The following is a 70845-nucleotide window of genomic DNA, read 5'->3' on the forward strand; positions in this document are numbered from 1 at the left end:
TACATGTAGTATAAACAAGTGACTCACTATCCATGGCCTGGATTAACACAAACAAGAACCATATATGACTAATTTGAGCTCGATTAATCATGTTTATATGTAGACTACAACTATCTCGATCCAATGTCATCTTTAATCTTTAATCTTTAACTAGAGGGCATATATACTGTACAAACATGCATATATGATTATAGACAGAGTGATTACTTATAAGATTGGACACGCAACATATGTTTTGATCAACTTACTTTTTTTTTTTTATTTTCCTATTTCTTCTCCACTGCCACCCCTTTTGTCAGTGTGAAATCTGCCAGAACAGACTTCCCCCCACCACTCTACTATATGATGGGTATTTATTTTTTTATTTTTTATTCAAAAAACAAATTAATTTAAATATCAAAAATCAAAAATAAAAATAAATATACCCCCATCCCAAAAAAAATAAAAATCCAACATATTTAAATACTTGAGCAGAGCAGTTGGTCTAGCCAGCAACTTTCCAACTCTTCTCTTCCAAGTTTCTCTCTCTAAAATTTCTCTCTCCTCCCAAAAATGGAGTCATCAAGTGATGAAGAAAGGAAGATTAATGGTCATCACCAAAATGAAGAAGATGAAGAACAAGATCCTTCTAAAAGGAAAAAGGGTGGTTTCATCACTATGCCATTTATCATAGGTAAACTCAATTAAATTAGCTCAATTTTCTGGGTTTTCCTTTAATTTTTCTGGGTAACTTTTAATTAGCAAAAATAATGAAGAAAAGTTAACTAATTAATTAACTTAATGTTGGGTTAATTATGGCAGCAAATGAGTCATTTGAGAAGGTAGCAAGTTATGGGTTGACACCAAATATGATACTATATTTGATGAAGGATTACAAGATGAGTTTAGCAAAAGGCCAGAATTTGCTGTTTTTTTGGTCAGCTGCTACAAATTTCTTCCCATTAATTGGTGCATTTGTTGCCGATTCTTATCTTGGGCGTTTTCTTACCATTGGTATTGGTTCCATCATCAGTCTCTTGGTAATTCATTCTATTCCTACTCTTTTCTTTTAATTGTCGAGTCCGACTAATTGTCTAACAGTCAGACAACTAATAACGAGCACGGAATGTCATTATTGTCAATAATGCTTCCTTTGTTCGTTAGAGGGGCCTTCTCTTGTACATTTGCTAGAAATGAAGAAGGGGATTAAGGGAGTTAAAAGAGAAAAATTAAAGAACTAAGTAATTAACGTTGATAGTTGTCAAAGCACATGATATTGTTTTGTTTAATGCATTTTGTAGTCAGCAAGGTCCACACTACTATAAGTCACAATTATTTGACTTTGTTTTTTAAAATTTTATTTTCTAAATTTAATTTTTAAAAAAGGAAAATAAAAATTTGATGGCTAATGTTCACATGGTATGTACGCCTAAGGGGGTCCGTGGTTTTTGTCCTAAATAATTAACATCTTTTTGCATCCTTTTGAACCTTTTTCCACCTAGTTGTCCCCTCAATTTCTTTTATTATCTTTGTGGGATATTACTTGAAATTATTTTGTTTGATGGTCTAATCAATTAATTAGCAAAAGTCCAATTATTAAAAGCCAAGAATGTTATTATTGGGGTTCAATTTTCTTTTCTTTTAATTTTCTTTTCTTTATTATTCTATTTTTCTTTTTTTAAATCAGGCAAAATTAAGCTCATTGAAAGAAATTGCATGTATAAATGGATTGACATGAAATTGGTAACTAAAAAACACTCAATGATGTGAACTTTGTAGTTGAAGATATTCAATGACATGTATTTTGGTTAATTTTGATGATTAAGTTCATGTCAATAAGTATATAAAAAAGTTCATATAATGAGTGAAGTTAGAGTATATTTTATGTCAATAAGTGTAATTTAGTGTAACAATTAGTGCAACATGTGGAGTTTTAGGTTTCTCCTAAACATCTTATAAGTAAATACGGTATTTAAAAAGTTTGAATGTCTAATCGTTTCAAATAATATGAAACAAAGGTAATAAGCGAGTTGAAAATGTGGTCGGAATTGTGCCTGTAAATAGTGTATTAAGTCAGAAGGCCTAACATATACTCTAGGGAGTAATAGAGAGGATGTATAAATAGTGTGAGAGTTTAAAATGAGTTATGGAGTATTTATTGAAAATGGATGACGTATTTCAAAGGGTATTTGGATAGAATTGTAGTCTAGCTAATGAACAAGCTTTGACCACAAAAGTTAAACACTCTCTTCATTCTTTTTCTTCTTTCTATTTACAGTAATAATAGAATCCTAGGAATTGAGAAAATCAGAAGAAAGCGGTTCTTTTTATATCCATGTTGAGTATAAAAAAATTTATTAATAAAAAAAGTATTTTTATTTAAATAATACAGCTCACCCGTCATAAGAAAATGTACAAAAATAATTTCAAACGGATTATAGAAAAATAAAAAATAAAAATAAAAACCCGAAAATAAGATTATTGCGTAATGTAAGATTAATAAGGCAATGCCAGGCTAACAATGTGAATAATAGCACTGGAAATGAATTAATGGGAAGAACTTAATTAGAAATGAAAGTGCAAATTATGTTTAATTATGATATTATGTTGTATTTAGTGAAGAAACCTCGGGAAAGAGAGCTTAATAAGAAGATGATGAAATATTCTTTAAGTATGATTCCATTTAGTATCATAATTGCATTTGCACCGGCTCACAAGTCGAGAATTTAACAGGAAGAAAATGAGGAGATGTGGTTTTTTGGTTGGGACCACATTTCATGATGACCTGGCTTGGTTGCCCTTCTCTTAACATAATTATGGTTGTGCTAGTGCATGCTTGGTTGTATGATTAATCATTTAATCTTGGCTATCTCTTCCAAATGCATCATGCCAAAATTTTATATTATGACATTTTTGGATTGTTTTATTGTAGGGTGACTCGATTACTTGAATGCGCGTATTTTGTTTTGCTTATTTGATGGATTGTTTAACCCGTTTTAGACATTTTATTTTGTCTGTGCATGATAGCAAACGTAACTGATAAGAAGGAACGAAGAGAGTATTTGTGAATTTTGTGATCAAGCATTTTAGTGGGCTCGGGTTTTTGGTTTGAAAATTGTAATAGGGTAGTGCTTCATTGTTTTGAAATTAATTAAAATTTTTAAAAAATATCAGTGAAAATAAGTTAATTTTTTTAGGGAAATTGAGAGATAATTGGGTGAAGTTAGAGGAGTTTGGCTGTCTAGTAGATGATTGACACCACCCAAATGAAAAATTGATCTTTTAAATGGGACAAGAGTTATAGGAGAAATGAATTTTTGGGAACAATGGAGTATGTTATCATGGTCTAAAGACAATATTGGTCATTTTATAATTATTTCAATTGATGTCGTGTTCACAAATTCAAAATATTATTTGGCTTTTTTGAAAACTAACTTCTTTTTTTTTGTGTCATAAAAAATTAAAATCTATGCATTAGCAAATAGTGCTGTGTGAAATTTGATCAATAGTACTATTGTACTAACATTTTGGACCACAAGGAATATGAGATTATGAGCCATGGACCCAACAATAATTAGGAAATTTCTACTTTTGGTTTTTAGTTACTTGCACAAATAAAACATGACTGCATTCACATGATATGAACTACATACTAAAGTAATTGTAAATGATATGAGAGATTAAATTAATTGGAGATGAAAATATACTCCGTATTAGAACTATTGAATACATGCAAATATATTCAAACGACAGTAAATGATGTCGGTTATTCTAATCCATTTGAGACTAAAGCTGAAAATTCTATTTGCTACGTAAATTGTTTGAGAAATTCTAAGTGTGTAAAAAAATTTCCTTAATCCAGGGGATGATTCTTATATGGTTGACAACAGTAATACCACATGCTAAGCCTCCACCATGCAATCCGTTAGCCAACAATTGCCAATCGCCTACAACAGGACAGTATGCCCTCTTAGTGTTCGCCTTTCTATTAATGTCATTAGGTGCTGGTGGTGTGAGACCTTGTTCTCAGGCATTTGGTGCCGATCAAGTGGACCGAAGAGAAGATCCCAAGAATAAAAGAGTTTTAGAGACCTTCTTTAGTTGGTACTATGCTTGTGCATGCCTCTCAGTTGTGATTGCTTTGACTGTGATTGTGTACATTCAAGATACATTTGGTTGGAGGATTGGTTTTGGACTCCCTGCAATTCTCATGTTCTTATCGGGCCTTTCCTTCTTCCTTGCTTCTCCTTACTATGTGATTAGTAAGGTTAAAAAGAGTCTTTTAACCGGTCTTGTACAAGCAGCTGTTGCTTCTTTCAGAAACAGAAAAATGACGCTACCACCCCAAGGGTCAAGCGTGCAGTATTATCACAGGAAGGATTCCACAACAGCTGTTCCAAGTGATAGATTAAGGTCTGTTTCGAATTGCAAAAAATCTACTACTAGTTTAAAGTTAGTATATATTCAATTTTCTGTCTATCTTGTTGAGTTTTAGACCTTTCCAAATTATAGTATTCTACATAGTTTTAGGATATTATGTTGAGTGGTTTATATTTCTTTATCTAAATCTTACCTGTTTTAATCTTTTGATTTTAGGTGCTTGAACAAAGCTTGTATCATTCAAGATCCCAGCCAAGACATTGGCCCTGACGGATTAGCCAAAAACTCATGGAAACTGTGCACAGTGGAAGAAGTTGAAGAACTAAAGTCTCTCATCAGAGTCCTTCCGATTTGGTCAAGTGGGGTCATTATGTCCTTACATACAAACCTAGGCTCATTTGGTCTGCTCCAGGCGAAAACCATGGATCGACACCTGGGCCCTAAATTCGAAGTACCAGCTGCTTCATTCGGTACATTCTTGATCATTGTTATAGTACTATGGATTCCTCTATATGATCGTGTGATCCTTCCAGTAGCATCAAAGATCCGTGGCAAGCCAGCTCGCCTTGGTGTGAAGATGAGGATGGGGATTGGGTTATTTTGTGCGTTCATGTCCATGTTTGTCGCTGGAACAGTGGAAAACATAAGAAGACGACGTGCAATCAGTCAAGGATTTGCCAACAATCCTGACGGGGTGCTCCACATGTCCGCCTTTTGGCTAGTAGTGCAACATTGCTTCAGCGGCTTAGCTGAGGCCTTCAATGGTATCGGACAAACAGAGTTCTACTACTCGGAAATGCCCAAGAGCATGTCTAGCATAGCAACATGTCTATTTGGGGTTGGGATGGCAATCGCAAGCTTGTTAGGTAGTGTAATATTGAACTTGGTAGACGATATTACCAAACACGGAGGAAAGGACAGTTGGGTTTCGAGCAACATCAACAAGGGTCACTACGACTACTTTTACTGGCTTATAGCAACAATTTGCTTCTTGAATATACTCTATTTCGTGTTCTGTAGCTGGGCTTACGGACCCGTTGAAGAGCGACAAAAGAAGGTTGATGATGAAGAAAAGTTGGCTATGCTTAAGAGCACAAGTCAGCATCAGAAAGAAGACAGTAAAGAAGCCTTTGATGTATTAAAACTAAATTAATTAAGAGCTTGATGTATATTTGGTAAGATTACATAAAATCAATGGTGGATTTCTGTACTTTAGTATAAGTAAAATATGATTTAGAATATAGCTGATTGTTGTGCTTGACCTATGACAAAGTATTTTGTTCTTAGATATGGTTTTTATAGGTTTTTTTGGTGGTTTTTTTTTGCTTGTATTGGAATTTAATGCTGTATGTATATGTAATTGAGGTATTTCTCTCTTTCCACTGATGCCATTTGCAATTTTTTTTGTCAACTCTACAGTCTACACTAATACTAACTGGCTCGTAGTACTGATGTATGGAGTAAAAAATGTTTTAGACACTTCCCCACTTTCAAATTTATTGTTGTAAATGATCATTTATTAGTTAAATTCAATTTATTTTGACTTATTTCTAACACGTAAATTATATCAAAATAAGATTATATTTGTATAATTTTGATTCCTCAAAACATCTACTCCCTTCTTTTCTGAAAGAAGGTTACATTTGTGTTGTTTTTACACATTTTCCCCATACAATACAAATAGTTGATTACTTAGCAACTGTTCCCATTTAAAAAATAATCCGTATTTACCTACTCTAAATTTAAATACTCCTTCCGTTTCTTTTTACTCGCAACAAACTAGTAGTTTGCAGACTCCTAAGCAAAAGATGGTAAGTGTAATTATCAAAAAATAAGGGCATGTGTTTAGTATTAATCCAACCAAAAAAAAAAACAAATCAAAACAAAATCAAATACAGCCACCTATCACCAGCAGCAGCACCACCACCTAACACCATACCACCACCACCTAGCAGCACCGCCCTCAATTTCGACCCAACACCACCCTCGATTTCACCCACAACCACGCCTTCGACCCAGACCCAGCACCACCCCCGAGTTTGCCCAGAACCACGCCTTCGACCCAGACCCAGCACCACCCCCGAGTTTGCCCAGAACCACGCCTTCGACCCAGACCCAGCAGCACCCCCGAGTTCGCCCAGAACCTCGCCTTCGACCCAAACCTAGCACCACCCCCGAGTTCGCCCAGAACCATGCCTTCGACCCAGACCCAACACCACCCCCGATTTCGCCCAGAACCACGCCTTCGACCCAGACCAGAACCACCCCCGAGTTTGCCCAGAACCACGCCTTCGACCCAGACCCAGCACCACCCCCGATTTCGCCCACAACCCACCACCGATTTCGACCCACAAAACCCACCACCTATTTTGACCCACAAAACCCTCAAAGCCCACAACGAGGAAGGCGGCGACAAGGAAGAAAAGAAAAGAAAACGGAAGAAAAGAAAGGAAGGCGGCGACAACGAGGGGAGATCGGTGAAGAAAGAGAGAGAAAATCTGGGTATGGTGGTGATGGTGGAGGTGGTGGTGATGGTAGTGGTGGTGGTTGGCAATTGAAAGCGAGGATGAATTTAATTGGGAGGGGAATGATTTTGGTGGAAATAGTTAAGTTAATTAATGTAGAGTTTAAGTTAATGGGATAAAATCAGTAGTTTAATTAGGGTGTTTAAAACAAAAGTAAGGGTAGTTTTGTAAAATCATACAAAAAAAACATACTATAAAGGGAAAGAAAATAGTTTGTTGCAAGTAATGTGTAACGACTATTTATAGTATTTGTTGCGAGTAAAAAGAAACGGAGATAGTATTTATATTTTAAAATATATTTATTGCCTTACCCTTACAACTTGATAAATACTAGGGGTGAGCAAAAATTTAGGGTACCCTAACCTGAAACTGGAACCTGCTCGGAACCGCAGATTAGGTTTTGATTCCAGGTAATAAAATTGAGAATTTGTTGCAACAGGTTTCGATGTTCTGGATAATAAAAATCTGGACCCGAAATCTATAGGGTACCCTGTTAGTATAGGTTTCTTATATGGTACATATAACCGAAACTTATCATCTAAGCCCAAGTATAAAAACCCTATATATCAAAATTATATGAAAACAACCTCTATCCCTTATTAATTTTTTTTTATCTTACTCTTAAAGGTTTAATTAATGGTATTAATAAAGTATTTGTAATTTGGTATTGAATATTCAAGACAATTAAGTAACTATTAAGCTTACTTTGAAAAGCAGGGTGCCCTGTTCCGTCCGGTTCTCAATTTTTAGGAACTTGTTGAACAAGTTTCGGTTTCAGGTCCTATTTTTTTTTTTTTTTAAAACCTGTTGCAACAGGTTCCGATTCTGGGTCCTGAGATTTTTTACAGGGTACCCTGCTACGCTCACCCCTAATACTTATGATATCTAATTGGTGTTATTCACTATCTTATTTTTTTAATAGCTGTGTAAAACATCAAACATGACGATCTTACGCAAACGCAAAAAGAAATATGAAATACAATCACATACCATATGTCCATATGAATATGAGCTCCTTATCAATTTAAAACATCTTTCCATAATAAAACAGAGCAAATCAGCAAAGTACTCCGTATATAAACAGAAGTACAGAACAAAGAGTAGACAAAATTGAATTATTTTTCTTCCCATAAGAGGGCATATAGTTAAGGGTTGTGGAACGTGGGTATTCCACGAAAACCGGAAGAAAAAGGCCCAACAATCAGAAACCCTTAAAGAGAGTTGGAATGTTGGATGTGATTATTCGCCATGTTTCATTCCCTCATAAACCGGAAAGCAAGGCCCAATTTCTACTACTACTTCTGACATTTCACTAACCTAGCCTACATTACATTACCTATAGAATCCAAAACCCCAGTCAACCACTCACCGGCCTTTCTACAAGAGATTGTTATATACATCTAAATGTACGGTATATTTAAAGATAATTGCTTTCTTATTTGATGACAGAATGAGCAATAATCATTGAAATGAGCAAATAATATGATAGAGTATAAAACATATTCCTGGGCCTTAACCATTAGTTTAAGCTTTTGGTTGAGTTGGTCCATTAACATGGTATCAGAGCCAGCGTGACACAAAGGTCATGGGTTCTAATCTCATCCGCCCCTTGTTCAAAGTGGAATTAATTCGCACCAGGTATGGGTGGGCCTGTGTTGCATCCACATTTCAAGCTCAAAGGGTCTTTCATGTGAGGAGGAGTGATATAGTATAAAACATATTCTTTGGCTCAACCATTAGTTTAAGCTTTTGATTGAGTTGGTCCATTAACATAATACCCTTGGATACACCATACACTCAGATTTATATAACAACGCGATGCACGGGTCGATCTATTTTTTTCTAAAAAATATTTTTTATATTTATGTGATTATATTTGTTATTTTGTTAGCTGTACGTAATATATCATTTTCTCCGTATTTGTTTTAAAATATTAGATAAAATTCCTAATCTCAAAACATAATATTTCGTATTTAATTAGTGTAACCATTAAAATCTCATTGGTCAATTATGCTTATGTGGCACTTGAATTATTTATTGGATATAACTATAATTTATAATCTTACGTGGCACGTTAACTAATTTTAGGTGGCATAATCCTATTGTAGCGTTTTAAAAATATTAATCATATGTGGCGCTCTGATAATTTTTTAAAAATAAAAATCCTACATGGCGCTCTAAAATCTCGGGAAAAAACTCCCCTTTATATATATATACTAGTTTTGTACCCGTGCGATGCTCGGGTTGTTTATTGAATTTTGAGATAAATTTTAATCTATATGTCAAATTTTAAAACATATCATTATTGATACAAAATTAGTAAGGAATTGATGTGTTTTTGTGACGATTTAAACTATATAATAGACATGTAATGACTAATAATAATAACATTGGTGAAAAACATTTCTTGACCCGTAACTTGAAATAATGACCCTGTCCGAAATGACTCTAGATTGTAAAGTATATTGTTTTAATTGATTAGAATATATTATAAATAATGGATGTGGTGCATTTTGAGCTAATTCCTTCGCTTCAAAAAAATACTATGATACAAATAAATTTATACGATAATTATGAGTGTAATAATTTTTTTTAATAAAATTATAATTTAATTTGTACATATGAAATATTGGTACTTTATTGAAAATAAAACTCTAAATTAACAATTTTATCCTAAAATTTTATCCAAATTTGATTGAAATAGAATTCTAAATTAATTTTTTTATCATACAAATTGAATTCTATATAACTTTATCCTACGTGGCGCGACACTTGGCGAAAAGTTGGAACGCCAAGTGTCGCTATCTCGTCGCCTGGCTAAAAGTTTAGCTTTATATATTAGTTATATGATATGATTAGATTAGATTTCAAAACTTCTCTTGCTTCACTTGACCTTTTGTACTTGTATAATTTTCTTATCTACACAATTGCACCATTTCAACCTTTATATCCTTTCGAACAACCGACAATTCCATTTGTTAAATAAGTTTGAAAAATGGAAGTAGGTAACTCATCCTAGTTTTGTTTCATATGATAATCAAGGCATACAATTGTGCTTGCTAATCAAGAATATATCACATCCTTTTTTTTGGATTCATATGATAATTGGGAAAACTCATCCTAGTTTTGCTAAACTCTATATGATGTTAACAAACTCACAAATGCTTAAGTTGTTAGACTAAAAAAAAAAAAAATGTTGAATTGAGATTGCTATTTACAATTAATAGAGAGCATTGATAAGATTTTGTCAATCAAGTGATTTGTTTCCTTATATAAAGTGATTCTTCCCCAAATTTCCAAAACCCTCACACATATCCCTCGTTTTATTTGATTTTACCACTCTCATGTAAATCTCTTCCCATTAGTTGTCATACACTCATAGTCATTGATCTTATGCCACATATATCTATTTGAAATCTTGACCCAACCCCTAATAAATCCATCTCAATGTAAAAATCCTAAATGTCAACTTTCATAATTTCTTCCAAACACATTTAATCATCTGGATAGCGATAAAGTAAAAAAATCGGAGTAACAAAAAATAATGACAATTAATTTAAAACGAAGAAAGTGTTAAGAGTTAATTAATTTAGTCAAGGTGTGAATGTCCACACTCCAATTTCTTCATTACATTTAATGTAGTAGCCAACCCTAATTGCCACCCTCTAAGGTTATAGCCCACAATGTAATAGTGGTTTTTACTACTATAAATAGCCATGTAATTTCACTTGTATGATACACAAAAAATATTACCAAGAGTAATACATAAAAGTAGTAATACTTCTCTTATTACCTTCTTCTCTTAATCCTCTAATTTCTATATATTTCATAACACGTTATCAGCACCATCTTCAATCAGGTATACTTATACCGATTATCCAATTTTTACAAAGATTCAATTTCTTTCACAAAATATATTTTGAGGAGTATGCTCTATAGTTGCCCATATGGGATCCTCTATACCAGAAACTCACAATATATTTCTCCACAAAATTACTCCACATAATTAGCCATGTTGATTAAAAATGAGGATATCAATACATACCTTATTTATGATATTTAGTTTAGTAACTCTCATGCATGGTTATAGAAAGTAATATATAATTACTTTTGCATGTGGAAATATTTGTTGTATGCATGTTAATAAAGTAAATTTCATGGTCACACAAATCATGTTTATACTTACTTACTTGTGCATAATTACTGAAATGAAAAAAAAATGATGCAGCCTTTATATTTATTCAATTTTTAGATTACACACTTTTATGTTTCTTTCAGTTTTCGAACCCTTGACCTCATGAATAGATTAGGGTTCTCGGACCACTACGGCTTGCATCCCAGTGTGATACTTATTTACGTTTGTAAATATTAATAGTTTGATTACAATTATTTTACCAGTCTACTAGAACATTGTATGATATTTTTACAGTAGTGTAAAGCTGAAACGGATAATTTACCCCCCTATAAAAGGCGGATTACACCCCCTTATTTCACCATACAAACCTTATCCCCTCCTTAAACTTTACCCAAATTATCTCCTCTTCTTCTTCCTCCATTTACACCGGTCACACACCATGTTCCCCGTCGACAACCGACAACCACCACACCCCTTTACCTTTGAAGAAGATTTAAGGAAATTAAAACTATATTTAGTTTTAATTATGGCCCTAGTAGTTTTATTAATGGCAATGATGATTTTCATCATTTTACATAAGTAGCGCTCGGTTTTTCGACAAAGGGAATTCATGCATGTAATCTCCGTAGTACTTCAAGTTTTTTTGTCTTCTAGGTAGATTATAAGTGCATTTTGTTATAATAAATGTTCCTTTTGTCTTATCATTAATGTATGTCATTAATATTAATATTATTATTGTTGTTGTTGTTGTCGGTGATATAGTAATAGTAGTAGTATTTATTGTTATTGTTATTATTATCATTGTTATTATTGTTGTTGTCGTTACTAACGTAATTATCATGTTTAATTTTAGCTTAACTTTATGTACATCATAATAATAACCCAAGGGGGAGAAGCAAATATGTTTTAAATGGATTATTATTATGATTACAATTTGATTACTTTAATTATCACTTGCTTAATTGGCTTAATAATAATTACCTATTTGATTGTAGTTAAAATGGGAGACTTGATGAAAAGACAATTTGACGTATTAGACTTGTCCGGACATAATTATCTTGAATGGACAGTTGATGCCCAAATGAATTTAAAGGCTCAGGGATTGGAACATACAATCAAAGAAATTACCATCCCAGGAAACGAAAAAGATGCCCCTGCTCAAGTTAAAGTTCCAACTGATCAAGAGAAAGCAAAAGCTATAGTTCTCTTAAGGCATCATTTACATAACAGTTTGAAAACTGAGTATTTAATGGTGGAAAATCCCAGAGAACTATGGGATAGCCTGAAAGGAAGATATGACCACCATAAAAGGGTACTCCTTCCTTCAGCACAATTTGAGTGGACAAACCTGAGATTTCAGGACTTTAAATCTGTCAGTGATTATAATTCATCACTATATAAAATCGTATCAATATTGAGATATTGTGATCAACCAGTCACTGAAGTGCAAATGATAGAGAAATCACTCTCTACATTCCATGCTAACAACATTGTATTGCAACAGCAATACCGTGAAAGAGGCTTTGCAAAATATTCTGAGCTTATTTCTACATTATTGGTTGCTGAAAAGAATAATGATCTTCTGTTGAAGAATCACAACCTAAGACCAACTGGGTCTCAAGCATTCAATGAAACAAATGCTGTAGAAAGCTCAAATCCACCTGAGACAAATGTTGCTCATAGAGGTGGACGTGGAAAATATAATAACCGTGGCAGAGGTCGTGGAAATTTCCGCGGACGTGGCCATGGACGTGGTTATGGCCGTGGTAGAGGCCAATTTCCCCCTAGAAACAACACTCAAAGGGGGCATCAACAAGGAAACAAAAATCAAGCCACCACAAAAGGAAAAGACACATGTTATAGATGTGGCATGACTGGACATTGGGGACGTACTTGTCGTACGGCCAAACATCTGGTAGAACTATACCAGGCTTCCATTAAAGGGAAAGAAAAACATGCCGAAACAAATTATGTTAATGAAGAAAATGTCCCTGGAATTAGCCTTGATGTGTCTGATTTCCACATAGACAATGGTGAAGCTGGTGGTGAATTTATCTTTGGAGAGAATAATCATGTTTAGATAATTCATCAATTACTATGATATGTATTATGTTTTCATTATGTACTTTTCTTGTATGTTTTTTTTTCATGTTCAAGTTATGTACTTTTAATTTTTCATCATTAATAAAGTAAGTCCAGTTTAATTATCTTAAACTAATCTTATACTTATTATTTTATGAAGATATGGATCTGCCCGAAGTTGGTTCCAAATTTCAATGCCTTTTGGACAGTGGAACAACACACACTATTCTGAAGGATAGAAAATATTTTTTAAAGTTAAGATTGTTTCAAGCAAATGTTAATACCATTTCTGGGTCAGCCAAGCTAATAGAAGGTTCTGGAAAAGCTTGCATAATACTCCCAAATGGAACAAAATTAATCATTAATGACGCTTTATATTCGAGTAAATCTCGAAGAAATCTTATAAGTTTTAAAGATGTGCGTCAAAATGGTTTTCATTTAGAAACAATGATAGTGGATCAAAAGGAATATTTATGCTTCACGGCAGAAAAACATGGCAAGAAACATGTGTATGAGAAATTGCCAGCATATTCTTCAGGGTTATATCATATAGATATACGACCAGTTGAAATAAATTCGATATCTAACCAGAAGTTAGATAATAAGAATCTGCTAAATTTATGGCATGATCGTTTGGGTCATCCTGGTACAGGAATGATGCACAAGATTATAGCAAATTCAGTAGGACATTCAATTAGGAATGTTAAAATCCCTCGATCAGATGAATTAACATGCTCTGCATGTTCACTTGGCAAATTAATAATAAGACCATCTATGAACAAAATTGCTACTGAATCTCCAACATTTTTAGAGAGGATTCAAGGAGACATTTGTGGACCAATTAATCCTGCATGTGGACCATTCCGATATTTTATGGTATTAATTGATGCCTCAACTCGATGGTCACATGTAAGTCTCTTATCCAGTAGAAATGTTGCTTTTGCAAAACTCCTTGCTCAAATTATTAAACTAAGAGCACAATTTCCAGACCATACAATAAAAAGAATAAGGCTTGACAATGCAGGGGAATTTACATCCCAAACATTTAATGATTATTGTATGTCGATTGGAATTGTTGTAGAACATCCAGTAGCTCATGTTCATACACAAAATGGACTTGCTGAGTCATTAATTAAGAGACTACAATTGATTGCAAGGCCATTATTGATGAGATCAAAATTGCCTTCATCTGCTTGGGGTCATGCCATAATACATGCGGCAACGCTAATTAGATTGAGACCAACTGCTTATCATAAGTTCTCACCACTACAATTAGTTTTTGGTCGAGAACCTAATGTCTCACATCTAAAAATTTTTGGTTGTGCGGTGTATGTTCCTATTGCTCCACCCCAACGTACAAAGATGGGTCCACAAAGAAGGCTGGAAATTTATGTTGGGTTTGAATCACCCTCCATAATTAAATATCTTGAACCAATGACCGGTGATTTATTTACGGCCAGATTTGCCGACTGTCATTTCAATGAGACAGTATTCCCAACCTTAGGGGGAGAGAAAGTGGACCCACGAAAAAAAAGAAATAGAAATCATTTGGAATGCAACACAATTGTCAATGTTTGATCCACGAACAAATATGTGTGAACAAGAAGTTCAGAAAATTGTTCATTTACAAAGCATTGCAAATCAGCTGCCTGATGCATTTATAGATGCAAAGAAAGTGACAAAATCACATATACCAGCTGAAAATGCCCCTGCACGAATTGAAATTCCTTCTGGTGATAAGATCACTGAAAATGAATCTCTAGCACGCCGAAAGCGTGGAAGACCACTTGGTTCAAAAGACTCTAAACCAAGAAAATTAAAAAGACCTGATGAGATCGACAATATTCCCCTTACAGAAGGTCAAGAAAGACAAAGTACAGATGAGAATAGAGAAAAAGATGATAATCCGAAAGGGGATGAACAAGATGACCATAACATCGATAACAATGAAACTTCAATAAATTTTGTTTCTACCAGGAATTATTGGAATAGAAATGATGTTATCGTAAATGAAATATTTGCATATTCCATTGCAATTGAAATGGCATCTGACGAAAATGATAGTGAACCAAGAACAGTGGAAGAATGTCGTTGCAGGCATGATTGGCCAAAATGGAAAGAGGCAATGCAGACAGAGTTAAAGTCACTCGAAAAACGAGAAGTGTTTGGAAAAATAACCCTTACACCAGAAGGTGTAAAGCCAGTTGGATACAAGTGGGTATTTGTGAGAAAACGAAATGAGAAAAATGAAATTGTTAGATACAAGGCAAGACTTGTAGCCCAAGGTTTTTCTCAAATTCCAGGGATTGATTATGAGGAGACATATTCTCCCGTAGTTGATGCAACTACGTTAAGATTTCTGGTAAGCTTGACAGTCTCAGAAGGACTAAAGATGCGATTAATGGATGTAGTAACCGCATATTTATATGGGTCACTCGATACAGATATTTATATGAAAGTCCCAGATGGATTAAAATTACCAGAAAACCACAAGCCTAGACATTTACTTTCCATAAAATTAAAAAGGTCACTTTATGGATTGAAACAGTCTGGGAGGATGTGGTATAATCGTCTTAGTGAATACCTTATGAAAGAAGGGTTCAAGAATAATCAAATCAGTCCTTGTGTTTTCATTAAGAGATCACAATCAGGGTTTGCAATTGTTGCAGTTTATGTTGATGACTTGAATATCATTGGAACCCCAAATGAACTTGAAATAACTGCAAAATACTTGATGAAAGAATTTGAGATGAAAGACCTTGGACAAACTAAATTTTGCCTTGGATTGCAAATTGAGCACTTAAATAATGGTATTTTCGTCCATCAGTCTAACTACACCGAAAGAGTGTTAAAACGTTTTTTCATGGACAAAGCGACCCCAACAAACACCCCGATGATTGTTCGGTCTTTGACTATGAAATATGATCCATTTAGACCTCGAGAGGAAAACGAGGATGTCCTTGGTCCTGAAGTACCATATCTAAGTGCAATTGGGGCTCTAATGTATCTAGCTAACAATACTAGACCAGACATAGCTTTTTCTGTGAATTTGTTAGCCAGGTTTAGCAACGCACCAACGAAGAGACACTGGAAAGGAGTAAGACACTTACTACGATATCTACGAGGAACAAAAGATCTTGGTTTGTTTTATCAATCAAGGCAAGATGCCACCCTCATCGGATATGCAGATGCTGGATATCTATCAGACCCACAAAACGCCAAGTCACAAACTGGATATCTGTTCACCTATGGTGGAACTGCAATTTCTTGGAAATCAACAAAGCAAACCTTAACTGCGACATCATCAAATCATGCTGAGTTGATTGCCCTTTATGAAACAGGACGTGAGTGTGTATGGCTAAGGTCAATGATCGGCAATATCCAAGAAGAATGTGGGATGAAAGAAGTAACTGAAAGTCCAACCATCATTTATGAAGATAATACTGCATGTATCGCACAAGTAACTGAAGGATATATTAAAGGTGATAGGACTAAACATATATCCCCAAAACTGTTCTTTACACACGATTTGCAGAAGGAAGGGAAGATAAATGTCCAACAGATCCAATCATCTGATAATCTTGCAGACTTGTTTACAAAGTCCCTACCTTCGAAGAGTGTTGAGCGGTTGGTCCACAAGATTGGGATGCGTCGTCTTCATAAACTATGTTAAAATCAGGGGGAGCATTATATGCACTGCACTCTTTTTCCCTTCGATCAGGTTTTTATCCCAATGGGTTTTTCCTGACAAGGTTTTTAATGAGGCAGTACACTAAAGCATATAGTAATATATTGTTGTACTCTTTTCCCTTAGCTATGGCTTTTATCCTAAAGGGTTTTACCTAGCAAGGTTTTAACGAGGCAACATATACCCTATTCTGTATGGACATTCAAGGGGGAGTGTTAAGAGTTAATTAATTTAGTCAAGGTGTGAATGTCCACACTCCAATTTCTTCATTACATTTAATGTAGTAGCCAACCCTAATTGCCACCCTCTAAGGTTATAGCCCACAATGTAATAGTGGTTTTTACTACTATAAATAGCCATGTAATTTCACTTGTATGATACACAAAAAATATTACCAAGAGTAATACATAAAAGTAGTAATACTTCTCTTATTACCTTCTTCTCTTAATCCTCTAATTTCTATATATTTCATAACAGAAAGTATTATCCCGCTCTAGAGATAATGAATCCTATATATAGACTATTTGGTCACACCGTCTCCCCAAGTACAGAAGCACATTACCACAATGCCACCTAATACAAAATCGGACGTGATACAACATTTAAAAATAGCTAAATATCCCATTTATTAAGGAGTAGCTAAAAAAAAAAAGGTTAGAAGTTGCAATAAATACAATCAAACATAAATATAAATACAAACAGTGCTTTATATATAAAACCCCCACATTTTACATTTAACCCCCCAAAAAACCTCAACCTCTCTTAAAAAAATTTATTGAAATTCACAAAAAAAAAAAAAAAAAATGGCACCCATTGCAGTTGGCGACAGTATTCCCGACGGAAAGCTGTTTTTCCTCGACGAAACCAATCAAAGGCAGGAAGTTTCCGTCCACTCTCTCGCCGCCGGTAAAACCGTCGTTATTTTCGCTGTTCCCGGCGCTTTTACTCCTACTTGCAGGTTTCTTTCTTTCTCTCTCCTTTGACTTTTCTGTTTTTTCATTTGACCCTTTTTATGATTGTTGATATTTTGATCGAATTTGTTGTTGTTGTTTTTGTTTTTCCTGGGTTTTGATTTTTGTTTTTTCTTTAATTTTGGATCTGGATGAATTCAATGGTAAATGATAATAGTGTGAATGTGTAATAAATGTGAAAAATTTGATTTATTAATTAAGAAATTAAAAAAGCGTGTGGATCAGTGAGTATGGGTTTATTTTATTGGAATTGGAAGCAGATTTTATGTTTAAATTAAATATATGCTAATCTGATGAATACGTGTTCAAGTGTCTGAATCGACTATTTTGTTTAAAAAAAATACACACCATTTTGGCCGGATGTGGAGTGTTAAGAATCCGACACGGGTATTTGAGGTTGATCGAGTAACATATATGATAAGCTGCCTGTAGTATCAAAAAAAATTCCATCCAGATAAATGAAAAAAAAAAAAGGAATTTTGAAGTAATTTTTAACCCAGATTTTGTATTTGGATTCCTTTAAATAATTTTATGATGACAGTCTCACATTAATTTAAGAAATGGGCATGGGCAACCCGAACAAGGAGGAGTAGAATTTGATCCACAATCTAGGCTTTGGAGCTTCCACACTAAAACCAATTGACAATAGTAGGAATAACTGGAACCACCTCTCCTCTTTCTCCAATGTGGGACGGGTTACAATGGGTTTCAACAGGTTGCTTGGCTCTTCTGATCTTATATGCCGCGGTAATAGTGCACTGTGATTATCATTTTTCTTGTTAAAGCTTCACTGCTTGTGAATGAATTTCGATTCTTGATTTTAATTATTGTATTCTAAAGTGTCGATTTTAAGTGGTGGGATTGACTAATTTCTTTTCTGTATTGTAGTCAGAAGCATGTACCTGGATTCATTGAGAAGGCTGAGGAATTGAAGTCTAAGGGAGTCTCTGAAATCATCTGTATCAGTGGTAATGTAATTATCCTCTTGTTAGAAACATGATTTTCGTTTAATTCGTTCTTCAGATTCTGACTGTGATGTGTTTCTCTTTCTGCTATCAGTGAATGATCACTTTGTGATGAAAGAATGGTCCAAGCAATACCCGGACAACAAGCATGTGAAGTTTCTTGCTGATGGTGGTGCAACTTACACTCGTGCCCTTGGCCTTGACCTCGACCTTTCAGCTCATGGACTCGGGATCCGTTCTCAGAGGTATGCTCTCGTTGTTGATGATCTGAAGGTGAAGGTTGCAAATATTGAATCGGGTGGGCAATTCTCTGTCTCAAGTGCTGAGGAAATTCTCAAAGCCTTGTGAATTTGCAAATTGTAGTACTGCTGTGAAGAAGCTCAACTGATGTTTGTTGCTTCTAAGTTCTACCCGTTGTACTGTACTATGTAGTGCTTTTAGCATAATAATGTTGTGTATCTTTATGACCCTCATATGTGATCATTTTGGTCGATTTGGATTCAATGGAACCGAAACAATTGTGGGGGAAATGGCTCGTATGTACACTACTAGAAACCCGTTTTATTATTACTGGTTAACTTGAATCATTTCTTCTTTGCTCTCTTTCAAATTGTTGAATTATGATATCTCTTGAGAGAATTTACTGTCATAATACTGGACGACATGAATTTTTAGGGTTTGATGTCTGTATTCTCCGTTCCTCTCCAGAAGGCTGATGCCTCATCTCCGAGATGCAGAAAATGACCTCGTCTCACTTATGGACCATGATAGGGGAAGTGATCTCGGTCATGATATCATATACTCTGTAGTCTGTACTACATAGTGTGCGTGTATGTTAGGAATGTTAGGATGGTTTTGTGATGGGCTAATTTTTTTTTCATCATCACTCGTTCTCTACCGCCGAAACGCATGTTAGTAATTCTACTTATGCCTGCATTACCTATCATGTGCCATGATCTTATTGTGAGCCAAGTTAGGTGTCTTGGGATAGATAAGATATTGGGAATTTGGGATTGCTAATGCTATCATAATTCTACTATGAAAGTTTGTACACAATCATGATAATACTGTGAGAGTTTGTACAATGTCGTAATCAGTTAATCACTCTATGAGAGCATTATGTTTAGATTTCAAAACATGAATGAAATGATGTAGTCATAGAAACAGAAAAGAAGAAAATTGTTAATAAGTTATAAAATTATTCAAGTGAATAAGTGAAATCTTATATTTCCTCCGTTTCTTTTTATTTGACATGTTTCTTTAGTCACGTTTGCCAATGCACAAATTCAACCGTCAATATCTTCAATTATTGATAATCAAAATTTATAAAAAGTTGATATTATGAAAATATATACCCTGACAAATCTAACAAGACCCTGCATGACTATATTTTTCATTGCATATAAATCACAAAACTAAGGTTAAAGAGAAGTGTGTAAGTAGTGCTAAAGTCAAAACGTGTCAACTAAAAAAAAACGGAGGTAGTATGTGGTATAGGGAATCCGATACATTGGACGGTGTGATGTAAAATCCAAATTGAAAGGAGCTTCAAAAATTGCTTTCACATGGGGTTTCCACTTTCCAGTATGCGTAGTAATGATTTTCCTTACACTTTTGACATTGTCTTGGGTGGTTCCACCTTCCACCATTAGGGCATTAGCTTGTAGTTTCCATGGATAATTGCTTTCGACACGTGCTGAATTGCTGTTCTCAAATAATAATACTAGTATATTGCATTTTTTACATGTGCTGAAATTTTTCATTTGGCAGAAATTTACTTTAGGCCTGTGGTTGATTGTAGGTATAGGATGATAAGTGATAACATAAATGCTAAGCAATAAAGCAACGAGATGAATGATACTTGTAAAATTAATTTCCCACTTCAATAGATTATTAAGCTGATACCAGTACAAAATTTTCTGTAAGTGGGAAAAAGAACAACTCTTTGTCCTTTGGATATCGATTCTTATACCATACACCTGTAACAATAAAAAATAGGACTCCCTGCCGGTGTGTGATGCCACAGTCGACGGCGTCTGGTCGTCACACAGTGGCCTGGAGAAAATAATTTTCTTCAATATCACATAATTTGAGCTATAACTTGCGAGCTTCTCTTTAACTGGAACCTACTGAGACTGCTTCCAGAACTACTAGCTATCATTGGCTCATTGCACAGACTAGTGAAATTATTGCCCTTCAGCAGATAGTGTTTTCTTTAATTCTTTCTTGTTCACCTGAAATCGAGTCACGAATTATATACTATGTTTTACACTTGTACAAAAGTTAGCTAGATAGAAGGGCATGAGCGAAGGGTGGAACAAAAAGGCTTTGGGCTTTGTCATTTACCTTTCCCATAGCATTACGAGGAAGGCTTTCCCAAAGATATAGCTTTGTTGGTAGCTTCAAATTTAAATGACAATCACAAACGCAATAGTGTCAGATTAAATATGATTTCTATCAAAAGTTCAGTATACACTATGAATATGCAATCAGACTATATCAATAGCAAATTAACAATAGGAATCTATATGGAAGAACAGTCAATACCTTATAAGGGGCAAGCCTCTCTTTCGCCCATGAGCAGAGTTCTTCTAGAGTTAAAGCGGGCTTCAAATCTTCCTGTTGTTTCTTCTTGATCTCAGCCGGTGGCACAATTATCGCACATACAGCTTCTCCATAGGTTTGGTCTGCCAAGCCTAATACACAGCACTCTGAAACTGCAGGATGCTGAAAAAAAAGCCAATTAAGGGATAACAAATAATTTTTTTATGAAACTGAATCAGCAACTTTCTTACTCAATTTAGTTTCAGGGTCTCACAAGAAGAACAAGTGTGAGGCCCCATTAACCCGGATAAATAAAAATGACCCAAAAGGTTATAACACCTCAACAGCAGAAAGATTTATACATCTGACATCATATCGTTCTCTTCCCTGCTGTAAAGGTATACATGAAACTCACCTCTAAAAGAACTGCTTCGATTTCTAATGTGGATAACTTGTAGCCACCAACTTTCATGATGTCAGCACTTGTTCCTAATTTTAACAAAAGAATACAGCTTATAATTATTATTCAACATGATACTGGTAAAAATGATATAAATTTCTGAGTGCATGATTCAGTACTGAGTAGTATGAACAGTTTTCGATGTTGAAATTTGGCATGTGATTCAGTAGTAAGACAGTTTTTCAAGTAAAATGCAGCAAAATATGTTCTTCCGTCCAAAGGCCATCAAAGAAACTAGCAGTTAATCAGTGATGTCCACAGCACAATATATGACTCTCTAAAGCTAAGAAAGTGTCAAACACTGTAAACAATGGTCACAAGTCTCACAACATATACAGAATATCAAACAACATGCTGAAAATCATCATTGGATGATGAAAATTTGATTATTCATCCTATTTCAAAGATTCCAAATTTTTATGCAAGAAAAGCAGAAAACCAAGAAAGCAATCAGATAATTTTCTATGGTGCCACCAAGGGATTGAACTGATATAACAACTCAAGAAGTGTTAAAAAGGAGAGTAGCATCGCCAGTGATACTAGATAATATCAAGCAGTAAGATGCTTGCATCTTGAGGGCTAATTGTCCATACATTTACATGACAGAACCAGAGAAGTTGGGTATTTATAATCTTCAGGAACTTAATAAAATTATCAATCAGCTACATAGAACATCAACTAACTCTGAATTTTTACCCTATTAAAAATTATATTAGGAAAATATAAAATTCCTAGCACACAATAAGTTGCAAGAAGACTAAGGGATCACTCCCGTAGTCAATAGTCACTTTTATCAAGGGAGCATTTGATTTTTTTTTTTTTTAAAAAAAAACTTAGAATGCACAAAAAAGTAGACTATAATGGATTAACATACGTCTTTGTTGGATATTAAGTTCAAGTGACTTACTTCCCAGAATTTTAAAGTAGCCATCCTCATCTGTAGTGACAGCATCACCCGTCTTGAAGAACCCATCAGCAGTAAATGATTGTTTTGTTACCTAGATGAAGTGATGAAAAATAGACTAAAATGAATAACCAATCCAAAAAGAGCCTCTAGGTCTCAAATCTATGCCATATACTTTGTAATATCTAAGAATTATACAATATAAAATCAAAGTGATTTGAAACATTCCAAAATATTATACATGGGTTCAAATTTTAGAATAGTTCTATAATATAATAAAATCATAGAAAGTGGATAAATAGAGATTTTTTATTTTTAATTTATGTGTTAGCAATAATAAAGAGGAAGGAAAAAAAAAAAAAAGAGTTCATCTGATAAGGAGAGTGAAAAAGAAAAATAATATTTAAACCATCGACTTTGACTAAAAGAACTTCTTGTAAAGCATTTAAATAGTATTACAGGAATTTTATTTTGGGACGGAGAGTGCATTTGAGCTTCAATGACAACCCTTGGTCAATGCATATGCTAGAGCAATCCAAAGAACAAAAACACCCTCAAACCTTAAGTTAAACTCTACTGTCATTTTGAGCTAGAGGACGAACACTGAAGTAGAGCTGGAAAAAAAAAATTAATGGAGAGGAGCTTAAGGGATAAGTGTTGGTGCAGCAAGGTCTAGAAGTTCAACGAAGTAGATTAAAAGAACAAAGAAGGGAGCAGAAAAACAATGATATCATCTTTATTTATAGTTTAACCTTTCTTAAAATGTTATGCATAAACAAAAAAATCCTAGGATCCAGAGGCACCATTAATAGATCTCCTTTCTTGCATTCAATAACTATTTTATTAGATACATTGCAAATTTTATAAAGATTGAAAAATAAGCAAGAACTTAAAAATTGTGCAGCAAATTAGATCAGTATAGTCATTTTACAGCTAATACTTGCCTCAGGCAATTTCCAGTATTCCCTAAACAATGACGGACTTCTGACACAAAGCTCACCAACACCAGTTTCATTTCCACTTCCTTCTTCTTCAAGAATCTTGACCTGCAATTAATTAATTGCTTAAGAAGTCAGAGATGTATAGAAGAGCAGAGATCCTGACATCTACTGGAGAGATTCTTAATACTTAATACATAATGTTTCTAACCCAAATAGATAAGGATATATGTCATAGCACAAACACAGCACTTTTCTTGACATCATGATTCTAACACAGCAACAACATCAAACCCTTAACTCCAATGATGGGGAATACACGGTTTTATGGCTTCAAAGTTCTAACACACCTTCAAAGAAATAGACTCCAGAAAGTACTCACCTCTACGCCAGGAAGTGGTTTGCCAACGGTGCCTCCTTTTCTCAAGCCTCGCAAGGGATTAGATAGTGCCATGACAAACTACATGCCAAACCACAATAATGGCAATTAAAGATACTTTTCACTAGATGCCCTTTCCCTAGCAGGGAAGTAATACATATGGTGCGAAACTAACCTCGGTCATGCCATAGCGTTCCAAAAGGCGATGCCCGGTAATCGTTTCCCATTGCTGCATAACAGGATAAGGGAGGGCAGAGGATCCACTCATCTGGAAGATAAATGAACGTTATTACTTCTGACAAACTTTCCCGTGCACACAAGTAGCGAAGAACAGTCAAGAAAATCAGATCTAATCAGTGTAATCTGACAACATTTCATCTCAACACAAAGGTCAAGATCATTTATCCTAATCCATACAGCTTTCAGAATGACACAGAGGTTGATCCAATTACCATGAGTCGCAACTTCCTTGCAGCTGAGGCTGATACAGCCTGTACATCAGGGTCCATTGCTTCATAGCCTTGTATCAATCTAGAATACATTGTTGGAACCTACATAATTACAATAATAATATAAGGACCTCTTACATAAAACAATCACTCTGCCCACATGCACATAAGTACACAACATAATCAAATCTACAGTAGCCCTAGCCTCACACTAGGAAATGGCAGAGCATTTTCATGGGAGATCAATGAACCATCACCAGATGGTTTTTACAGCAGTTATAGCTATTGAAAGAACCAGACCATCAAGTTGTTTAAGTCTTCCTAATCTGTAAAACCATTAGATTTATAATCCTGAGACGATTTTCATTAGATTGAACATAACTAAAGACCAGAGAAAAAGACCTACTCCAGTGAAGACAGTTACAGCACCATCAACTTTTGTCTCATCCACCGGATATGATTCACGCAATCTCTGCCAGATTCCACTGACACTAAATTTTGGCATGAACTCAACCTTCAATTGTAAAAAATTAAACGTGAGAGATGAAAAGGTCATGCCAGGCCTGAGTATCAGTAGCACAGGACATGGCCCCTGACAAATAAAAGATGTCTTAAAAATCTAGATATGGATGTAATGCTACTTACTGTGGCACCTGCATAAATGGGAGCCAATAGAGCATTGAAAAGACCGTGGACATGTGGGGCAACAGTTAAGGATATCTATACAAACCAAGATTCTGGGAAAAAAATAAAAAAATAAAAAAAAAGAAGAAGAAGTAAGCCTTATAAAAGGCACATTTGATGGATATGGTGTAATGGTAGACAGTGCAAAAAATGATCTGAAGAAGAGTATCCCCAAGCTTCTGTCAACATTTGGACCTGAAAATTGAAGGGAACGATAAACAGAAAAGTAGATTCTGAAAAGCTAACCAAACAATATATTTGACGACAGTTCATAGTAAAATTGATAGAATAATTTCAATATGCATCACTAAGAATTATAAAATAAGTCCTAAGCATGTCGTTCAAGATCTGCATCACCTCAAGCCCATTAATGAGAATTTAGAGCATTTGATGAGTACCTGTGCCAACACGCTCCTATGTGTGTGAACAACACCTTTAGGCTTACCAGTTGTTCCACTTGTGTAAGTGACTAATGCTGCATCTTCCTCTGCAAATGAGAAAGCAAATACAAAGTTTACTATCATATCCTAGGTGTTGAAATACCCAGTCACAAACCTGACAAAAAGTTGACCACCTTCTATCTTAGTCAGGATTTCAAACCCCTTCAAATTTGTGTTTGCATCTGACTGTTCATTTTCAGGGTGACCATTGGGAGTAGTTTTTGATGTTGAACTTGGAACTGTAGGGATAAGAGAAAAATGAGCAGCTTTTTTAGAAGCAACGGTTTGCATAAGCTCCTGGTGATCTTCAGTACTCAGCACTATGGAGACATCCTGATCCATTAACAAAAACAGTGATGAAGACGCTAAAAATTGAAGAAATAAGTTAGCAAGATGCTCCAGCATCAGATTGACACGCTAAAAACCTATACCCATCTTCAAACATTAGTATGAAGACGAACTCTAGGGCCAACTTAAGTCATAAATTGAGATAGCTTGCATTCTGCATCATATCAGCTACGTTTGGTATAACAAAAGTTCAGTTACTTTAGAAGATCCAATACCCTAAATAATTTAAAGTCAAATGAGAAAGATTTGATGTGCATATATTTATACAAAATGTGCAACTATTATTGTAACTCAAATATAATGTGCATATTATTTGAACAACATGTGTATATTTAATATTTTTCCCCAGTTAAAATAAAAAATTTCACCATAAAAAACAAAATATGCACATTTAATTTGAAAAATATGCGTATACATCATCTCATTCTCAATTAAAGATACTTCTCATTGATATAGATTTTATTTCATTACCGTTAGTTGTTCATTTTCGTTGTCAATGTTTAATTCGATTTTAAGTATTTGTTAGAAGTAGTGATATTATGACGATGGTGGTGATAATGACAATAATATTGATAAAACTTCAATTTGTTAAAGTTCTGATATATTTCATTTTAATTTCAGCGACTTCAGAAAGAGAAAAAAACTAAAGTAAAAACTAGGAAATTTCAGAAAATTTAGAATAAGTTTAGAGAATTTCAGTTGATAGCTTAATATAAATTCGGGAGAGCTTTTGGTAAGGCCAGTAGTCCAGTACAAACAAGCAAACGAAAGAAGGTAATCCAATATTCATACACATATTCACTGCTTGCATAGACTATATGACAAAACATCTATGATTACTTCAGCCTTCCCAACAAAACATGACAGGGTGAAGTTGTAATAATTCTACTAAAGGATGAAGTAGTAGTATCTATGAAAAATTGAAGCTTAAAAGCCTTTCATGGTAGAGTAATATGCATTTGAAAAGTATATTCACGGCAAAGGGAACCTATACACCAATAACATATTGACAACAGGGAAGTATGTTTGAGGTCAGGATAAAGAGAATTTATGCTCGACTTTAGCAGAGATGGAATACTTAAAAGGTCTTTATTGTAGTCAGAGTGCAGAGAGCGGATAGATAGTGAGTATATGGTAGTATGATATGATAAACTAGTTTCAGAAATCAACAAAAAAGACAGCATTTGGTCCTTACCTTTTATTTGAAAAGTAAAAGGCTAAGCCATAAAGGACGTGTACAACAATGGATCCCATACAAATAAGGTATGATGACATTTCAGCATATATAAGAAATTCTAACTTTCTAAGAGCCAGCCCCAGAAGTCCAACATGTATAATTAATTTCTAGTTATCTACTGAGCATTTTATTGAATTGATGGACACAAATGTTGCTATCTTCCCATATCTAAAGGTAAATATTAAGGGGCTAACCGAGTCATTCATGACATGCAGGAGCTCAGCCTCCGGGTAGCTGAGTGCAAGTGGAACAGCAACTCCTCCACTCAACCAAGTCCCCAGTACACTAGCAACAAACTCAGCTGAAGGTTTTGCAACAATTCCAACTCGAGTCCCATCAAGAGATTTACTGGCTTTAAGGCCATCAACGGAAACAGAAGCATGATCAACCTGCTTTGCTTCAGAACTCTGTTTAAGTGAAAATCATCATGAAAAACAAGGGATGAGTAGCAAATCTGGTGTAGAGACAGGCACAAACACACATTCATTAAACCCTGATCATTTACATACATAAACCCAACATAATGGGATCATCTGTAATTCAATTAGTTTCAGTTTCACAAAGATTTTATTTTTTATTTTTATTTTTTTTTCATAATAATCATAGTATGAAAGTATGTACAGCTTACACTTTGAAAGCCACTAGTACACAGAATACTAGATATCCTTTCTGCAGACAAGATGAGTTGCTTGTAGCTGTAACTTTTTCTATCAGCTCTTATAGCGACATTGTTACTAGCTGAAGAGCACTGAATTGCAACGGCTTTAACCACCTCCATGATAGAACTTGAACTCAATGCTATACACATAGACATGAAAAAATAATTAATTGAAGAGAACATTTGTCAAGTTATCCAACTGCAACAATCTCTTTGTAAGATTGTATTTATTTTAACAACCCTTCATTACATTTTTTTAAGATCACACAACATACTTAGGTGGATTTATCCATTAGCTCAACAGCAGTTTAGTTTGTTTTCGACAATTCAATAATGTAGTACATTCTCAATTCACTACAAACATACAGTTTTATCTCATACATCATTTACTTCAAATTGTGATCATTTGTGTAACTAGCACATGAAAACCAGAGCCTAAGGCATGAAAATAAGAAATTACCAATTCCCTGCATGTCAAATTTATGACAGAATCAAGCAGATTACAACCCAAATGCCCAAGAAAAGACTAGAATGAAAACAACCAATTTCAACCCCATTAAATGTAAAGAAAGTTACACAATCACATCCTATATATTCTGAATTCTGCTGACATACAATTCACACAAAAAAAAAAAAAAAAAAAAAAAAAAAACAAAAAAAAAAACAAAAAGAAAAAAACCCAAATTTCCAAACTTGGTAATGATCAATTCCCTAATCAGAAAACAGCAATTAAATCAGAAAACAAAGGCATGCAATTCATCGAACACGTTATCTGCATGATTGAAAACACCCAGAAAAGACAAGAAATTGGAGAAAAATAGCTTACTTGAATAAAGACAAGAATGAGAGGAGCAAGAAGAAGAGTTGATTCGAGAAAAAGGAAAGAAGAAACATGGGAAATTGAGATGAAGACGACATTTATTTAAGGGGGAAAAATGATTGAAAATCCTATTAAATGTTGTCATGAAATTAGCTCACCACCCTCACCAGTCAAGGCCTCAAAAACAAGGGTCTAAAATTAATGTGACTATTGTTTGGGGGTAGTTGATAGTTTTCCCTCGCAATTTAATAAGCATACAATTATGGTTAGTTTGGCACCACCGTCTAGTCTTTATACCCCATAAATAGTGACTGTGGAGTATTATTGCATAAGTATTGTACATCCGCTATTTAAAAAGTCGGTTGAGGTGGTCGAGTCGTGGAAGCTACAGAAGTGGTATCGCTTTCTACCTTATATAGTTATATTCCCGTGCTCTAGTCGTCTAAGGGGGAGTCAGTTTATTATCTTGATTTGAGCAAACAAAATTCGTTTATCAAGTGTTAAACTTGTAAACATTTGAAAAAATGTCTAGTCAATATGACATTTTTTGTAATTATATTAACAATTGTGGGTCCAAATTAGATAAAAAAAATTATTGATTTATTTATAGTTTTATCCATTTGACTAACAAAATTTGTTTATCAATGTGATAAATTTGTATTTTCTTGTAATTTCCCTTGTTTGCTCCTTCAGTGAGTTTCCTTCTTACCTTTTAAAAAATTATTTTTTATAAAGTTATGATGCTAATTATGTTCTTTTTATATTATATAAAAAGCTTATATAAGATCAATACGACTCGTATGGATACTTGCTAGAATCACCTTAGTGTTAAAGAAAATCAATTTTTTGTATAATTTATACTTACAATGTTGATAACTAAAGATGTTATTGTTTAAAGTTCTACATTAGCAAATGTGACGGTCACAATGAAACATTTATTTTGAAATTGAGGGAATAGGTTGTTGAAGTATGTGGGAACTTATCCGAGTTACATATACATCGATGTATATTGAGACCTTCAGAGTTTGGACAATATAGTTGGAGTGTGGGAAATGATAATTTGCTACATTTGGTTGGACAAAGAGTGCTAATAAAGAAATACAAACAAAAACGAAGATAACCAACTACACTACACAAAAGCAACAAAGAGACACTTGCGAGCAAACTTTATTCGAGCCAAGTTGGAGTACTTGAAGTCCACACTAAGCCCGGGATCACACTTTGCACCTACACGAACCATCTGACAACCTGAACTAAACTACAGCAATCCACTGAAGAACCTTTCTTCCTAAACCGAGGATGAAAAATAGCATGGTGACGGCAAATTGGTTGACCCAATGACCTGGCACTGGAATGCAAAGTGGACAACTGAAACCTGAAATCACAAACTTTTCCCACAATCTCCTGTGAACTCATTCCTCCCATATAACTATTATCATCAGAAAGGGCGGCATTCATGCACTCCGAACTGTTATGCACCACCGGAGAACATAAGGACTGCTGCACAATGGGAACCAGCTGAGACTCTGGAATGGGCTCCGTCTGCCGCTCCTCATCACAGGATACATTTAGTGAAGGTAAGGTAGATGACCCTTCTACACTTTGCTGCAGTTGGAGTCAACACATAATAACTTCAATTTACCTTTCAGCCTTAATATAGAATAAGGATGACCATTACAGTACCACTGTTTTAGGTAGCTAGCATTGTATATGCATAGACAGCAGGGCCTTATTCGAGATCTCAAAAAATTTATACATAATGTCTAAATAATAAGCAAGATTATATATATATTTTTCTTTTTACTTGATCATCTCCTGATTTGCTGGAGGAATCTCTGTTTGCTGATCTTCAGCTTGTTTTCCCTTTTGTTGAGCCAGGATACCTTTCCAGCCTACAACATACAGCACAAAAAAAAAAAAAAAAAAAAAATCATCTCATTCAAATATAAATAATTACATTGCAATTGAACGAATTTGATCAAGGAGTAGAACAGAAAATGCCTAGAGAAGGATCTAATCCTCTAATTTTAACTCTCGGTAATCCTGACAAAGGGAGCAGCTCAAGCAAAAAAAAGTGCGAGACCTTGTCAGTGTAAGGAGCTTCAACCAAATCATATTTTTCCTCAGCTTATTCCTGTATTAGGAGCCCATGATCCATTGATCGCAAAGAGCAGGCATCATCAACAGGTAAATGAAACTTCCCCTTGGAGATGCTGCAATAATCAACCATGGAAAAAATAACTTAATACGAAGCACTTCATAAGAGATCAATGCCGGAATGAAACAATTATGCTTCTGTCCTGTATTTTTACAGAATTCAGTAACAGAGGTTTGAGAGTCATGAAAGATGAAAGAAGAGAGAAAAAGTCTCAATAACTTCACTCCTGTACAAGGATGTCTAACAGACACTTTTGCAAATTGAATATACATCAATGAAAATTCTGACTTTTCATTAGTTACAGCCGTAAAAGGAGTTTGTTATGTCTGTTTTCAATGAGCTCAATCACAAGCGACTAGATCATACATCACAACAGAGTTTAGCAGAGTGCAAAAAAATAATACTACAGTTTGATAACATTGCAAGAATTGCAACAGGTTTACTATGATATGTAGTAATTTAACACAAACATTAGGATTGAATCTGTTTTCAATGAGCTCAACTGCTCAGGTGGCTAGATAGGATTACGTCTCGTGACAATTTAGACAATTTTTGGCTAGGTAGGATACTATGGCCTGACATTAAACATTGCAGCCTATAATAGTGATGATATAATCTGAAACGAGTAGCGGTTCTCACCACCACCTTAGTGGGAAATTGGGAATAGGATGAAAATCAAAATTAACTAAACTAGAGGAGAAAGATTTAGGCATTACATAATTCCCCTTCGTCCAGTACTTCAGCTATTTGTCCAAATGTTATGCAAGGTAAAAATGATGTTCCAACGCTGCATAAAACACATTCACTGTTGTAATCAAGTTGCATATAATGTCAGTAAGAAGATACAAGTATGTCATATATGTTCAGAAGCATATTGTTGAAGGATGGTTGTCACATATGACCATGTTTGCTCATTTCTTATTTCTGCTGTTTTAGGATGTTTTGTCCTGTTTCTATTTTGCTAGCTGTCATTTTGTAGCTGTTATTTTGTAAATTTCCTAGGAAGTTTCCCTAGGGTGTGCTGTCTCTTTGTTAGTGGTCTTAGCCCGCCTATTTATGAAAAGACTGGCGGTGTAATCAGATTATGATGAATGAACAATCAGCAGAATGAGCAAACCTAAATTTCAGTGTGTGATTTCTTGCTTTCAGCATATTCTTGTCTTCACATATAAAATCTGTAATGAACAGCAATTGAGCTAGCTTAGGAGATGAAAATAAAAAAAGATACCGTGTACTCTTTAAGAAAGTTCAGTTAAACAAATAATACAGATTCCTACAGCTATATTCAAAGAGTTAATCAGTCTACACTCCACAGTGAATTCATATGTGGACTAGGAAATGAGTTGTAAAAAGTATTTAATTAAAAAAAAAAAAAAAAAAAAAACAAACAAAATGAGATTGATGGCTAAAACATACCATTTGTCCGGTCTTCATGACAATTGAACAATCCAGTGGTCCAGGGTTCCCTGTGGCAGCCTCAACATCGGAATTAAGCTTCTTTTTCTGTTTATCCTTTTTACCTGCTTCAGTCTTTTTGTTCTTTACAAGAGACTCAACAGGCTCAACAACTGGCTGAAATTCTGAATCAATATGATCTGGGAAAGTACTCATCTGATCTGTATCTACTGTAAAATGCATAATTTTTTCTAGTATCTATCAATATTGGTGTGCCACTGACACTTTTTTCGTAACCTGCAGCCAAGCTCCTGACTAAATCTTATAAATCACAAGCTTGTCTTATCAACTGAGCTGATAAGGCAATAAGCAAATGTAGAGCAATCAGAAGAAAAGAAATATCTTTAAAGTCTACTGTCACATGCATCAATTCTAAGTCTTACCAATTGCAAGAGTGCTGAAAAATGTATCTGGCACAAACATCCAAAGCCAAAGCTGACCTGCAACTGTATTTTCTCCAGAAACATTCAGAAAAAATGCTAACCACCAATGTGCTTCCTGAGTATATGAATTGTACCTCTCACAGCAATATATAGTTGCCCAGGAGGATAGGGAGTGGAGAAACTGTCAGCAGCATTCAAAATAAATGAATAACATGCAAGGCACCTATGTAGTATGTAGGCTATGTTATTATTTGCTAATACATGTCACGTCTAATTTATATCAGTAAAATAAGGAATTAAGGAAATTAAGATTATTGATCCGACTGAGGATCTGTGGTTGGTCTACAAATAATTAAACTTATCAAAGACTGCCATATATAATAATATAAAAATTACAACACCTGAGGCATCACAGTGGAATGTGAATACAATATAATAGCAAACACAGTCCAGCTAAGTGCCATATTTTAAAACAGAAATAACATCAGTATATTAGTATAATACACTAATAAAAACTACATACAAGTATACAGATCGGTTGTGACACCCTAGCCAGATGCACAACCACAAAAGCAATTAATTAGAAGACAATATCAGCTTATTTATAAAGGCTTGAAATGAGGACTTTCAATTGAAGCTTTGAGCTACAAGCAAACAGCCTGAAAAACCAACAGTGAAAGAAAAAAAAAAAAAGAAAAAAGGGCAATGAAATGGAGTGAAATGTAACATCAGAGAAAGAAACAACAGCAATAATAGGTGTATAAAAATCCCCATAATAGAGATTCTGAGCCAAATAAGCTTTCATAGCAATGACAACACTAAATCGCACAGATTAACATCTTATACATGATACTATGATAGTCAATAAAAGATAAAATTGCAAACTCTTTGCAAAGAGGTCAGACGTATTTGTACAAAACATGATCATATCATCACAAATCTTCACAAGGCAAATCAAATACACCATGCAAGCTTCCAAGGTTCCAACAATGTTAGCTCCTCAATCCGAACAAAAAATCTGCCTTCCTCACAAAGCCCAAAGAGGTTCCCCTTGTGCATGCACCTTTATCCGCCTCGAAGTTTACTCAACCAGAAAGAGGGTGTTGCTCGTTGTGAAGAAGGTGGTGTAAGAATTTCAAGCATCGTTTCTTTCTCTTTTGGTGTCAATGCAACCCCTCTAACAAGATTTAAAGCCATGATGTGAACATTTGTCCTTTGTCTGTGCTTCTTGTATGCCCAACCTCCAGCAGCCACGCCTGCAACAACAAGCTTTGTCCAATTCTTTATGTTAACAATGATACAATCATTTCCTTATGCTTATAATTATACAATCATACAATGAATAAAAAAAATTGCATATCATAGAATTCGAAACTAACTGGAGTAAGCCACAGAGCTGCAGTTTGCATATCAAACTTTGGGGCATAAAGCACAGTCTCTCCATACTCATCTTCCAGCTTCTTATAGATCTCTTTGTCAGACTTTCCAGATCGAATTTCATCACGAATTAACTGTACCAAATCAAAGCATCAGTAATATGCAAGTAAGAGATAGAATCAGAAATGAGGTTATTCGCAAGAAAGTAGGTGTGGCGGGCATTGTAGATAAATTAAGGGAAAATCGTCTGCGTTGGTTTGGACATGTAAGACGGAGACCCGAGGGTGCACCGGTGCGAAGAGTGGAAGAGTGGGACCATGGAGGGATTAAACGAGGAAGAGGGAGACCAAAGATGACTTGGTTGGAAGGAGTGAGGAAGGATATGAAGTGCATGGATTTACGTGAGGATGAAGTTTTGGATCGTAAGGGATGGAGGAGAAAGATTTATGTTGATGACTACACGGAATAATCAAATTTGGTTCATGTTAGCCGACCCCACTTTTGGGATTAAGGCTTTGATTGATTGATTGAGTAATATGCAAGTAAAATTGGCTGTATCCAACACCAGTCATCACCTTTGATAATATTTTTGTGATACATAAAAAGAATGCAAATGTAGATTTTGAACCTATTTCTAATCCTTAATCTTGTCAATCATAAATATTTACTGACCTAAGCATAAAAGGGTTTATAAGTCATAAGGATGTGGCCACTGAGTCATCAGAATACAGTTAGAAATCAAATACTTAGATGTATAATAATACTTGAGCAAAAGACTGCACAATAAACAGTAAACACAACCCTCATCTTAGAATACCTTATCAACCTTGCATGAGGACAAAAACGCTGGAGAATTTGACTGCAAGCTTGCTCTTTTCTTGAAAGAGGGGGGGACCATAGTTCAATTCAGGCACCACAAGGTATTAAGAGGGTGAAGGATTTAAACATACAGAGGGTTCTAAAGCAATGCAATCAGAATTGTATTATTGTCAACCCCTCTCAAAACAAAGCAACCTCAACAAATTGACCATTCTTTTCTAAATCATGTGTGTAGAGGGTAACACAGCTCATACACTATTAGTTCAGCAAAAAAACTACAAGCTAGAATGAATCATATTAAACATGGAAATGACATACTTTTGTTCATAATCATGGTGTCATAAAAAAAGGCCCTTTTTTACGTATTAGTTTTTATGATTATTATTAATGCACAAGTGCACAACCAAAGATACTCTTGGTCTTAGTGCATTAGAGACTGTAAAAAAGCAAGTGTGCATCTATTTTGAAGCAAAAGTGAGAAAATAGGATATACCCTTCGAAGAAGAATGGCAATGTCAGCTTGTGAATCTTCAATGGACTGACTTCCACATTCAGTACAACGGACATTATGACTAATGTTTCGAGCTCTAGCATCAACAATTTGCTGATTCTTCACTGCATCATTGGCCTCCTCATTTGCCATAGTTGAACGTAACAAAGATAACACAAGCCAGTGGCTATCCCCAAATCTGAAATTCATTCAATTTTAATTCAAAAGAGTTGAGCAATGAAAGAAGATGAGAGGACTATTATTTACCTTTTTTTTTTTTTTTTTTTTTGAATAGATTTACCTAGTAAGTGATTTAGAGAAAAAAATTTGAATATAACCACAAATCCTTTCCTTTCAATTCAAACCCCAATATCTCAATTTGAGGGAAACTAGAAAGTAAAGAGGAAAATGCCCTTTGGCTTGTATTCTAACTAAGGTCTGCGATAGATTGGATGGTGGTTAACCCAACTATCCATCCACCATTAATCACCCTAGTTCTCCTTCATTTACATCTGATTTATCCAAGGGCGAATCGGGTGCTTCACGAGTGAAAAATATAAAACTCACATAAACTCCTTAGTAAAACAAGAAAGAAATCACATCACATAGATACCATCATATCTACATCTATACTAATACAAAGTATTTTATAACAGGAAAACAATATATAGTATTCATACCCTTACTATTCATCAATATCACAGTGTTAGTTCATTGCCCAAATTTTTTATTTTTTTTCCCAACATCGATAACAAATGTAGCAAAACCCCAGACAAAGATAAATACAGTCAATTATTTAGTCACAAAACTTGAAATTTTAGCCACAAATACTTTAATCTACACAATAAAGAAGCTAGCAATTCAAAAGTTTACAATTTAAACTTGACCCATGTACTGTTAACACAAATTGATAATAATACTACTGATTTGATTCAACTTAATCGATTTCCAGTTAAATTGCAAGTCAATGAATATTACTTAAGAACATTTAACTTTAAAAATTGCAGCAAGTTTCAATTTTTAATTTAGCTTTGTTACAGTAAACTTCACATTCAACAGTGTCATGAATTAAAGCATAACTTAAACGACGAAGCACTCAAATTAAACTTCCCAAATCAAAAAAAAAAAATAAAAAAATAATTCAAGTTATGAAATTGAATAATGAATTAAAACACAGAAATAAGATGTAATAGCTTCTGATTACCTTTGTGAATTGAAGTAGTTAAGCCTTTCGCCGCTGCCGGAGAAATTGGAGTCGAAGAGGGCGGGGGTATTTTTTTGTGCACCAGTTTTTGAAGAATTTGGAATTTATGTAAAATCAATTGAAATTTTAATGCCCAAAACATAGTACAAGTTAAAATATTAAGTTCATTTACTGAGTCAAAATTCTCATGTTATGAAAATATCTCTTGATTACCAAACAAGTTTAAGCAATTTTAAATTTGTTATGAAATTTTTACTTTTAGATGAAATATAAATGTCTTTAAAATTTAAATAACACCTTCATCGTGGTTGAATGGGTCAAATTTATGTCAAGCTTATGCATAACTTTTGATTATAAGTTTAAAGCTATAGCCTACATAAGATTTTAGTCTATATAATAGTGTTCGGTGGTTCGAATATCTATGGTTCAAGGTGAAAATATATGTATATTATTAATAATGATGAAAAAATTCAAAAGAAAAAAAAAATTACAATATAAAACACAAACAATCAAAAGGATTGGGAAACTAAGGGCCCGTTCTCATTGACTGAACTCAGCTGAACTGAACTGAATATTTTATAAGAGAAGGAAATTAGGAACTGAATTGAACTGAACTGAATTTCAACGTAAGAGAACAGGCCCTAAGGGGGGACTAGACATGGTAAGACTATACCCTTAGTATCCTCCTCTAAAATCCTACTAAAGAAACTTATTCAAAATCTTGTGTCTTGAATGACTACTCCACGGATTCATGGCGCGATGCCCTCTCTATAGATATGTGCAACTTTGATCATCCAACTAGCATCTCTTAGCTTGTTATGGCAGAAGTTGATTGCATGATCACACTCTCCCCTACAATGGCCTTACCTACCTCCACCTTTTGTAAAATCTGCACACACGCAAAGTTATCCAATTGAACTTGCAGTCGTTGGATCAACAAGTTCCGTGCTAATTTTCAATGACACACGGGGTAGCTAGTAATCATTTAAACTTGTGAACTAATTTGCACTCATGCATTATAGTTGCATATCTATAATCTATAATCTATACTTAGTATTCAAAAAAGAAAACCAAAAAGACATATGTCATCATTCTATTACACTTCCCTATCATCTTCTTCAACTCAATGTGCCACATGTCGTTTTATATTTTTTATTTTTAATTATACAATTCTTCTAAACTCTTTCATTAAACACTTTATCTTCATCTTTCCTCTTTAATTCAACCTTTTTATTTTCTCTCTTTGATTTTAGTCCCTCCATCTTCTTTCTATTAAGGGCCTGTTCCGATTGACTGAACTCAGCTGAACTGAACTGAGCTGAACTGAACTGAACTGAACTGAAATGAACTGAACTTATTAATTAGTGATTTCTAACTACGGATTAGTGATCTTTGATTATTTATTGATTATTTATTACTATACATATGTGTATATACAAATGTACATATTATTAATATTATTATTATTATTATTATTATTAATAATTTTGATTATTATTATTATTATTATTTATTATTATTGATTATTATTATTATTATTATTATTATTATTTATTGATGATTATTATTATTATTTATTGATTATTATTATTAGTATTATTATTTCAATTATTATTGTTATTATTATTATTATTATTATTTATTGATGATTATTATTATTATTTATTACTAATTGATTATTATTATTATTATTGTTAATATTATTATTATTATTATTATTATTATTGTTGTTGTTGTTGTTGTTGTTGTTGTTGTTGTTGTTGTTGTTGTTGTCGTCGTTGTAATAAGAGCTTAAAAGAATGAAATTTGGCTTTATATCATTAGCAATATCATTAGACATAAATTAAGAGCTGAACTGAACTGAACTGAATTTCAACGGAAGAGAACAGACCCTTAAGTCTCATTTTAAATTAAAGTCCCAAAATTTTAATTTCTTTAATTATGTTTTCAGTTACATATTACACTCATAATTATCAATCAATATATATATTAAAACTCAATGACAAGCATTGCTATTTTGCCATGTGTTATCAATCTCGCCACGTGTTGCCGTGTCACCTACTATTTATTACTATTCACCAATATTTCCACACAATGCCACGTGTTGCCGTGTCACCTACTATTTATTACTATTCACCAATATTTCCACACAACAAAAATACAATTTGTTAGAGTTAGTATTTGAACCCATGATCTCACATTCATTAAAGTTAAACTTTAACCATCACTCCAACAACAAATCTTATGATAAAAGAGTTTATTAAAAAGAGTTATTCATGTTCATAAATTCTAAAATTTTAATTGCCAATTTACATATGTATATTTTAACAACAATACGATTATAAAGTTATTTCTTTCAGTTAATCAACCTTAATTCATATAGATTATAGTTAAGTATTTAAAATATGTAACCCAAATTTTAAATTAAAGTTTTTCCTTTAACCACGAAATATGTTACTTCAAGGAATTTTTGTTGATATATATATAGCTGGGAAAAAATCCCTTTAATAGGTAAAACAAATTGATACGATATAACATTTAGGTTTCTGCATATTAAATAATGAATTTTGATGTTCAATTATATGTATAAAAATTAACAAATGATATTCTTTTTATAAAACCACCCGTATATTTTACTTTATTTTATTATAATATTTTTATATACAAACAATGAACCGGGGCATCGCCCGGGCCAAAAAACTAGTTTATTGGTATTTCCTCACTCATCTCTCAATGCAATTTTCTATGAACAAGTCGTGCATTGCACGGGCCAGAAGGCTAGTAATATTATTAAAACTCATGGGGACAACATGCTAATGACACGTGTCACCCATATGCCACATGTGCACTACATGCCTATATATCACCCTATGTGTCACCCCTCTCCTCTCATCATATTGAATTGTATTGATGTTTAGTCTCTTTTACAAAAACTTTTCATTGGCCTAACTTTAATGCTATATATTAGTGTTTTAATTTTATTGAAAACTCTTCATATGTATAATCTCTAATTATATATTCATTTAATTATTGTAATATTGTTCAACATTAACTCTTTTAAATTAATTTGATCAAACCTATGGATTTATATATAATGATCCAGGGCATCGCCCGGGTCAATAACTAGTTTATGCTATATCACCAATTTTTGATACATGAAGCAAATTTAGAAGGTATCTTACACTTGTAATCTTGTATAAATTATTTTTACTTTAATTAGAAATGAAGTTTTTTAATTGTACATTGAATTAGCCCTTATCAAAACATATTATAACTTATTTTTCCAAATTATTTTATTTGAAGTTTGATCATTTGAAAGTGGAAGGGGAGTTCCAACCACTTTAGTTATCTATCATTCTCCATTAATTGCCAACTGCTGTTTTATTTAGTCACTCTTTCCTACTCCGTTTTTCATCACCTTTCTATTCTCTTTCTCACTTTAACCATGTGTTTTCACTCCCTTCTTTTTATTTCCTTTAACTATAGGTTGCACGGGTCATAAGTCTAGTTTGTTTTCAGAACTCCATAATTAATTGACAAAGAGTGTTAGGGTGGAGTAGCTATTAATTAATTAATTAATTCTTGACTTTCTTAAGCCTTGATCCGGTAACTATATTAGAGCAATCTCTACTTCCACCTCTCAAAAGCCTCCAACATTCTGTTGCATTCAAACATTTCCTCCATTAAAACGCTAATAATGCAAACAATTCTTCAAATTTAACTCCATCTTCAACCCAAATCACAATATTCAAGATGAGCAGAACTTCTTCAACTCACCCCTCAATGTAAGTGTTCTTAGCAACTTATACATCAACTTTTTTCAAAAATTAAATCAACCCCAGATCGTAATTTTTCATTTTAATTGCTTAGATCTTTGTTTGATTGAATTTTAATAAATGGGGTTGCAGCAAATTTGATGATAATGATGTTGAATCAAATTACAAAGAAGAGGAAGACGAAGATGGGTTCTTGAAGTTTCGCAAAGCTATTCGCAACACCATTGATGGCGACGACGATGATTCAAATGCCAGAGTTCGTTGCATTACCCTTTATTCTTATCGTCGCCATTCTCACAAAAGTAACCTTCATATTCTTTCTCTTCATTTTTTTGGGGTTGCTTTGAAATTATGCAATTTAGTTAATTTGGTTGTTGTTATTTGTGTTTTGTTGAATTTTCTTGGTTTAATTTTGATTAGTCTCCTTGTAAATGAAATTATGGGTTAGGGTTTGAATTTCCTTGAATTGAAGTACACTTTTAAGTTTATCTTGATTGTTAATCTTATTGGCATGGCTAAAAACTTATCAAGAGTCAAGACTGGCTATACCGCCTTTTCGGCAACTAAATGATTGGGAAAGAATAGAAGGCAATGTACTCAAGTTTTGGTAACTAGCCAACTGAAACATAATCTGATAATTTCTGCATGATTTCAGATGGGCTCAATTGGAAATTGATGTTAGAAAAAACAGATTTTTTTTTATGGAAGGTTGAATGGTGATAGTTGTTTCATAGGGTGGTCACTGATCAGATTGGGTAGTGCAGTTTTTTGTGTGTACAATGAATCTTCTCTTGCTTATATTAGGACCAATGAGTGTATTGATATCGATGCACTTCGTGATATGATTTTCAGCTTTGTTGTTTTACTTGGATTTTGTTCAAAAAATTGATTTTGGTGTATGTGAACTTGATTAAGACCACTGAATTTATTGTCTCACTCTCTCGGTTTAGACTGATATTTCAAGTTTCACTATTGAACTACATTTTCGTTGGCAAACTCGAGTTTCATTATGTTCCATTTGGGATGAGGTGAATAGGTGATGTATGATGAACTACGTAGTAGTAAAATTTGAGTGTAGTTTGAACATGAAGTGTGTTTTGATGTCTCTTACATAGTGCATCTTCTTTAACAGACATGTTTTCTGTATTAATTTCCAACGTGGCAAATAGAGTAATAGCCACATTACAAGGTGGTAATTAGTCCTGATGAATGAAATAATGAGGTATACAAATCTTTGCTATCAAATTACAAATAATGCTTCATAGTATTTCTACTGTTCTAGATGGATGATGGTGTGTAGCTCCCCAGTTCTTATACTGAAATCATTCATAAATCTTGAAGATTTTTTTAACATGTCCTACATTTCAGCTTTATTATTTTATTAACATTGATTTGTACGGAGTACACAAGGAGATCTAATGAGAATTAACGTAATTATGTGACACTCATCTGTTGTTGCTGTATCATGTTGTCTGCCAAACGCGCCTTTGATGTGTGTCTCAGGAATTCTTAAACAATATCCATCCAAGTTTAATCTTGGCCTATAAAATCCTGAATATCTGTCCACTCCTTTATAAAAGGATTCTGGCATCATACAGGGTATGTAGATGATATCATGCATATTCTTGAACCCAGACTTACTTGTCCTACATTCATCAGCAATGATCATGTTTTAAAGCAAAACTTGCAGCAGTCTTGAAATTTCTAGCAGAAGCAATAGCATAGGCATGGTTATTATATGGTAATTCGAGTTTCTCAACACTCTTGGCCATGAATAACAAAACTAGTATGCTTAGTATGATGTTATTTTTCAAATGATACCATTATATTAAATCAGGACATATAATAGTATTGTCTCTTGTTCAAACTGGCCTTAAGGATTTGATTGGTAAAGATGTAGAAATTTCTTGCTGATAAATAATACAAGTACTTGGTTATCAGAAGGACCTGCAGGGAGGCAAGAAGGCCAAGAACAGAAGAATAAGGCAGCAATTATAAGGAGGCAGCTGAAGGCAGGGTGGGCTTTAGAGGATCTAATTGATAAGCAATTCAAGCACTATAACCAGGGCGTGATCCCTACCAAAATCGAGGATGTCTCCCAATTGCTAGCGCCCTTATGGACCCCACCACTTGAAATGGTTGCTGTCGGCTGGCTGGGGGATTGGAGACCGTCAGCCATCCTAGATCTCCTTAGATCTTTGGCACGTTCCTCTTATTTCTCTTCTTCCACTGCTGACTCGGCTGAGATTGGCAGGATCCTCTCACAGCTCATTCGTGAAATCCGCATTGAAGAGGCTATAATCGATGAAGAGATGGCTGAGATTCAAGCTACATGTATCCTCCACCTTCCATTCAAGCAAAGTAAGAAGGCCAGAAGCTCATCCATAGGTTCATGGGACTGTGTTCAGTCTCAGCTCAAGAAGATTAAGAAAGTGATTACCAAGTCCCAACAACTTAGGTTCATATCCAAACTCTTAATTCTTTTCATTTCTTTTCCCAACTAGAATAATCAATTGAATTTGTTTCTTTACTACAAACATCCTTAATATATATTGGAAATGTTATAGGAACAAAGTATTGGAGCTTGTTATGAAGAAGGTACTGAACCAAGTTGATGCAGCTGAATTCTTGATTGCATTTGCTGGGATTCAAGATGTTATTCATCAGTTTGCTGCTCGGAAAAAGTTGAAAAAGGGTCCAGTTTATATCTCGACCAAAGCCTTAGCGACTGTTTGAGTGAGAATTGGTTACTCGGGAAGAACTATCATGCCAAAGACTGATCTTCTGTTGTGATTTGTGAATACCACTGACTAGTAGGTACTGGATTATAGGCTTATAGCTAGATTGTAATTAGAATAAATTTTCACCCTGATAATGGTTGCAAGTCTTGCAACAGTTTCAGAACTCTGTAATCTGTAGTTTATCTGAGCAGAAATAGAACAGTTTCTGCAGACTGCAGATGAAGATGTACAGAAATTGTTTTGTAGGGTAGATAGATTATGAGATGCCTTTGTCTATAGACCTTTTGTATACAACATTACCTAGAATCTTTGAATTCCTAACAGATTAAGACACAGATTTTGCAGTGCTGAGGATGTTCTTATGTTGAGGCAAGCTCGCTACAGCCTGTGATTGTAAACCCGAATACCATTGTTGCGATTTGTGAAGGTACATTAATGCCTGCTTATGCTGGAAGTAAAACAAGAAGCCAAGTAAACAATGTGAGTGAATGATTCACACCCACTGTTCATAGAGCTTCACTCTGCAGAATGCTCTCTCTATTCTAAATTTCTAGTCAGTCATACCTATTATTTTAGGATGTTCGAATACATCACTATCTTTCTTAAAATAGTATTGGTTTGTATTTGAATTTCAGAATGAACCACTAACTTTGTCAAAAAAAAAAAAATAAATAAATAAATTATCAAATCAAGTATTAGGAAGATAATATGAATAATAATTATATTTAAAGGATTTTTCTTGTAAAACCATGTCATATCCTTAATTATAAGAGATTCGGACAATTTAGTATAATCTACAACCTAAGATTGTCCCAAACTAACTGCTCAAATTGATGTTCGCAATATGAACTGGACGATAGTACGATTAAAACATCAAATCTGGACTTTTAGAAGTTATTATTGACCATATTGCAAAATTGCAAGCATCTAAATATCTAATTCTAAACTTTGTAACTTTGACTTACAATAATTCCCCTAGTATTTTGACTATTACATTATTTACATCTATACTTAATTTGTATTTTTTTTTAATCTTTAGTTCTCACAAAGACGATGTGATAGTGCTTTTTTTTTTTTTTTTTTTTTTTTTTTTTTTTGTAACAAATGCATACAGAAATTCTTGGACCATTTTTCATAAGGCATGTGTATGGAAGGTTCTCAAAGTCCGCGTAGTTTGTAACCCTTTACGAAGTGTTTATTCTATTCCTTTTTGTTGTTCTCATTTCCTTTGTAAGTTCTCGTTTTAAATTTTTTTAATCGTTTGTAACAAGATTTTAAGGAGTTTAGGGACCAATCGTCCCATTGCTTTGTGCATAGCTCCATCCTTTAAACTCTTATTACCGAATGTACCACGATACCCATAAAAATCATGGTCCCCATATCACAAAAGGACCTTTTGTTAGGATTAAAAAGACGATCTAGCATAGATATTTTGATTGAATGCCGCATATTTTTAATCAAATCATGCATCACTTTTGAATGCTATGGCTCGTTCAATAAACTTAGGAAAGAATTCGATTCCATAAAAAGTTTACAGAGAATAATACATGCATATGATGTTAAGAATATTATATGAATGATAATTACAAATTTGAAATAAACCAAACTAAAAATAAAAATTAAAACTAAGCAAAGGTATAAGTAAATCCAACGTATATTAAATCAAGCCCAAACTGCTAAGACAGCCATAAAACCAGCACCAAGTAGCAAAGTAAGGTTTGCTCCAAAGAAAAGCTTAGTGTTGGTTTGCAACTTAGGGCTCATAAAATCTTGAGCTAGAAGATCAACGAGTGCCATGTAAATCAAGACTCCTGCCGCGACTGAGTTCAACAAACCCTGAATGACTAGTGCCGTTGGGCTATCATCTTTATAAACATTACTCCTACTAAGTCCGGTTCCGATTGCAATTCCTACCGGAGTAGTCAGGGAAAAGAACAATGCCATACACAACGTAGATGTTGATTTGAAAGATGCCTGTAGAAAAAATTGACAATGAGTGATATTAACTTAATTGGTTAAAGTCATAAGATGGTTCCAAATTTGTCTGTATTTTATTACTCTATGTAAAACCGACAAAACAAAAATTGGATATATACTTCAAATAATGATAACTCTAGGTGTGGTTTGCAAACTTCCTACGAAAGACTTATTTAACCTAACACACGTTGAATTAGTCGTACATGTCCTTTATAAATGGAGTTGCGAATAAACAATCAACATGTTTAGTACGTCGTTTTCATCAATCAAGAATTCTTTTCCTAGCTAGTTCCTAACAACCCACATGTTCAATTGTTTTTTAGTTTGCGCAACAAGACAGTACGACAACCATACAAAACTTAGTTCATTAAATATTGTTCATTGTGTACGACAGTACGAGTACTAGATTATTACTAGTATTGCCTACAATATAATGTACCAATGATACGAAGTATATATTATGCTCCAATATTGTAAGTTGTAACGCATTCCTATTTGGAATGGTGAGGTGAACATGTAAACAAAAAACGACTACATCAATACATGAAAAGGTATTATAGTAGCATAGTAAAATCATTTACTTGAGAGTTGAGACGATATAGTTATATAATACCTCCGTTTTTAAATACTTGCTCCATTTTTGCATGTGCGGAGTTTTAGGAAAAATTGAAGAAAGTAATAAAATATGAAGGTAGTGAGATAGGTGAAAGATTAAAAAATTGTAAAAACTTTACCAAATTAAAAGTAGTTGATAGAATTGGAGAAGAGAGAATAAGGAATTAATAAAATATGATTTACGTTGGGTCTACTTTTTGAGAAAAATGAATTAATATTATAAAAACTTTCCAAATAAAAAATGAAGCAAGTATTTAAAAACGTCAGAAATGAAAAGTGGAACAAGTTTTTAAAAATAGAAGAAATAACAATCTAATACTGAATTTGGCACATCATTAATTGATATTGACACACCTCCAATAAGTGAGCAGAGAATAAAAACACTGTTGTCTTCCTCAAAAAAACCTGTGGTTTCATATAAAGTGTGCCAAAATCATTTCTCATGCCAGTCTGAATACATAGAGTATCTTTATATATATATATATATATATATATATATATATATATATATATATATATATATATATATATATATATATATTTTGAGAGAAGAGTATCTTTTATATATAATACTCATATATGGTATGCTTGTGTATATATTATAATATATATATATTATCAAATGGATATAATAATAATAATAAGTAATAAATAGTGTGACTTTAAATGTTCCTATTTTTTCAAAGTCAGGTCATACAAATTCCAAAAAAATAAGACAGAAAATAGTTGTATAATATTGACTAATTGAAACATACCTGTACTATGCATCCAGCAAGTCCGACACCCTCAAAGAATTGATGAAAACACAAAGCTGCCATGAGAGACTTGATATCATCAATGCTTTGAGAAGTACCCAATGTTAATCCTATAATCACCGAATGAACAACAATACCAATCTCCAAAACCTACAGTTAACATACATATTATCAAATATATAGCACAATTAGTTAATCATCACAAAACTTGACCAACACTTTATTTTTCATCAATTAGTCATTATACAACTCTATTAAATGGAATGAAACTCCGTACCATAACTCCATACATAATTTACATTAGGAGTACTACCAGTCTACCACTCGTAAGGAGGGCTTCCTAATGCTATTTTATCTTACCTTTTTTAAAAAACAAAAAAAACTCCATACACCGTATATTTATACGTAGTATAAGTTAAGATGAATTTAGTAATTTACCTGTGAGGTAACCTTGTATCTTATACGAACAAACTCAATCAACCCCTTTGGCGTAGGTCCGGGATCAGGGCCATGAGCATGACCGTGTGTAGCATGAGAGTGAAGATGGACATGTCCCGCATGCGCGCCACCATTCTCCTTGTCAGTAGTATCATCGGAGGGGGCAGCGGCAGCCTCTCCAAAGTGCATCCTACGATAATAGCCCGTGGCATAAGCGTCAATCATCAAGCTTCCGAGGGCCCCTACCATAGCGAAGAGCCCAGTGAAGGGGAAATTCCTCCAAGGGTTTTCGATGAGGCAAGGGTTTGTGAGGTCCTTAAAGGCATCGGGGAGTATGTGAATAAACCCCGTGGATAAAATCACACCTGCCGCGAATGACTTGACAAGGAAGAATAACTCGCTCTCAGGCTGTAGAGCGGGTAGATTCTTCCCTATAATAGGGAGGGAAACTCCTAGGGCGCTTGCTACCAATATTTCAACAATTGCCCCGAGTTTATATCTTAGGGTAACACTTTTAGAGTCGTGAGTTAGTTCTTCATGGTCACAGGTGCAATTTATTGCACCTGCGACCAAGGTGCTTGAGAAGAGGATGAGACCAATGACACAATAGAAAAAGAGGTAGAAAGATCTTTTTCCATATGACATAGCCTTTTTTGAATATTGATCCTAGCTAGGATTTTACCTTCTTTAAAATGGGGATTATTTTTTCTTTCTTCTAGAGAGTTGCAAAGAGTGAAAGAGTAGAGATTTTTTTAATTAGAAATCGAGCTAAACAAAGGAGCTTTTATTTGATTTGTTCTCCGTCTTTTCTACTTCACTCGTTTAGGAGTACCAATTATTATGGTAGGACTTTTTTTAGTTTTGTTTCCTTAAAGTAAACGAAGTCAATAAAAAGGGTACGTCATGGTATAAGATTTTTTTTTCTCTACAAAATTGAACTTACTAGCCTAACAAAGAGGTGGAACATTATTAATTTAGATAGTAAGGGAATTATTATTAACATAAAATGTATTTTGAAAAAAAAGTAATATAATATAAATAAAAATATATTATTTAATATAAAATATAATATATGTGTCAAAAAAAAAATATAAAATATTGTGAGTATTGACATAATATTCCTCAATATACCTTCACGGGTGGGCGACGTGCCATTTTACACATATATCGTACAAAAGGTTAGGTGGCAATATTAATTGCAAATAATTGGTATTATTTTAGGTACACCGTTAATAGTTTAGATGAATTCAAATCATAAAAGATAGTGACACGAGTAAACTTTTACTGAGAAACAAATATGAATCCGAAGTCTACGAGGAAAACGAGTAAACTTTTACAGAGAAACAAATATGAATCCGAAGTCTACAAGGAAAACAAATACCTCAGAATATACGTAATGATATGGGTAAGGCAATAGAAATGTGGGTGTGAATAAATTTTTTATTTTGATTTGTGCAATTGTGACTGAAAGGTATGCTAAAAAAATGTACACAGAATGTCGTCATTTATATTCGTTAAACAAGGATATTTCGATAATTACTAGCTAAAATATAGGTCTTATTTGCACTAGTCAACAAAAATATGTCGATATAGTGTGCTAATGTGATTTTGATCTTTCAAATACATATTTTTTTTGGATAAAATATATGGTGTGAAGTCTAGAATAAAGTATGAAGTCTAGAATAAAATACCCCTTTCAATAATCGACCCCCCTCAAACTCAATACCTTATCTTCCTCTCCATTTCCTCTCCAACGAACCTCTTCTTTTACTTTAATTATTTAGTGCTTTATTACCTTAGAACTCAATGATAAAGAGGTACGATCCTATAGAACAGATCCTGTTCAAGTAAGGTCGTTATTGCTTTATTACCTCTCATAAAGTAATTAGCCTATACTTAGGTTTCTTCTACATAGAAGAGATTTAAGAGATATAATAGAAACAAGATTGAGCAAATAATCTATACTTAGTATTTAAAAAACCAAACCAAAAAAAACATATGTCATCATTCTATTACATTTCACTATCATTTTCTTCAACTCAATGTGCCACATGTCATTTTATATTTTTTATTTTTAATTATACAATTCTTCTTAACTCTTTCATTAAACACTTTATCTTCATCTCCCCTCTTTAATTCAACCTTTTTATTTTCTCTCTTTGATTTTAGTCCCTCCATCTTCTTTCTATTAAGTCTTATTTTAAATAGTCCCAAAATTTTATTTCTTTAATTATGTTTTCAGTTACATATTACACTCATAATTGTTTATTGGTATTTCCTCACTCATCTCTCAATGCAATTTTCTATGAACAAGCCGTGCATTGCACGGGCCGAAAGGCTAGTTATACTTAAATCCTGTTCACTTCACTTCATTTTTGCTGAACTGAAACTAATTTAGCTGAACTTAAATTATTTTTACTGAATTGAAATTAATTTTACTGAGTGAAATTATTTTTAGTAAATTGAAATTTATTTACTGATTTTCTGTTTTATTTTTGCAACAGAGTATAAAATTACTGAGTTTTACTAAATTAAACTTATTTTTACTGAACTGAATAGGACTTTATTTGCAATCTTATCCCCCTTTTAATCTAATATCTTCATGTTTATTTTGACTAGACTCTATCACAGGAAATTGAAAAATAACCAAAAGCTTAAAATATAAGAAAAAAAAAAACATTATATAATTATATAAATAAGAGAAAAGCAACGCTTAATCAGAAGCCATTGGAAACAAAACTTATCAAGGAAGAATTTTCATCATGTTAATGAATGAATGATGTTAATGTATAGATATGATACATTAATAAACTTGATCAAACAACTTGTATAGATATGATACATTAATAAAATTGATCATGCATACAATTAAAATATATACTCAATCTTTGACTAAAAATAAATATAAAAATCAAGCCCATATAGCCAAAACAGCCATAAATCCAGCACCTAGAAGCAAGGTTAGATTAGCTAGAAGGTCATGAAGTCTTGAGCTAGAAGGTCAACAAGTGCCATGTAAATCAAGATTCTGACCGCGAATGAGTTCAACATCCCTTGAACGATTAGTGCGGTTGGGGAACTATCATCATAAACGTTACTAATTCCAATTCCGATTGCGATTCCTACCGGAGTTGTAAGGGAAAAGAACATTGCCATGCACAAAACAGACATAGACTTGAAAGATGCCTACAATGTGACAAAAAGTTGTTTATCAAGATCAATAATATACGTACCCTTGGTTAAAGCCCATGATTGATTTTTATACTCTATTATCCGTTACTATTTATAATAATATAAATAGTAACGGAGACATAAGTTTGACATATATTGTTTACCTGTACAATGCATCCACCAAGTCCAACACCTTCAAAGAATTGATGGAAACACAAAGCTGCCATGAGAGGCTTGATAGTATCAAGGCTTTGAGAAGTACCCATTGATATTCCTATTATTACCGAATGAACCACAATACCCATCTCCAAAACCTAAAAATCGAAAGAGCAATTTCATAATTCTCTGCTTTACAAAGATCTTGTTACATAGTTATTCCATATATACCTAGAAAAATGAATAAAGTAGTGTGATTGAACAAATTTTATACTTCATAGAATATAGGTCAAAACAAGATGCAAGAAAAAATTGGTGTGTGACGGACCGAGTTTTTATTTTTTTATTTTTTTTATTTTTTTCCTCTTTCAAATTTCATATTAAACATGGTTAATATAAATTCGATTTGTATAATGTGTGATTGTGTACCATGGACATATGTTAAATTTCAAGAACAAATATTTTCTACAACTTTGTTATCAAATTTTTATTAATGATGATCTCCAAATTAAAGGGAAAGATTAGTTAAGCATGGAAGGATTCTCATTTTATTTATAATAAAGAATTTTACCAATATTTTTTGGTGTTTAGAGAGCCACAAAGGCGAGTGATGAGAATCGATCCCAGGATCACCTGGAATCGGGAGGGGAGCTCTCAATGGCGTATCCAGGAATTCCGAACTGTGGGTTCGGAATTTTAAAAAAAATGATAATCATATATTAACTAAATATTCAATACATAAGTTCATTTTTTTTAATTACAAAATGGATGGATTTTCCAAAAAAAAAAAAAAAAAAAAAAAAAAAAAAAAAAAAAAAAAAAAAAAAAAAAAAACTACAAAAACATTTTTCGAGTTTTCATAGTTTGAAAGCGTGCTAATACATTACTACTTCTATAAATCTATAATTCAACATTTTTCCAGTTTTCATAGTTTGAAAGCGTGCTAATACAAGGAGGAGGTTCAATGCTCTAACAATCACTACCTTACCAATGTGCCAGGCTTTGACATTTGATTATTTATCTCACATAAATTAGTTTTAACCCTTTTTTTCTTTTTTTTTAAAAAAAAAAAAAAAAAAAAAATTAAAACTTATAATTTTTTCCCGAAAAATCTGTGGGTTCAATGAACCTCCCTAGATCCGCCCCTGTGAGCTCTAACCACTTGAGCTATCCCTCCCTCTCAATAATTTTACCAATATAAATAATAAGGAATCTTGTAATTCTCTTAATAATATATATAAGGAATCTTGTACTATTCCTTACTCATGTGGGCACACATAAAAAATGCCAATATTAATCCAAAAAGTTAGATTAGAAACTTAATAGTAATTAGTCACTAATCCGATCATATAAAAGGATGACTAATAGGGAGTATTTCATTTAATAAAACATCAAATTAAACTTAATACGTAGTATTTATCTTGTACGTTAGAAACAACTAACTACATATATGAATGGTAATAACTATAAGTACGTGAAAATATGTACCTGTGAAGTAACCTTATATCTAATACGATCCAATTGATTCAACCCTTGAGGGATAGCAACCGGACCATGACCATGAACGTGGGCGTGGCCGGCCTGGCCACCAACGATCTCCTCATCATTAACACTTGTGGGTGATAAAGACTTTCCTGACTCGTGTACCCTACGGTAGTAACCGGTGGCAAAAGAATCAATCGCTAAACTTCCAATGCCCCCTAACATAGCGAATAACCCGGTGAAGGGATAGTTTCCCCAAGGGTTTTCTTTAAGACAAGGGTTTGTAAGATCGTCAAAAGCATCAGGGAGTATGTGGATAAATCCTGTGGATAAAATCACACCTGCCGCGAATGACTTGATAAGGAAGAATAAATTGCTATTAGGGTGTAAGGCGGGAATTTTTTTTCCAACTATAGGAAGAGAAACTCCTAGGGCACTTGCCACCAAAATGGTGAAAATTGCCCCAAGTTTATATTTCAACGTGTCCGATTTTTGATCTTTAGTTATTTCTTCATGGTCGCAAGTGCAATCACATGCCACCTTAGAGGCCGAGAAGAGGAGGATTAAGAGAGAGTAGATAAAAAGGTAGTACGATCTCTTCCCCTTCGACATAATTACTAGCTTAACTTCAAGTTTTCTCTCTTTATGGAAGAAATCAAAGAGATCGGAGAAGATGGTGTTGGTGGTTGAGAGAAGGTCACAAATATATATGATCAAAGTTGTTAACCCTAATGTGTATATATAGATGAAAGAATTTGTTGTTGATGAAAAAAAAAAAGCTAGCTAGATAAAACTAAAGTAAATGTAGTAATGTACTAGGTAAGTGATGTTTGAAACTAGTACTCGTAATATAGATTGATGTATGATATACAAACTTTTCTTTGTTTAAAGACATTTTAGCGAGTTTAACGGAAACACATCTAAGTATGAACATTATTAATTTATTAAATTATGTATTAAGCAAAACATGAACCATTTCGTTCGTTTATGCACAAGACAACAAATTATAGTTTGAGTTGATGTCATCATATTGTCATGTGAAAATATAACAAAGTGATAGGAAATTATTTATAATAATACATGCTACTATTTATACTACATCCGTTAATTATTATGTGCAACAAAAGAATATTTTATCTCACAAATAATACCCCTTTATTGCACATAATAGTTAACGGAGGTAGTAATTGTTTTACTTTTATATCCAACATAATAAAATTTGAATAAATGAAGTCATAATTTTATTATCATTCTTTGGTTTTGTGTTAAGTCTTCGGAATCTTCTTGGAGCTGAGCAATGAAAGACCGAAAGAGATTTGTTGGCAGAAAACGCGTAGTACGGGAAAATGAAGAGAGATTTTATCCATATGGGTATTTCACTATCTAATTTGTTTCTAGGAATGTTGAAATTTTGAATGTTGGGAAAATTCAATTTAATAATTCAAACCAATAATCCATTATCTTCCAATCAAAACATGAGAACGAAGATGGGACAAACAAGTTTGTGGTACTACAAGCATTGTAAAAGTTGTTGTGAGATAGATAATAAATCTTGCAAGGTAATTTGCTAAGGTGGGGATTGATGTCACATTGTCATTAGAAAAGTTGTAATTTGCTCGTGTATTTTACATACATTGCTCTATAACTTTTGTATTTTGACCGGTATACCATGCGTATGGTAGTCCAGGGTGTATGATAAAATTTTCATATCTTAAGAGCTTTTGTTTCATCAAAGAGTTTTTTTTCGACGTTATAATCCTTTGTGTGTTGTTTCGACGTTTAAACTTTGGTGGTGTCATTATTTCAGACAATTTTGGATAAAATGAGAAAGGATGTCAACTATCAAGTTAATTAGTAAAAAAAAAAAAAGTTAATTAGTAATATGTTTGAGGTCGCAATTTGCTATTTAAAAGGCTGCAATTGGCAAAACGAGTACCTTTTACAACTCGTTTGGTAGTCAGTAATAAATTACGATAATAGTACTACATTTCATTTAAGTGATAATAACTTAGAATGAAAAACAACCTACTGGTATATATAATTTCCATGGAACATAATCTCTTCCCTCAACCTTTTATTTATTTATTTATTTATTTTTATTTTTTTATTTTTAAGGAAACTTCATTATTACCCACGCATTAACAGGCCACTGGAAGTTGGCATTAGGTGTGAATGAAAATTTATGATGAGAAACAAATAGTTTGAGCTATCTTGAATGACCATGACAATGAATATGATTTCATGTTATAAAATTGACATATTAAAATACTATTTGGTACGTTACAACTTTACAAGAGTAAAGTTTGTCAACTCAAATTTTTTAATGGATACAACATAAAAGAAACAGAACAAATAAAATTGGAGGAACAAATTGAATAATGTATGTATTTGTACTAGTCACACAATGAAAAAAACAAAGGACGAAAAATTAAGACACAAAATCAAGCCCATATAGCCATAATAGCCATAGCAGCAACACCAAGAAGCAAAGCAATATTGGCCCCAAAGAAGATCTTAGCTTTGGATTGCACCTTAGGGTTCATCAAGTCCTCCGCTAGAAGGTTAACGAGCGCCATGTTAATCAAGATTCCGGCCGCAACTGCGTTCAACAACCCTTGAACGATGAGTGCTGTTGGACTACTTTCCTCATAAACTTTGCTTATTCCAATTCCTATGCCAATTCCTAAGGGAGTTGTGAGGGAAAAGAACACTGCCATACATATAGTAGATGTGGACTTGAAAGATGCCTACATATTATAAATATATACGTATATAGTTAGTCACAAAAAAAAGATACAAATTGTTAATATACGGTAGATAACATCAAAGTCAAAATAAAAAACAATGAGAGAAAGTGAAGGGGATGCCCTAGTTTCTCGTAGTGAGAAACAAAATTTGCTTCTCACATTACATTTTCGTAAATAAACCAACAACTTTATTCAACTTTATTCAGTGGTGGAGCCCACAGTAATAAGACAGTTCTTGATTTATTCACGAAAATGCCTCTATAGAAACAAATTTTAGGATTTTTCCATTAAACAAACCATTATCGTTACTTTAAAAGAAATGGAGATGTACGTACCTGTACAATGCATCCACCTAGTCCAATGCCCTCGAAGAATTGATGAAAACATAGAGCTGTTATGAGAGACTTGATGGACTCGAGGCTATCGGAAGTACCCATCGATAGCCCTATAATGACTGAATGAACCACAATGCCTATCTCCAACACCTAATGATATACATACAACGACAACTTAAGTCACCTATTAGAAGCTTTTATATACAAATTCAAGTAATTCCAAGTTTATTTCGGCCATTTAATATTCCTTGATTTAAGTTTCGTTATTATTTATTCCCCGTAAAAGTTTTTAAGTGAAATGTATGTTTAACCCATGTAAGGTATGCTGATGTAAAACTTTAATTAACAATATCTTTGATTATCAATAAATGTAAATTACAACAATTGAATAATACTTATAATCTATTTATCAAGGCTATTCCAACAAGTACCCACAAAACCACAAGACTATATTTTTTCATATGTATAATTCATTGACATTATTCAAAGTGAATTAGGTGAATAGTGCAAAAAGTCAAAAAAATTTCAGTTGCAATAATATGGAGTATGCGGTTTGTTTTTATGACACTTAGAAGGTGTTTGGGAGTTAGAGGTTTGAGGGAAAAAGAGAGGTTTGAGAGGAAAGAGAGGTTTGACCAACTCAATAAGCTATTTGGGGTATTTGGTAGTTAGAGGTTTGGAAGACAGTTTTGGGATAAAAAAAAAAAGCTCTTTTTCAAAAAGCTCATATTAGGAGCTTTTTGGAAGAGATTATAGTTTTTTGGTCATTTTATCTCAAAAACAGCTTATAGCTAACCGGTACTTACCAAACAGTTTTACATAAACAGCTAATATAATCATCAGTTAGTCAAATCATCTATCACAATCAGTTAATCAAATCAACTAACTCGACCAGCTAATCTCTAACCACTAACAGCTGACTCCCAAACAAGGCCTTAGTCCTTGTTTGGTATTGGTAAAGAGCTTTTTGGAAAGCTTACTTTTAGCTTATTGAGTACTATTAGAGGTTTGATCATTTAAAGAAACTAATTTGGGTGTTTGGTAAATAATTTATTAAAAGAGCTTTTTGGAGTTAAAAAGCTCTTTTAGAAAAAAAAACTTATTTTAAGAGCTTTTTGAACAATTAGCTTTTTTAGTATTAAATATACTAAAAAAGTTTATAATAAACACCTAATCTCTCCGTTTTTTTTTAAATGCATCACTTTCCTTTTATAGGTATTTTTTTTTTAAATTTTTTATAAATGCATCACTTTCTAATTAGGTAACTTTTTTTCTATATTTTATCATTTCTCTCTCTTACTTTAAACCCACTTAAATATTTCATCATTTCTCTCTCTCCATTGTCCCCAAGGCCATTTATATACGGAGTAATAAAAATATTTACTCTCCCTCACATTCTTTCTCTTTTAACTTTTACTTTCTCCGTTTTTAAATATTTGCTCCATTTCTCCATGCGCGGAGTTTTAGGATAAATTAGAAAAAGTAATAAAATAGGGAGATAGTGGGGTAATTGAGAAAATAAAAATTATAAAAAACAAAAGTAGTGGAAGAATAGGAGGAGAGAGAGTATTATGTTGGGTCCACTAAGTGTGAGAAATGAATTAAATATTGTAAAAGCTTTCCAAAAGAGGAAATGGAACAAGTATTTAAAAACGGCCGGAAAAGGAAAGTGGAGAAAATATTTAAAAACGGAGGGAGTACATACTATAGTAAATTATTCACCCACTCATAAATATTATATTACTCTTCTAAAACTCCGTACATCACCAACTCACCAAGTGATGTAAAAAAAAAAAAAAAAAAAAAACAAAAAAAAAAAAAAAAAAAAAAAAAAACGAAGGGAGTATTTACCAACACTTCTATACAACCAACTATATATTTACAATCAGCTAGTCAAATCATCTAATGTACTAGTCAATTACAATCGGCTAACAACTAATTATCAAACAAGGCCTCAAGGGTGTCAATATATAAGAGCAATAGGTAACTTAGGATTGTCATGAGACTTTTAATTTGTGTCTACTAAAAGAATTCAATTTAATTTTTTTTGTCTAGAAACGTTCACAGCATATAGAAGATAGAGTCATGTTACATTATTTTTTTTTTCCTTTTTAATTAAATGATTTTTTATGTTTAGCGAGCCACAAGATTAGATGACGAGAATCAATCTCATAATCCTTAGGCGGGAAGCTTTTAACCACTTGAGTCTTGAGCTATATAAAGAAAAGCAAAGTAAAAAAGAAAAGTTTAGTAAATTTACCTGTGAAGTAACTCTATATCTGATTTGTTCAACCTTGTTAAGACCTTCAGGAACATGTCCACCAGAACCATGAGCATGAACATGGGCATCCATATCCTCCTTAGCACCAATTTGATCCTCAACACTTACTCCCTTACGAAAATGTCGAGTAGCAAATGAGTCCATCATCATTGTCAAAAGAGCTCCTGCCATGATGGCGAGGCCACTGAAAGGGAATTTTTCCCAAACAGTGTCCTCGCCGAGGCAGGGGCTCATTAGGTTTTCAAAAACCTCAGGTAATATATGAATAAATGCAGTACTCAAAATAATCCCAGCTGCGAACGATTTTATTAAATAAAAAGAGCCCCTTTCGGGCCGTAAAGCAGGGATTGTTCTCCCTAGTATTGGAAGGAAAACACCCACCGCACTCGTAATTAATATCGTTACGAGTGCTATTACTTTGTATTTCAAAATCTCCTTAGGAGAATCTTCTTCTTCTTCTTCGTGTTCGACCTCATTGCCGTGGTCATGCCCGGCATGGTCGTCGTGTATGGGCTCTCTAATACATGTGCAAGTGTGCTTCTTTTCAGTACTATGGCTCGCTACGAGTTTAATGGTGACCGCGAAGAGGAGGATGGAGAGGAGGAGGATGGCCGTGCGCGATGGTTTTGGCGCCATTATTGTTAGTTTTGAAGAAATTGAAGCTAGTTAATTTGTCAACTCTTTTTGCTGTTTTTAGGAAAATATTAATAAGCTGCTAGCTAATTGTATTAGGTCTATAATTTTTTAACTATAATGTCTATAATATTAATGTTTGACTTCAGATGTGACGACATTTAATGAAATGCAATACGTGCATTAATGTTTGATGTGTACGTAATTGTGTAATGTTCTGTACTACATGGACTAACAGACATTTTTAGAAGATAATACGAGTAGACGACTGCACTCATGAAATAATACATTTGCGAACAAATTAAAGCAATTGAACAAGAAATTAAGGTGATGGAGTAGTGACATCGCTCCCACCTTGTATCACTCAGGCCTAGGGAACAAGGTTAAATTGAACAGAATATGAGGCTCATTTACTAAACAAGATTTACTCAAATAACATCATCGCGCATTAAACTTTTTAGTATTCTAAATTGTAGATTTTGTTTATATAACACTCGCGAATAGCTTGTTTATAACTCATTAATATTCTTTTCATTTTCAGTTAGTCTTATAACTACTCATAATTCAAAGGGATTTTCTTAATTATATTATTTCCAACTATAAATTAAAAATTATGTGTTTAGACCAATTTGTTTGGTTTCTTTTAAAGAGTGTTTTATTAAGAATATTACAGATCAGAGTATATACATGTTACAAGTTTTTCAATATTCTTTGTCTCATAAGTCTTTTCCTACAATTTAATTAAATAATATTCCTTTAATTTATTGTAATTATTTTTTTTATTATTTGCAATAAAGGATGTTATTTGTGAAGCATAAAAAAATTAATTTTGTTACAATTATTAAAAAAAAAAGGTAGTTTTGTATGATTTGAGAAGATGAGTTATTATGTATTCAAGCAATATAAATCTATAGAGTCCATAGAGAAGATGAGAGCCACATTAACTTCATAGTTTTATATTTATATATAATGACGCGAAATAACTTATGTTGTAATTATGGACTTGATAATAGCTCAAAATTGACGTAAAAAATTGTTAGCCTCTTTAATTTCTCTACAATTGTATGACCTACCCTATGCAAAATTCCTGGATCCATTCTTGCTTGGTTAAAGTAGTACTCTGTACTCCGTATTGGATATCACTTTTAGCTCGTTTGGTTTTTTTTTTTTTTTTGAGGGAAAGCTCGTTGGTTGGTGGTTATAAATTCCATTTCCACCTACTATCACCTCTAAAAAAATGAAAGATTATAGATTATTTTTCATACTAAATTATAATGTAATTTATTTTCATTTCCACAAATTATTATCGACCACCAAGGAGCCGTTTGTATTAAAGCATGCAAGTATCTACAACTATTTGTGCAATAGTTGGATATAGGTTTGACCGTTTGGCAGATAATTATAAAATTATAAAGACTAAAGCTTCACAAAAGCAAGTAGGCCAGGGGTATAATATATAAATAAGAGATAATCCTTGAAACGAGCAAGCTTCCCAAAACACAAAATAAATTTAAAGTACAAAAGATAGGAACCGGCAACCAGAATTAGAAAGTGGTTTATTTATTAGTTCAACTCTAGAGTTTATTCAAAATACAAAAGAGCAAGAAGTGTTGAAAGAATGTCATCATTTTGATTAAATTAAACAGTTTTAATAAAGCTGTCTAATTAACTCCATATTTTGGTTTATATAAGTATTGTGCATTAGTGCAACAACACTCTTGCTACTTATCAATCTGATCTGTAATTAATTTTTTTTTTGAAAGATAATTAATTTTTATTTTCTAATTGTCTTTTATCAGCATTATATATATATATATATATACATATATATATATATATATACATATATATATATATATATATAATTGGTATAACGGTACAATAAAAGTCAATGTGTAAATAATCTGATAGATATTATATTTATGATAACAAAAGGTTTTGTGTGAGACCGGACTCAATAACAAAAGTCCAACCAAAAGGCGCACTCTAACTAAACCCGATAACGAGGCCCGCAACACCAAATACATGACAATAATATTCTTATACATGACACTAATATTTTAATATCTGACAGTAATATTCTAATACATGACAGTAATATTCTAATACCTGACAGTAATATTCTTATACATGACACTAATATTTTAATATCTGACAATAATATTCTAATATTCTTATACTTGACAATAATATTCTTATACATGACACTAATATTTTAATATCTGACAATAATATTCTAATACATGACAACAATATTCTAATACCTAACAATAATATTCTTATACATGACACTAATATTTTAATATTTGACAATAGTATTCTAATACATGACACTAATATTCCTAACACCTAACCATACTATTCTATTACCAAACAAAATATTCCTAACACCTGACCATACTAGCTAATTTATTACCAAACAAAATAAACCTAATACCTGATTATAATAAACTAATATCTTACATTAATAATCTAATATCTAATATCTTATATAGTAGTATATATAACCTAATTTCTGACAATTATGATTTAATTTCTGATATTTATAATCTAATATATGACAATTATAATCTAAAATATGACAATTAAGATCTAATATAGCAACAATCTCGGAGATTCAATAAGCTTCAATATGGCGTCTTTTTCCCTAATTTAAGATCGATTTCAACGCTCATCTCTGATTTGAAAGTCGAAAACCTCGGCGACCGCCTCACAAACTCTCGATCAATCATAGAATTTTGCTTTCTCTTACCACCATTAACAACTGAATCAAAGCTCAAACTCAAAGCTAGCTAATTTCCTCGATTCCGAATTTCTCACCGTCTTTCCATTCGATTTCGACAATATAGAGGCATGAACATTACAATTCCCAGATTAAATAACACAATTGAACCTTGGTGACCGTCTTATAGGCGAAGAAGGTGGAGGTTTAAGCAACAGAAGCTTAGTATTCTGGGGTGATGAACTTTAAGAGGTTGAGGAGTGTAATGTTGGTCATTGTGGAGTACTGATCCAAGAACAGGGTGTGATTTAGAATTATGATGCAATTTGCATGAGAGCTAATTGGTGGTAATCGAGAGGAGAGAGAAAGAGTCTGCGAGATCTTCTTGTGAGAGGAGGTTCATGCATTTTTTGTTTGTATGACCGGATTCACGTGAGTCCGTTCTACACAATACTTTACCTTATGATAATATTTGTCGCAGATTAGGATAGATTTTATGTATATTTTGTTCGTACTAGGTTTCCTAATGTCAACCAAGGAATATGTTTTACACTCTATCATACCTGGTGCGAATTAATTCCACTTTGGAACCCGTGACCTTTGTGTCACGCTGGCTCCAATACCATGCTAGAGGACCAACTCAACCAAAAGCTTAAGCTTGGTTGAGGCCCAGGAATATGTTTTATACTCTATCATAATCATTACCTAACACTTTTGTATACTCCCTCCGTCCCTAAATTACATTCCTCTTTGGAAATTTACACTGGAATTAAGGAGGAAATAATAGGACAAATAACAATAGTTAGATAATGCAATGGGAAGTACAAAACATTAAATAATGTTTTTGAGTAAAACAAAGATAAATTAGTAATTACTCATGACATGTCATCAATCCTTTACAAAAAGAAAGGACCAATCACACGCTCCTAATTGAAAATTTTTACCCAATCATATTCATTGTAATTTGGCACAAGGATTCTGAAAAATTAAAGGCTAAAAAGTACATTAGCCAACCAAACATTAAAAGTGGAATGTAAATACATTAATTATACATTAAAAGTACAACTGAAAAAACAATCAATTCAGATTCAGAACATAAAATCAGAACAATTCACAACTATGCCTGAATTCATATGAAAACTACACCAATGAAATAAATGGTCAAACTTCACAGAAGGTGCAAGCATTACCCCTCGATTTGGATAAGCACATTTTTTAAAGAGCGGAAGTTGAATGTCGTGATTGGAATTTGTAAATCAAATTTCCAGGCTTATATATTAATAAAACATACTTCCTCTTTTTCTTTTTAAGTGCAACACACCTTCTCAGCACGCATTTTGAGAAAGAGATTAAACAATGTAAACGGACAAATTAATCAAAATAATTTATACACAACCCTTCTCTAATTTTGGTGTTCAAATTATTTTGTTAAAATCGCTGGTTTACCTACTCTAATCAACTCCTAAAAATATGTGTCCAAAAGGTGTGTTGCACTTAAAAAGAAACAGAGGAAGTATTAGTTTATTCCCATTTCTGAATAAAGCAATAATTTCAAGTCCAAGAAACATAATATGCCAGAAATGCACCAAGATAGAACATATATTGGAACAAAAAAAAAACAATTAAATTAAAGCTCATACAAGTTGAAATCAGCTAGACGGCCATACTAAAAATCAAAATAACTACCACTTGTCGGAATCTCGCCGTTGACTTTTAATTCCGGCGTTGACTAGACCATCTTCACCCCCGTCCGCCTCCCTTTTCCAATTTCCGACCACCCCCACCCCCTCCGCCTCCCTTTTCCAATTTCCGACCACCCCCACCCCCTCCGCCTCCCTTTTCCAATTTCCGACCATCCCCTCCGCCTCCCTTTTCCAATTTCCGACCACCCCCACCCCCTGCACCCATCCTTTTAGCCATCCCTTACCCCTTCTTGCAGCCCTCAAACATATTATCAACTTCCAGCCACTCCCTTCCCACCCCCCACTTCCATTTCCGGCAGCAATTTCCGGCCACCCCTCAAACAAATTATCAATTTATGATTTTCGGCCCCGAATGCTTCAAAACCCCTCAAACAAATTATCAATTTCTGGCCAAATTTCATCTCACCCACACATATCTCACCCTCGAATTCCCGCTCACCCTCCTTCGCCCCCCTCGAAAACCTTACCCTTTTCAATTTCTGGATTTTGGGGTTTTTTTTTTTTTTTTTTTTTTTTTGAATTTTAGGTTTCAAAGACAGTGAAGTATGGTTTTAATGGTGGTTGCGGGGAAGAAGGGGTAGGGACGACTAGATTAAAGGAGGTTTGCAAGAAGGGGTAAGGATGGCTAGGGAAAAGGAGGGCTTGCGGGGGTGGGGATGGTCGAAAATCGGGAAGGGAGGCGGAGGGGCAACAAGCGCAATTTTCCGGCAGGGGTATGGGTAGGGGTAGTCTGAAACTGGACAAAGGGAGGGGGAGGTGACGACACTACAACATAAACGAGCAAAAGCAATGGTCACATGCAATGGTTAAAGCTAATACAACGGTCTGATGCAACGGTGATAGCTAATGCAATGGTTCAATGCAACAGATAAAACTAATGCAACGTTTTTGTAAGCTATTGCAACGTTCCTAACATAACCGTTGCATCAGCCTATCAAATGCAACGGAATTTTAGGCTACTGCAACGGTCCAAAAATGAAATGACCGTTGCACTAGGTGCTAAAATGTGAAAATTTAAAAACGTGCCTTGTTTCCCGCTCCCATTATTTTATCGAAAATTTGAAATCGTTATTCGGCGGGACATCATTATTTTTTGAAATAAATTCTTACCATGTACATACTCTTAATGTTTATCCTCTACTCTCTTTCTCTCTCCATATCTATCTTGTTTCTCTCTCTCTCTTCAAGTTCCAAACTTCCAACATCAAGCTTCAAATACTTTCAATTATCATATCTTTTTTGTAAGTTTTTGTTTTGTGAAATTTATTTCTTTAATTTTTTCATATTTGAATATTAATATGTTTAGTACAATTTTACTTAATTTTTGTTTATAATTATTGACATGCTAATTTTTTTTTTATAATTAGCTATTACAAATCAATGAATATTTAGCTAATGCCTTGTTGTATTTAATTATTTTATAGTTAATTTATGTTGGTCATGATATTTAGTTCTTTTCAAGTCCTTACTATTTCATTCAATTCTTCTACTTCTATTAATTATGATTTTAGATTATTTTTCTCTTGGGGATTTTATTTCATTTGCTCATCTAGTTTTTAGATTATTATTTATGGGTGTTTCTAAATTTAAGTGTTATTTTTGGGTTTGTGGTTTTATTAAAATTTTTGACATTTAAATTAATTATATAGGCTTGGTTGGTATCAACATATCATTGTACAATGACAAATATGTATTATTACCTTCTCCAACAAATTTATCGAATAAGAAATTCAACTAACTTTTATTTTAATGTAGAGTGATGTGAATAAATGATTTTATTCTCTAATGTAATTTAGTTGTTTGTTTTATGTATATAGGTACATGGTGATATGATGATGAATAACATGGTGTATATCAAGGAGGAAGAATGGTCATGGGATTATTGTGACAATATTGTTGGACAATTAGATACATATAAAATTAGGTTTTATAATCTCCTTATATAGGTTTATATATTAGTAAATATTTTGTGAACTATTTAGATAAATATTTTGGGTATGGAATTGTTTGCAAAGGAAAATATCAATGTAAAATTACTTAATGTATATATACATATTTCTAGAGGAAAAATAAAATGGTTGTTATATAATTTTGTTTACATTATTTGTTCTTTGTAGTTTTATTAACTTTTTTATTTACTACGTGCATTAAATAATAATAGTAATAATAATAATAATAATAATAATAATAATAATAATAATAATAATAATAATAATAATAATAATAATAATAATAATAATAATAATAATAATAATGCAGCGGTTCTATAGAAAGTAATGAGTGTTGCACTAGAACTAAAAGACCATTGCATTAGGTCTGCTACAACGGTCCGTAGGAATTCTAAAGAACCGTTGCATTAGGTTTTATTAACCGCTGCTTTAGGCCCTGATGCAACGGTCCATGGTTGATGGCATAGTACCGTTGCATCAGGTAAAATGAACCGTTGCATTAAACCTAATGCAATGGCCGCAAATGCTACGGTCCTTTAACCGTTACAATAGGATTATAGCAACGGGTTTTTGCCCTATTGTAACGGTTTTTAGGGGTTGCATTTGCTCGTTTATGTAGTAGTGCGGCGAGGGGGTGGGGGTGGTCGAAAACTGTAAAAGGGAGGAGGAGGAGGGGGTGGGGATGGTCGAAAACGGGAAAAAGCCGCCAAGTGGTCTAGTCAACGCCTGAAAAGTGAGTCAACGGCGAGATTCCGGCAAGTGGTAGTTATTTACAACATTTTTTTAAAAAAGAGGTAGTCATTTACAACAATTTTTTTAAAAGGTAGCTTTTCACAAAAAGTTGTATATAAAAGTTAGTTTTTCACAAAAAATCCTAAAAACAAACTAACTAACTATAGGAAACTAACACTAAAAATAAGAATATGAAGAAACAAAAATAATAACAAGATTAAAAAAAAAATGTTGTATTTCATATAAAACTTCTATTTAAAACAAAAATTGCAAATAAAATGAAATGAATTAACTGACTGAATTCAAAAAAATTAGTGGCACTTGATAATTATTTACTCCCTAGACAAGCATTGATAGAGTTTGTTCACACCGACAAAAATTACACGTGTATGTATTGCTCATTCACAAGTAACTAAGTTCGACACACACTTCTACTAGCCTCACTAAAGAGGTGTTTGGGGGGGGTAATATAGTACTGTAGCCTCTTAAGTGGGTTTTAGCTTTCTAGTTTGATCAAGCAACCCAAGAAAGTACAACAGCATGCAGAGAAGTTGGAAGCTAACGAGTGGTTTTTCATCATCTAACAACCAAAATATTACCAAAACAAGATGGGACGAACCACCTTATTTCGAGAACATGTTGATTGCTCAAAATAAATAATAAAAATAATATAATAGATATAACAAACCTCAAAGCCATCCATAGGATCACTAAACATGTATCTTTTGTCGAACCTGTAAATTTCACCTGTAAAGAAAAATGATGCAAAACAATTTTTCTTATTTGAATTTCACAATAATGAAAATGCAATAAAACAGATAATAACCGAAAATATACCTGTATCATCAACAGCTAACCGCAAGTCATGTCGGATCAAATTGACATCCGTGTGCTTCATTATTAACTTCGCATATCTCAGATCAGGCTCGAGAATACACTTATGAATACTCCTCCAAATCCCTAAAATTTGGGGCAAAGTTGTATGTATAACGGTCAATACTTTAAAAAGCAGTGAAACCATTTTAAATATCAGATTAATGCAATATTTTTAACCTGAATCTCCTCCCGACCTCATGCGTCTTAGAAGCTCGTCTTCTCTAGCATCCAGTAGTTTTGCACGACTCCATCTACCAGTGTTCTTCCACTTCGGCCTCCACCTACGAATCTTCTTCACAATTGACCTATTATAATACTTAAGTGCTAAGCCTTTGGTCTTCTTCACAAGCGTTAACCTTCTCCCATAACGTTTCCTCTCATTCTCCTTCAACATGATTTTGATTGAGTTTATTAGATCAGTATGCTCCCGTATTCCAAAGCAATTATACGGCTCCAAAGCAGCTTCAAGAATACAAGAATCCTCATTATTGTGTTGGTTACAGTCTCTTAAAATCTTGCACAGTTTTGCCCATTTCTGAAATAAGTCCTTGTATATTCCTAAAGAGATTGTAATTCCCCTGTCCATTGCATCAGAGACCATCTTTGAAATTATAGTTAAACGGGCAGCCTCACATAGATTATGGGAGATCGCATGGTATCCAACCTTTTGCTCATTTTGGTTGCCGTATTTAAGGCACCAAAGACCACATAATATGGCATCCTTGCCAACATGATCCAAGAGAAATATAAACTCTGGATTAAAATCCATTATTAGCTTTGATCTAGTCTCTGCATCATCATACTTGACATGATATGTGGCTTGCTCTGCATCCTCAACCTTAATCAAAGATCCTTTTACATCAACCCAATTTGCACCAACAAGAAACTCTGCTTCGTGACAATAAGAACACAAGTATAGATCTCCTTTTCTAACTAGGAAGCAGGTTGTTACATCATATTTCTTCCATTTTCCCTTATACCGTATTATGGTCCCGGGATGTAGGTCATCATCAAATGTTGTAATGATGTTAGGTGTATGAATTGCACCTCCCCTTGAGCATCTGGCAATTAACTCATCAATGTATTTCAAGTATGCAAGTCCATCTAAATGTTGATTTAAATCAATATCTATGAGTTCTTCAGGTGGAAAGTTGCTGATATTGTAAACACTGAAACACATAAAGTGATAAAGGTATAAATATTAAAAAGACTGCTAAAGAGCACCCTGATCTAAGCAATAAAATTGTTTAACCAATGATGCAAATAATGATAAAATAATGCTGAATGGTAAGTCCTGGACAGTAGATGCAGGGGCCACACAGTAGGAAATGAAAGCCTATTTAATCAATTAATTGAGATGCCTGAATATACCATTAGTGTAAGGTTGTCAAATGGAAGTTTAAAAAGAATGCATAACACTGAAATGGATGGTTTAGGTGTAATAGATGAGTTTGAACTAGCTCTAAATGTATCATTTACTGATGACCTGGGAGCTTACCTTGTATTCAACTAGTGGCTAAAAAAACTTCTAAAAATAAGAACTTCCTCATTAATATAATGGATACAGAACTCTATTTTTCGAAAGCCAATTGCTCTAAAGACAGGTAGGAAAGTGCTTATCTAATCCACCCTTCAAGCAATCCCTATATACTCAATGCAAGGCCTTCACTTTCCAGCCTATCTGACCATCTAAACATGATGAAATTTGTGCAAACTTCTTATGGGAAGTGCACAACTTAAAGAGAATAATAATCTGGATTATATTTGTAAACAAAACAACAAAGAGGGCTAGGATTATCCTGAACAAAATTTTAACCATGTTGGCCTTAGCTGGATCATCTGGAAGCTTGACAACAAGGATAACTTTATTTGCCACTCAATTCATCCATGATAAGTATGTAATGAACAAATCTGAACCAACTAAAATCTCCAAGGGTTCTCATGTTAGGAAGAAAATTGGCCATGGTTATCTTTATAAACATACATAGCTATGCTTGGGAGGGCAATGGTTCAACATTAGAAATGACAGAAGGATTTGATGAATTATCACTGAAAAAGTTCATCACTAGACACCAGTCCAAGTAATTGGGAAGATCTGGATCTGAAAGTTTGTGACATCCTTCAAAACTCTAATATCTCCAACCCCACTAAGAGCTTACATTCCATATAACCAAAAGATAATAATTTCCATATGAAAAAAATTATTATCTTGGGCATATATTAATGAATCCCCAATCAGTAACTCTCATTCACAATCCCTTCTTCTATTCTCCAAACTCACATTCTCACGTACCAAACGCCCCGCCCCTTACAGTATTATCAAACTAGAGATTAAAAGAAACTCCCTCGGTTTTGCAAATATTGCACTCTTTCAAATTTTGATGTTACATTTCACAAAAAATGACCGCAAATTGATACTTATTCATATGATAAAATATGATCACGTGAGATCTCAATGGATTTGGCACGATGAGTGCTATCAAAATATCAAATTTGTGTAATTTTCTTCAAAGCACAATTAATAATATCGAAATTTCTCCTCATTTAATCTCCCCTTTTCTCTCACGTTTATTCTTCTCCTTTTCTTTCTACCTACTTCTTAAACAATGAAACATAACAATATATATAAAAGACATACTCTGCTTAATAATTAAAGGATGTAATTAACTCTAATTCTTAAACACCTCTTAAATTATCAAATTCTAAAATAAGCATTCTAATAATAAATCTTCCAAAATTATAGTTTGTAAATTACAGCAGGAGGGAGTATAGAAGTAATAGATAGAATAAGAGATTAAATTATCCACACCAAACACAAAGTAGCATACGTCAAATCATCTAAACATACTTGAGAATACACATTTAACTCTTCGTTTTTATCAAAAACACACAAATTAGCTTAAATCTATATTGAGAAATCATACATTTATACGACACAAGCAAATTTGTCCAACAAAATGCCAAGATGATAGTATAAGAATTTGGATACATAGATTGAATGTGGAAAAAACTAAAACTAAAAGCATAAATAAAGTCATAAATGTTAGTTAATAGTATACCTCGATGTTTCTTGAGCTCCTTCTCTTGATTTCATGGTGCTCAGCAATGTCTGTAATTCAATCAGTCTAAGGCTCAAAAGAAGTGCAAAAATGTACCAAATATGGCAAAAATACTATCTAAAAGGTCAAAAGATTTTGATTAGAAGATCAAGATGATCCAAAAAAACCCTAGGTATTGATTATTGGGAAGAAGATACGAAAATGTATATGCAGTAAATTGGAGAAAAACAGAGAAGATTAAGAAGAATTCCGACGTTGAACATTGAAGTGAGAGAAAATGGAAGCAGAATAGAGAGAAAGTAAAAGGAAAAAAAATTCAATCGAATGCCAAAAAAAATGGAGAAAATAGAAGATGATTCAGAAGTATATCGACATTGAAATGAAATACTACATAGTAAGAAGAAAAAATGAAATAAGGGGGGAGAGAAAGTGTGAGAAGCAAAGTAAATGAGTCTGGCGCGCGTTTTTGGACTTGGGTATTATTAATTTATTAGTAGGGGTATTCAAATAAATCCGATGATCCTACTCAAAATTTCGGATATCCAATTTGGTTTTAAAGATTCAAATATTTTGAATCAGATATTCGGATCGGATACGGATAAGAATTTTTTCAAAAAATTTCAACTATCCGATCCGAAAAGCCGTTTAACTAATCCGAAAAATCTAAATATCCGATGCGAAATTTGGGATATTCGAAAAAATCGGATCGCGGTTTATCCGATCCAAAATTTTTCGGATATCCTGATTTCTGGATTGGGTCCGATATGATATCCAACTTTGAACACCCCTAATTACTACTCCTTTGATCTAGCTGCGAAGTTATTGAAAAATAGATTAAAATATAGGAAATTTTATCACGAAAAACCTATTATAACACTCATTTTGTCAGAAAAAACCTAATAAAAAATTTTGGTCAAAAAAGACCTGATTCTAAAAAAAATTTGTTGAAAGTAACCAAATATCACTAATCAAACTTATTAGCCCCTAATAACCCCTAATTATATACTAAATCCTTTAATTTCCCTTATATCTACTAATTACCCTCTAAATCTCACTTAATTATTAAAAAAAAATCATCCCAACTTCCACCTCCACCACCAATCAGCAACCCCCTCCCCTTCCACTCCCCCGACAGCGACCCGCCTCTCCCCCTCCCGGCGTCACCTCTCCCCGACGCTGCCCCTCCCCCTTCTCCCTAAATCACCACGTCGCCCATAAACCCCTCCTCTCTCCTTGTGCACAACCCCAGCCTAGCTCCTTCCCCCGTTAGCATCGTCCCAGCCCAACCCCCACCCCGACCAACCCCCCTCCCTTTCCCCCACTAACCCTGCCGCAACCATCCCAAACACCCACCCCTCTTCAAACCCAAAACAGATAAGATTTAATGTTTAGATCAAAATAAAGGTGGGTGGTCGCGGCGGGGTTAGGGGTCAGTCGAGGGTGGGGGTTGGGACGATGTCGGCAGGGGAGGGGTTAGGCTGAGCTTGGCTTGTGTCCAAGGAAAGAGGATGGGGTTATGGGCGGTTTGGTGGTTTAAGAGGGAAAGGGGAGGAGCAACGCTGGAAAGAGGCTAGGGGGTTGGTGGGGGTGGCTGATTGGTGGGGGTAGGGGGTGGGGTGGTTTTTATTAATTTACTTTTTAAAATAATTATTAAGTGAAATTTAGAGGGTAATTAGTAGAAATTGGAAAATTTAGATGTTAATTAAGTAGATTAGAGGCTAATTAGGTGGATTAGAGGTTTTTGGTTTCTTTGGACGATTTTTTTTTTTAAAATCAGGTCTGTTTTGGGTGATTTTGTCCCTTGGGAGATTTACGTCACGAAGTCTGATTCCGGCTGAGCTGCACCTGCAAAATAACGGAGACTCCGGGTGGTTGGAGCTCCGCCTCTGACGGTCAAGTTAGCGACTTAAAACGGAATAAAGAGAACGGAAATTTAGGTAGGGATCTGCTCGGATTCCAAGCTCAGGTCTTTCTCTGATGTGAGAGAATAAGGGTGTAATAAATGATTCAATCTGTCCCCAAAATGGGGAAATATCTCCCTATTTATAGGGTCGTTGGGAAAAGTGCCCCTACCTAGGTCACTTGACCTAGATTTTAGTGGGCTGCGCCATTTTACGGCGCTCCTAGGAATCTGGGCCTTTGAAGGCCGTCATTTCGGAAACATATCTGAGGGCGCCAAGTGTCAAGAGGATGTTGAGCCACATGGGCCATCCTGAGCTCGACAC

At 33.7% G+C, this 70845-nt stretch overlaps 7 protein-coding genes, 1 long non-coding RNA gene and 1 pseudogene across 9 annotated transcripts; 3 read left to right on the forward strand and 6 right to left on the reverse strand.

The window, feature by feature from the left end:
- Nucleotides 1–443: 443 nt before the first annotated feature.
- Nucleotides 444–5745, forward strand: LOC145558670 (protein NRT1/ PTR FAMILY 1.2-like). Its single transcript, XM_081619978.1, has 4 exons — nucleotides 444–673; nucleotides 802–1019; nucleotides 3842–4392; nucleotides 4576–5745. The coding sequence occupies exons 1-4, from the start codon at nucleotides 553–555 to the stop codon at nucleotides 5510–5512; spliced, it is 1827 nt and encodes a 608-aa protein (XP_081476104.1). The 5' UTR covers nucleotides 444–552; the 3' UTR covers nucleotides 5513–5745.
- Nucleotides 5746–17498: 11753 nt separating this feature from the next.
- LOC145558671 (peroxiredoxin-2-like) lies at nucleotides 17499–19328 on the forward strand. The gene is made up of 3 exons (XM_081619979.1): nucleotides 17499–17747; nucleotides 18649–18728; nucleotides 18820–19328. The coding sequence occupies exons 1-3, from the start codon at nucleotides 17593–17595 to the stop codon at nucleotides 19071–19073; spliced, it is 489 nt and encodes a 162-aa protein (XP_081476105.1). The 5' UTR covers nucleotides 17499–17592; the 3' UTR covers nucleotides 19074–19328.
- A 1255-nt stretch (nucleotides 19329–20583) lies between these two features.
- On the reverse strand, nucleotides 20584–28804 carry LOC145558672 (putative CoA ligase CCL8). Its single transcript, XM_081619980.1, has 17 exons — nucleotides 28593–28804; nucleotides 27737–27906; nucleotides 27303–27515; nucleotides 25658–25856; nucleotides 25482–25570; nucleotides 25207–25278; nucleotides 25045–25095; nucleotides 24806–24913; nucleotides 24403–24501; nucleotides 24126–24218; nucleotides 23954–24031; nucleotides 23578–23679; nucleotides 22637–22727; nucleotides 21685–21758; nucleotides 21273–21452; nucleotides 21072–21125; nucleotides 20584–20959 (listed from the first exon to the last, which is right to left on the reverse strand). Exons 1-17 carry the CDS (start codon nucleotides 28729–28731, stop codon nucleotides 20912–20914), a joined length of 1860 nt encoding a protein of 619 aa, XP_081476106.1. The 5' UTR covers nucleotides 28732–28804; the 3' UTR covers nucleotides 20584–20911.
- Nucleotides 28805–29639: 835 nt separating this feature from the next.
- On the reverse strand, nucleotides 29640–31606 carry LOC145560062 (uncharacterized). Its single transcript, XR_014093079.1, has 3 exons — nucleotides 31461–31606; nucleotides 30670–30799; nucleotides 29640–30478 (listed from the first exon to the last, which is right to left on the reverse strand). It is a non-coding gene; the product is annotated as an uncharacterized LOC145560062 (long non-coding RNA).
- Nucleotides 31607–33405: 1799 nt separating this feature from the next.
- On the reverse strand, nucleotides 33406–36641 carry LOC145560061 (cytochrome c-type biogenesis CcmH-like mitochondrial protein). The gene is made up of 4 exons (XM_081621318.1): nucleotides 36473–36641; nucleotides 35272–35467; nucleotides 33962–34093; nucleotides 33406–33851 (listed from the first exon to the last, which is right to left on the reverse strand). The coding sequence occupies exons 2-4, from the start codon at nucleotides 35419–35421 to the stop codon at nucleotides 33648–33650; spliced, it is 486 nt and encodes a 161-aa protein (XP_081477444.1). The 5' UTR covers nucleotides 35422–35467; nucleotides 36473–36641; the 3' UTR covers nucleotides 33406–33647.
- A 3445-nt stretch (nucleotides 36642–40086) lies between these two features.
- LOC145560063 (uncharacterized) lies at nucleotides 40087–43265 on the forward strand. The gene is made up of 4 exons (XM_081621319.1): nucleotides 40087–40257; nucleotides 40381–40550; nucleotides 42190–42706; nucleotides 42816–43265. The coding sequence occupies exons 1-4, from the start codon at nucleotides 40226–40228 to the stop codon at nucleotides 42982–42984; spliced, it is 888 nt and encodes a 295-aa protein (XP_081477445.1). The 5' UTR covers nucleotides 40087–40225; the 3' UTR covers nucleotides 42985–43265.
- A 1216-nt stretch (nucleotides 43266–44481) lies between these two features.
- Nucleotides 44482–47591, reverse strand: LOC145560064 (zinc transporter 1-like). Its single transcript, XM_081621320.1, has 3 exons — nucleotides 46775–47591; nucleotides 46337–46486; nucleotides 44482–44963 (listed from the first exon to the last, which is right to left on the reverse strand). The coding sequence occupies exons 1-3, from the start codon at nucleotides 47417–47419 to the stop codon at nucleotides 44652–44654; spliced, it is 1107 nt and encodes a 368-aa protein (XP_081477446.1). The 5' UTR covers nucleotides 47420–47591; the 3' UTR covers nucleotides 44482–44651.
- Nucleotides 47592–49514: 1923 nt separating this feature from the next.
- LOC145557883 (zinc transporter 1 pseudogene) lies at nucleotides 49515–52195 on the reverse strand (annotated as a pseudogene). The gene is made up of 3 exons (XR_014092333.1): nucleotides 51590–52195; nucleotides 50110–50259; nucleotides 49515–49960 (listed from the first exon to the last, which is right to left on the reverse strand). The product of XR_014092333.1 is annotated as a zinc transporter 1 pseudogene (transcript).
- A 1801-nt stretch (nucleotides 52196–53996) lies between these two features.
- LOC145560066 (zinc transporter 3-like) lies at nucleotides 53997–57582 on the reverse strand. Its single transcript, XM_081621321.1, has 3 exons — nucleotides 56926–57582; nucleotides 54666–54815; nucleotides 53997–54330 (listed from the first exon to the last, which is right to left on the reverse strand). Exons 1-3 carry the CDS (start codon nucleotides 57580–57582, stop codon nucleotides 54025–54027), a joined length of 1113 nt encoding a protein of 370 aa, XP_081477447.1. The 3' UTR covers nucleotides 53997–54024.
- Between the last annotated feature and the right edge of the window lie 13263 nt (nucleotides 57583–70845).

Source organism: Chenopodium album, chromosome 9 (genome assembly GCF_948465745.1).
Source record: "Chenopodium album chromosome 9, dcCheAlbu1.1, whole genome shotgun sequence".
In the NCBI taxonomy this organism is placed as follows: Eukaryota; Viridiplantae; Streptophyta; class Magnoliopsida; order Caryophyllales; family Amaranthaceae; genus Chenopodium; species Chenopodium album.

What these genes read in the sequence shown, in the direction of transcription:
- LOC145558670 (XM_081619978.1), top strand. Translation starts at nt 553, where the DNA reads ATGGAGTCATCAAGTGATGAAGAAAGGAAGATTAATGGTCATCACCAA. An exon ending in CACTATGCCATTTATCATAG is followed by an intron (nt 674 to 801) that starts GTAAACTCAATT and finishes TAATTATGGCAG; the next exon opens with CAAATGAGTCATTTGAGAAG. An exon ending in GTTCCATCATCAGTCTCTTG is followed by an intron (nt 1,020 to 3,841) that starts GTAATTCATTCT and finishes TCCTTAATCCAG; the next exon opens with GGGATGATTCTTATATGGTT.
- LOC145558671 (XM_081619979.1), top strand. Translation starts at nt 17,593, where the DNA reads ATGGCACCCATTGCAGTTGGCGACAGTATTCCCGACGGAAAGCTGTTT. An exon ending in GCTTTTACTCCTACTTGCAG is followed by an intron (nt 17,748 to 18,648) that starts GTTTCTTTCTTT and finishes TCTGTATTGTAG; the next exon opens with TCAGAAGCATGTACCTGGAT. An exon ending in TGAAATCATCTGTATCAGTG is followed by an intron (nt 18,729 to 18,819) that starts GTAATGTAATTA and finishes TTCTGCTATCAG; the next exon opens with TGAATGATCACTTTGTGATG.
- LOC145558672 (XM_081619980.1), bottom strand. Translation starts at nt 28,731, where the DNA reads ATGACAACATTTAATAGGATTTTCAATCATTTTTCCCCCTTAAATAAA. An exon ending in AATCCTGACTAAGATAGAAG is followed by an intron (nt 25,571 to 25,657) that starts GTGGTCAACTTT and finishes TCTCATTTGCAG; the next exon opens with AGGAAGATGCAGCATTAGTC. An exon ending in TCGAAGCAGTTCTTTTAGAG is followed by an intron (nt 21,453 to 21,684) that starts GTGAGTTTCATG and finishes CTTTTTTTTCAG; the next exon opens with CATCCTGCAGTTTCAGAGTG.
- LOC145560061 (XM_081621318.1), bottom strand. Translation starts at nt 35,421, where the DNA reads ATGGCAAATGAGGAGGCCAATGATGCAGTGAAGAATCAGCAAATTGTT. An exon ending in TTGCCATTCTTCTTCGAAGG is followed by an intron (nt 34,094 to 35,271) that starts GTATATCCTATT and finishes GATTTGGTACAG; the next exon opens with TTAATTCGTGATGAAATTCG. An exon ending in CAGCTCTGTGGCTTACTCCA is followed by an intron (nt 33,852 to 33,961) that starts GTTAGTTTCGAA and finishes AATTGGACAAAG; the next exon opens with CTTGTTGTTGCAGGCGTGGC.
- LOC145560063 (XM_081621319.1), top strand. Translation starts at nt 40,226, where the DNA reads ATGAGCAGAACTTCTTCAACTCACCCCTCAAT. An exon ending in TCTTCAACTCACCCCTCAAT is followed by an intron (nt 40,258 to 40,380) that starts GTAAGTGTTCTT and finishes ATGGGGTTGCAG; the next exon opens with CAAATTTGATGATAATGATG. An exon ending in TCGTCGCCATTCTCACAAAA is followed by an intron (nt 40,551 to 42,189) that starts GTAACCTTCATA and finishes CTTGGTTATCAG; the next exon opens with AAGGACCTGCAGGGAGGCAA.
- LOC145560064 (XM_081621320.1), bottom strand. Translation starts at nt 47,419, where the DNA reads ATGTCATATGGAAAAAGATCTTTCTACCTCTTTTTCTATTGTGTCATT. An exon ending in GATACAAGGTTACCTCACAG is followed by an intron (nt 46,487 to 46,774) that starts GTAAATTACTAA and finishes TGTTAACTGTAG; the next exon opens with GTTTTGGAGATTGGTATTGT. An exon ending in TTGCTGGATGCATAGTACAG is followed by an intron (nt 44,964 to 46,336) that starts GTATGTTTCAAT and finishes TTTTTTCTACAG; the next exon opens with GCATCTTTCAAATCAACATC.
- LOC145560066 (XM_081621321.1), bottom strand. Translation starts at nt 57,582, where the DNA reads ATGGCGCCAAAACCATCGCGCACGGCCATCCTCCTCCTCTCCATCCTC. An exon ending in GATATAGAGTTACTTCACAG is followed by an intron (nt 54,816 to 56,925) that starts GTAAATTTACTA and finishes GTATATCATTAG; the next exon opens with GTGTTGGAGATAGGCATTGT. An exon ending in TAGGTGGATGCATTGTACAG is followed by an intron (nt 54,331 to 54,665) that starts GTACGTACATCT and finishes TATAATATGTAG; the next exon opens with GCATCTTTCAAGTCCACATC.